This window comes from Microcaecilia unicolor, chromosome 5 (genome assembly GCF_901765095.1).
Source record: "Microcaecilia unicolor chromosome 5, aMicUni1.1, whole genome shotgun sequence".
Lineage (NCBI taxonomy): Eukaryota > Metazoa > Chordata > Amphibia > Gymnophiona > Siphonopidae > Microcaecilia > Microcaecilia unicolor.
In genome coordinates, this window is record NC_044035.1 from 357,977,321 (window position 1) to 358,049,071 (window position 71,751).

At 46.8% G+C, this 71,751-nt stretch overlaps 1 protein-coding gene across 2 annotated transcripts; it reads right to left on the reverse strand.

The window, feature by feature from the left end:
- Positions 1-8,274: 8,274 nt before the first annotated feature.
- On the reverse strand, positions 8,275-55,397 carry LOC115469953 (sulfotransferase family cytosolic 2B member 1-like). Of its 2 annotated transcripts, XR_003942096.1 has the most exons (8): positions 55,239-55,397; positions 52,049-52,257; positions 20,590-20,716; positions 19,295-19,389; positions 13,138-13,318; positions 11,442-11,603; positions 9,131-9,215; positions 8,275-8,541 (listed from the first exon to the last, which is right to left on the reverse strand). XR_003942096.1 is itself a non-coding variant. In XM_030202752.1 (6 exons), exons 1-6 carry the CDS (start codon positions 55,375-55,377, stop codon positions 11,488-11,490), a joined length of 867 nt encoding a protein of 288 aa, XP_030058612.1. In that variant the 5' UTR covers positions 55,378-55,397; the 3' UTR covers positions 11,167-11,487. The 2 variants fall into 2 exon arrangements, 1 of the variants encoding a protein (XP_030058612.1); XM_030202752.1 differs by lacking the exons at positions 8,275-8,541; positions 9,131-9,215 and having other exon boundaries at positions 11,167-11,603.
- Positions 55,398-71,751: the final 16,354 nt, after the last annotated feature.

Here is a 71,751-nt window from a genome sequence, read left to right on the forward strand (position 1 = left end):
TTTCTGAGTTGCTAGCCCCATCCGATGATGGCTCATCTGATGAAGATGGGGGTCATGGAGTGTTCTCTGCCGAGGATTCTCTAGGTCTTCCATCTGATTCGACCCCCTCACCTAAGAGACAGCTCTCCCCTCTGGAGAGCTTGTCTTTTTCATATTTTGTGCGGGAAATGTCTGAGGCCATTCCCTTCCCTGTGGAGACTGTGGATGAGCCTAGGGCCAAGATGCTTGAGGTCCTGGATTATTCATCTCCACCTAAGTCTTCTACCACAGCTCCTTTTCATGATACACTCAGGGAAGTGCTGATGAGGAACTGGGAGAAGCCTCTTGTCCAACTATTCCCAAAAAGGCTGAATCCCAGTATCAGATCCACAGGGAACCCTGTTTCGTCTGGCCTCATTTGCCTCATGACTCTGCGGTGGTGAATTCCGCTCTCAGAAGAGCTAAGAGTTCTAGGAACTTTGCCTCGGCACCCCCGGGGCGAGAACATAGAACCTTGGATTCTTTTGGGAGAAAGGCGTATCAGGCTGGTATGCTCGCTTCCAAAATTCAGTCGTACCAGCTCTTCACGAGCATTCATTTGCGGAACTCAGTGCGGCAGCTTGAGAGCTTGGTTGATGCACTCCCACCGGAGCAGACCGAGCCTTTTCGCCAAGTGGTCAGGCAGCAGAAGGCGTGTCGCAGGTTCCTGTCCAGGGGCATTTACGATACTTGCGATGTGACATCCAGATTTTCTGCTATGGGTATAGTGATGTGCAGACTCTCATGGCTGTGTGCCTCTAACCTGGAGGAACGAACTCTGCAGAAAATTGCGGATATCCCTTGCCGGGGGGGATCATCTTTTCGGTGAGGAGATCGAAGAGTTGATCATCTCTATCAGCGTGATAACGCTATGGACTCGCTCTCCCGCCGGGCGCCTTCTGCATCCGCTTCCTCATCTAGGAAGTTTTTTAAAGGGAAGAGAAGTGTGCCTTATGCCTCTAGGGGCCGTAAGTACACTTCTACTTCTCGACAGCCGGTTCAGGCTCTGCCACAGCATGCTCGTTCTCGTCAACAGCGTACGCCTAAACAGGCCCCTGCAGCTCCCCAGCAAAAACCAGGGACGGGTTTTTGACTGGCTCCAGTTGAGCATAGCCACCATAAATGTGTCCGTGCCGGGCGATCTGCCTGTCGGGGGAGGTTAAAATTTTTTCACCAAAGGTGGCCTCTGATAACCTCTGACTGGTGGGTTCTTCAAATAATACGGTTAGGATACACCCTCAATCTGGAAACCAAGCCTCCAAATTGCCCACCGGGAGCTCAGTCCTTCAGCTCCCAACACAAGCAGGTACTTGCAGAGGAACTCTCCGCCCTTCTTAGCGCCAATGCGGTCGAGCCCATTCCACCAGGGCAGGAAGGGCTGGGATTCTATTCTAGGTACTTCCTTGTGGAAAAGAAGATAGGGGAATACATCCCATCCTAGACCTAAGGGGCCTGAACAAATATCTGGTTCGAGAAAAGTTCAGGATGCTTTCCCTGGGCACCCTTCTTCCCATGATTCAGGAAAATGATTGGCTATGCTCTCTGGACTTAAAGGATGCTTATACCCACATCTCGATACTTCCAGCTCACAGGAAGTATCTGCGGTTTCGGCTGGGAACGCAGCATTTTCAGTACTGTGTGCTGCCTTTTGGCTTGGCGTCTGCGCCCAGGGTATTTACCAAGTGCCTGGCAGTTGTTGCAGCCTCTCTACGCAGACTGGGAGTACACGTGTTCCCTTATCTCGACGATTGGCTGGTGAAGAGCACCTCCCAGGAAGGAGCTTTGCAGTCCATGCGGATGACTATTCAAGTGTTGGAGCTACTAGGATTTGTCATCAATTACCCAAAGTCCCATCTCCACCCGGTTCAAAAATTGGAATTCATAGGGGCTCTGTTGTGCACGAAGACAGCTTGTGCCTATCTTCCTGAGCCAAGAGCAGACAACTTTGTCTCTGGTCCCCAAGATTCAAGCATCTCAACAAATCACAGCTCGACAGATGTTGAGACTTCTGGGGCACATGGCTTCCACAGTTCATGTAACTCCCATGGCACGTCTTCACATGAGATCAGCTCAGTGGACCCTAGCTTCCGAGTGGTATCAAGCTACAGGGGATCTAGAGGATGTGATCCAGCTGTCCACCGACTTTCGGAATTCCCTTCAGTGGTGGACAATTCGATCCAATCTGGTTTTGGGACGCCCATTTTCAAATTCCTAAGCCACAAAAAGTGCTGACGACGGATGCATCCCTCCTAGGGTGGGGAGCGCATGTAGATGGGCTTCATACTCAAGGAGCTTGGTCCCTTCAGGAAAAGCGTCTTCAGATCAACCTCCTGGAGTTGCGAGTGATCTGGAACGCTCTAATGGCTTTCAGAGATCGGCTAGCCAACCAAATTATTCTGATACAGACAGACAATCAGGTTGCGATGTACTACACAAACAAGCAAGGGGGTACCGGATCTCGCCCTGTGTCAGGAGACCGTGCAGATGTGGCTTTGGGCTCGCCATCACGGTATGTTTCTCCAAGCCATTTATCTAGCCAGCGTAAACAGTCAGGATCATGCAACCTCACGAGTGGTCGCTGAACATGGCTGTAGCCAGAAAGATTTTCCGAGAGTGGGGCACCCCCTCAGTGGATCTTTTTGCCACTCAATCACAAGGTCCCTCAGTTCTGTTCCAGACTTCAGGCCCAGGGCAGGCTAGCGTCGGATGCCTTCCTCCTGCATTGGGGGGACAGGCCTTCTGTATGTGTATCCTCCCATACCTCTGGTGGGGAAGACTTTGCTGAAACTCAAGCAAGATCATGGCACCATGATTCTGATCGCTCCCTTCTGGCCGCGTCAGATTTGGTTCCCTCTTCTTCTGGAGTTGTCCTTCGAAGAACCGTGGAGATGGGAGTGTTTTCTAACTCTCATTACTCAGAACGAGGGGGCGCTTCTACATCCCAACCTCCACTCTCTGGCTCTCACGGCCTGGATGTTGAGAGCTTAGAATTTGCCTCCTTGGGTCTTTCTGAGGGTGTCTCCCGAGTCTGTCTTGCTTCCAGGAAAGATTCCACTAAAAGATGTTACTCTTTTTTTTAAATGGAAGAAGTTTGCCGTCTGGTGTGACAGTAGGGCCCTAGATCCCTTTTCTTGTCCTACACAGACCTTGCTTGAGTACCTTCTGCATTTATCAGTCTGGTCTCAAGACCAACTCCGTAAGAGTTCACCTTAGTGCGATTAGTGCTTACCATCAACCTGTAGAAAGCCAGCCTATCTCTGGATAGCCTTTAGTTGTTCGCTTCATGAGAGGTTTGCTTTTGTCAAAGCCTCCTGTCAAATCTCCTCCAGTGTCATGGGATCTCAATGTCGTTCTCACCCAGCTGATGAAACCCCCTTTCGAGCCACTGAATTCCTGCCATCTGAAGTATTTGACCTGGAAGGTCATTTTCTTGGTGGCTGTTACTTCAGCTTGTAGGGTCAGTGGGCTTCAGGCTCTAGTGGTTCATGCTCCTTACCTTAAATTTCATCATAACAGAGTAGTCCTCCGCACGCACCCTAAGTTCTTGCCAAAGGTGATGTCGGAGTTCCATCTGAACCAGTCAATTGTCTTAACAACATTTTTTCCTCGCCCTCATAAAAGTCCTGGCGAAAGCAAGCTGCACACTTTGGACTGCAAAAGAGCATTGGCCTTTTACGTGGAGCCGGGCAAGCCCCCACAGACAGTCCGCGCAGTTTTTCTTTTAATCCCAAGAGGGGAGTTGCTGTCGGGAAATGCACCATATCTAATTGGCTAGCACATTGCATTTCCTTCACTTACGCCCAAGCTGGGCTGACTTTAAGGGCCATGTCACGGCTCATAATGTGTGCTGCCCTTTGGGCTCGCCTCTGCACTGCGGGTGTTTACCAAGTGCCTCCTAGTGGTTGCGGCGTACCTGTGCAAGCTGGGGGTGCACGTGTTCCCGTATCTCAACGATTGGCTGGTGAAGAGCACTTCAGAGGCGGGAGCTGTTCGGTCCATGCAGTGCACTGTTCAACTACTGGAGCTGCTGGGGTTGTGATAAATTACCCGAAGTCCCATCTCCAGCCAGTCCAATCTCTGGAATTCATAGGAGCTCTGCTGAATTTATAGAGGGCTTAGGCCTATCTTCCCGAGGCGAGGGCTCGGAACCTTCTGTCCCTCACCTCCCAGGCCAGAACGTCCCAGCAGCTCACAGCTCGGCAGCTGTTGAGACTCCTGGGCCATATGGCCTCTACAGTCCATGTGACTCCCATGGCTTGTCTTCACATGAGATCAGCTCAATGGAACCTAGCTTCCCAGTAGTGCCAGGCCACAGGGAATCTGGAAGATGCCATCCGCCTGCCCACCAGTTGTCACAATTTGCTGCGCTGGTGGACGATTCGGACCAATTTGATCCTGGGACGCCCGTTCCAAATTCCTCAGCCGCAAAAAGTGCTGACGACGGATGCATCTCTCCTTTGGTGGGGAGCTCATGTCGATGGGCTCCACACCCAAGGGGTGTGGTCCCTCCAGGAACACGGGCTTCAGATCAATCTCCTGGAGCTCCGAGCGATCTGGAACGCACCTAAGGTCTTCAGGGATCGGCTGTCCTCCCAAATTATCCAAATTCGGACAGACAATCAGGTTGTAATGTATTACATCAACAAGCAGGGGGGCACTGGATCTTGCCCTCTGTGTCAGGAGGCCGTCAGGATGTGGCGATGGGCAAGCCAGCACGGCATGCTCCTCCAAGCCACGTACCTGGCAGGCTTAAACAACAGTCTGGCCGACAGGTTGAGCAGACTCATGCAACCGCACGAGTGGTCGCTCCATTCCATGGTGGTATGCAAGATCTTCCGAGTGTGGGGCACTCTCTCGGGTTCCCTTTTTGGCCTTCTAGACCAATCACAAGCTGCCTCAGTTCTGTTCCAGACTTCAGGCACACAGCAGACTGGCGTCGGATGCCTTTCTCCCCCATTGGGGGGAAGGGTCTCCTGTACGCATATCCTCCCATACCTTTGGTGGGGAAGACCTTACTGAAGCTCAAGCAAGACTGCGGCACCATGATTCTAATCTTGCCCTTTTGGCCCTGTCAGCTCTGGTTCCCCCTTCTTCTGGAGTTGTCCTCCGAAGAACCGTGGAGATTGGAGTGTTTTCCAACTCTCATTTCGCAGAACGACAGAGCACTTCTGCACCCCAACCTTCAGTCTCTGGCTCTCACGGCCTGGATGTTGAGGGAGTAGATTTCGCTTCTTTGGGTCTGTCTGAGGGAGTCTCCCGTGTCTTGCTTGCTTCTAGGAAGGATTCCACTAAAAAGAATCCGGTTTTATTCTGTTCAGGCTGCACTCCCAGTTGTTCTTCGTAGGTCAATTTCTGTTATGCCCTCGCTGTTGCGAGGCCCAGTTGACCATGTTTGTTGTTTTGAGGGAGCCTGGGAGCTAGGGATACCCCAGTCGTGAGAACAAGCAGCCTGCTTGTCCTCGGAGAAAGCGAATGATACATACCTGTAGCAGGTGTTCTCCGAGGACAGCAGGCTGATTGTTCTCACCTACCCTCCCATCTCTCCTTTGGAGTTGCGTTTTTTTCCTAATTTCTTTGCTTGTCATTTAACTGAGTGGGAACGGTCGCACACGGGTGGGAAGTCGGCTGTGCATGCGCGGTGGGCGTGCCCCTCGTGGGACCTCCCGTGAGATTTTTTCTTCCGGTTTGAGGGGCTGCCGTTTACGTCAACCCAGTCGTGAGAACAATCAGCCTGCTGTCCTCGGAGAACACCTGCTACAGGTATGTATCATTCGCTTTATATATACTCCCTACAATGCTAGAGCCCCTTCCAACCCCCCTCCCCAATCAGGATAGGTTTCCACCACCACCACCCCCCCCCCCCCCCCCCCCCCGACCTACCTGGTGCTCCAGTGGAAGTGACGAGGAGCACAAGCAAAGCCCATTCGCTCCTGTCCCTAGTGGCTGCCTCTCCAAAATGGGTGCTGGCAGCCTCACGGACAGTCTAGATTGTCTGAGTGGAAAGAGGATACAGCTTTGCATATGAATGTGTGGTAGAATACTGTTCGTCTCATTAGGAAGTATGAAGTAGTTGCTGCCATCAAAAGATGGAACTTTCCAGTGTTCAGAAGGGTCTGGGCTTCTCTGGATTAATATATAAGATTTTTTATTGGACTTTCACACAACATACCAAAGATTATTCACTTGTACAGAAACCTAGAAATACATCTCTCAGGAAAATAAAACATATTAATTTCCCAGTCCTTAAAATTGAAAAAAAATCACAAGAAATGGTGTACCAAGGGCGGGGTGGTCCACCATGGGTGCACGCTGCAAGTGGGTGCAGGGAGCAGTTGCATGGCTATCGGTTCCGCCGGTTCCCTGCCCCGGCACAGGAACTAACATCCGTCAGAGGAAGCAGGGAAACAGGTGGAGCCGACAGCCACGCAGCTGCTCCCTACACCCCCAGGAGGTAAGAGTAATGTGCTTGGGGGGGGGGGGGGGGGTGGAGGTGATGTGCTGAGGGGGTGCGCAGCGGTGCTCTGTCCCATGTGGCAGCCGACCTAGGAACACCAGTGACAGGATATTATAATACTCAATATCTAATTATGCAATGAAGGTGGCAAAATAGCATAGGAGCACACCATAACTGCTATTGAGGATCAATAGCAGCTACTCTGACCAGTGAACTAGAGTCCATCCTGTTGCTCCTCAAAAACACAGAGCCAGGAAGGTTCAAAAAAAGATATACTTAACTGGCTTCCACTTAATTATACATGGATATTTAAAAAAGAATAGAGCGCCCTTCCGTAGGACTGCTGCTCTAAACAAAAGCAAACTTTTTCTTTTTTGAGTCTCTTTAAATCTGGAAACATTCTGACTTGTAGTCCCAGGAAGAGCACTCGTAGGAGCCATTCCTGGTCCGATGCTAATGCCAAGGAAACCACCAGCATTGCTTTGACCACCAACTCTAAGGTCTCTAAAATATGACACATTCAAAATGTCCACCTCAGCATCTGAAACTGGGTCCACAGCAGGCTAAGCTTATGATGGATCTTTCTTAGCATTAGGCAAATAATAAACATATGTAATTAGAGGAATAGTCTTGTGCAGTACCAGTAATACTTTTTAAAAATATCTTATAAACATTTCTTTTGCAGTTGTGAAAGGAGACTTAGGAAAATGAATCAAGAGGAGGTTAAAACCTAGCTGCTTTTTCCAAATTCTCAACCTTACACCTTAAAATAATATTCTCCTTAATCAAAGTTTGTCAATATTTCTAACTTGGTCAATATGAAATATGTAAGATATTTTTAAATTTAATTCTTGTTAGACCCAGGGCCTTGGTGTTTTAGTATATTATATTGTATTTGTTTAAACATTATTTTAATAAAATAAATAAAAAGTTCAAACAAAAAAAAAATACCACACCAAGGCTTCTCTATAAAGTTTCTAGACAGATCACCGACATACAGTAAATACACTTCTCTTTGGTACTAACTCCAGTACACTGATAACTAACTTTATTTATTGAGACAGACACATGAAGCAACTGCTTGCCCTGGGATTTGTAGTATGGAGTGTTGTCACGATTTGGGTTTCTGCCTGGTACTTGTGACCTGCTTTGGCCACTGTTTGGAAAACAGGATCCTGGGCTGGATGGGCCATTGTCTGACCCAGTACGGCTACTCTTATGTTCTTATTTATTGGGATTTATTAACCACCTTTATGAAAAGAGTCGCCCAGAGCGGTGTATAGCATGTACAGTTTAACATTAAACTTACAATTTTATTAACAGCATAACAATAGTAAAATAACCAAGAATAAACATACAATAAATACCTCTATTCAGGAAATCTAGACTGCCCCCGCTTGACACTTCGCCCATTAGATTGTAAGCTCTTTTGAGCAGGGACTGTCCTTTTTGTTAAACTGTACAGCGCTGCGTAACCCTAGTAGCGCTCTAGAAATGTTAAGTAGTAGTAGTAGTAGTAAGTAAACTTGAAAACAGTAAATTGAAACCTAATAGACCTACTGTGAAACAGTATCAAAAATATATACATTTAACAGCAATGAAATTCAAATGCCAGAGATATAATACAATGTTAGCATAATACTAATGATGCATGTAATAAGAGCAAGGGAAATGGGACTTGGTATACCACCTTTTCTGAGGTTTTTTTTGCAACTACATTCAAAGTGGTTTACATAGTATATACAGGTACTTATTTGTACCAGGGTCATTGGAGGGTTAAGTGACTTGCCCAGAGTCAAAAGGAGCTGCAGTGGGAATCGAACTCAGTTCCCCAGGATCAAAGTCCACTGCACTAACAAAGCAGAGTACTAGTTTAGAAGTCTATATATTTTTATTGTAGCAGTACACATTGCACTCATCAAGCATGGTGTGCAGGCCTTATCTTTCCCACTGAGGCATACAAGACATGCAGATTTATTGGAGCAGGCATGAAGACCTCCAAGGATAGCCCTTGCTCAGCACTGGATCTGGAGAATCAGCTGCACTAAGGCTGGTGGGTGACGGCTGGTCTCCGTATCTCAAAAAAGATATAGTAGAATTGGAAAAGGTACAGCGAAGGGCGACGAAAATGATAGTGGGGATGGGACGACTTTCCTATGAAGAGAGGCTGAGAAGGCTAGGGCTTTTCAGCTTGGAGAAGAGACGGCTGAGGGGAGATATGATAGAAGTGTATAAAATAATGAGTGGAATGGATCGGGTGGATGTGAAGCGACTGTTCACGCTATCCAAAAATACTAGGACTAGAGGGCATGAGTTGAAGCTACAGTGTGGTAAATTTAAAACGAATCGGAGAAAATTTTTCTTCACCCAACGTGTAATTAGACTCTGGAATTCATTGCCGGAGAACGTGGTACGGGCGGTTAGCTTGACGGAGTTTAAAAAGGGGTTAGATAGATTCCTAAAGGACAAGTCCATAGACCGCTATTAAATGGACTGGAAAAATTCCTCATTTTTAGGTACAACTTGTCTGGAATGTTTTTACGTTTGGGGAGCGTGCCAGGTGCCCTTGACCTGGATTGGCCACTGTCGGTGACAGGATGCTGGGCTAGATGGACCTTTGGTCTTTCCCAGTATGGCACTACTTATGTACTTATGTACTTATGATCTTAGGTATCAACTATCCATGCTTATTGCCCATCTTATATTCTGGTCATCCCCACTGCTGAGTGTAGTACAGTGAAATCTGAGAAAACGTGGTAGAGAATGTGGTAAAAGTAGTTAGCTTAGCAGGGCTTAAAGAGAGGTTTTCATGTTCATACAAGAAAAGTCCATAAGCCATTAAGATGGGAAAAGCCACTGATTATTCTGGGATAAGCAGCTTACTAGTCTGTTTTTACTGTGTTGGGATCTTACTGTTACAAAGAAATAATTTAAATGTTCTTAATATCCATTAAAAATGTTACAAAATTGTCACAGTCCTAATATGATATTTAAGAACAAAAAGCAGGGAATATTTTAAGAGCACTCGCTAATATTTCTCCACCACTTACCTATAAGGTAAGAATGATTTACAATTGCAAGAATACAAAGGAATTAAATGCTATATTTCTGTAATTTCACTAGCATGTACTGCAAGATTTAAAAGTATGTGCTCAGAGCATGGCACTAAGTTTTAAGAGTGTTCATGGGCTATCAGTATAACTTTAAAAGATACCATATGCTCAGAACACAAAGAGACTATATTTTTAGCTTCAAAAGGGTTTATTCAAAATGCAAATATTGCAGCGAGAGATAACTTCAAGGATCATTTCAGAGAATTTGTGCATCAAGCAACAGATTCAAATCAAAGGTTTTTAGGTTGACTTACAGTCCTTGTTACAAGCATGCTGTGGTCCAGCAGATTGATGAGCACATGGTTGCAGAGATGTCTTCCCAGCAGCGAGACAAGCTGCAGGTTCCCAGAGCAGCAGATCCCAAAAAAAGAGGCAGGTCCCAAGAAGCTGGAGAGCTGGGCTTTTCCAGGCTTTTTTTATACAGTCTGTTTTCAGGGAAATATGAGGGCATGTCCTGTGTGCATTTGCTTCCTGGTTTGCACTCGACCCTGGGCATTTGCAAAGCATTGTGGTATCTTGGTCTCATGTCTTATGACATCACAAGACTTCCTGTCTGGATTTTGCTGACAAATGGTCTTTTGAAGTGAAAAGGCTTCCTGCTCAGTCGCTGTAGCAGATACACATTATACTTTCCTTTTGTCAATAGGTGTGTGGATTCCCACCGTCACAGGTTTTCCTGTCTCCTTGTATCTACTGGTTACCTTTGATCCTTTGTTCTGTTGACCAGCCAGGCTTTTTGATCAGAGGAAGAGAGTAAACTTAAAAACACTCTTTGAAGTGTCCTCTTACTTGTTTGTATTTGAATAGTTTTTTTGTTCAGAGTCCTAGAGGTGTTAACTACCTAGCCAAGCTTTGGCTGTCAAAAGTTTCCCAGGAAAAAGGGAGGGGGAGATGAAACTCAGGCTAGCTGATCTCAAAGCTGTATTTTTATATTGGTATCTGACTCAGCACAATCAATAATTATGCTACATATATTTCAATAATCCTGACAATTTAAACTGATACCATTACATTACCAGGTATTTGTGACTTGGATTGGCCACTGTTGGAAACAGGGTATTGGGCTTGATGGGCTTTCAGTCTGACCCAGTATGGCAGTGCTTATGTTCTTATGCCTTCCACAAGTTTAGTAAACATAGGTATAGATGCTACTGGCCTTTAATTAGAAATGAGATGATCTGATTCCTTAGGATTTTTCAGTAAAGACATCATAATAATTTCTCTTAAATTTTCTGGCAGTAGGCCCGATGAGAATAAAGGTCAAACTCAGTCCAACAGTAAAGTTGTAAACATAACTGGAGATGAAGACATCAAATAAGATGGCCAACTATCTAATTGACAGCAGGTTCCATTTACTTTTACTTAAGTACTTTGACCAGCACTGGTAGATGAAGATGCATCTATTTACAAAGTGACTGCTCCTCACTTGTGACCAGGGACTCAGATTCTCACAGTATTTATTTAGATTTTGCTCACACCTTTTTCAGTAGTAGCTCAAGGTGAGTTATATTCAGGTACTCTGGATATTTCTCTGTCCCAGGAGCGCTCACAATCTAAGTTTGTACCTGAGGCAGTGGAGGGTTAAGTGACTTGCCCAAGATCACAAGGAGCAGCAGTGGGATTTGAACCGGCCACCAGTAGGATTCAGAAACTCATCCTAACATTCCCACAGATCCAGGGACTCACAACCTCATTGTAGCTCAGGCAGGACCAGGAGCTCTGACCTCTTAAACATTCACAACTGTTTTTGCTTTTTCAGTTTTGTTTTGGGCCATCTTATTTCACTGCCTCAGTAGCAAGCAGAGTTCAGTGGTAGTTCCAGCAGATTTAAGAGCACAGTGACCCCGTAAGCCTACCTGTGATGTTCCAAGGACGGATGGCTCCTTTGCCGACTGATGGGTTTCAGTCCAGGGTCATGAGGAAACAGTGCTTACAATGGCTCATTTCTTCCTGGTAAATGCGTTCAAAGAGGTTGTTCTGTGCCACCGTGAAATGCTGCTTCCAATCCCCAACCTTACCTGCAAGAAAGAAGAGAGTTCTTGATCAAACCCAAATGATTCACAAGCCTCCTTCCTCTGCTCCTCTAAAAGCCAACATTGCAAAACAGGGATCAGATGGGCTGGGAGGCAAATTCTCCATTTATAGCTAAGATGCTGCTTTAATTGGAGGGGGGAGAGAGATTATTAATTATCATTTAAATTTAGGTTTGTTTGAACCTTTTATCTGATGGACTTATGGCCAGGTGCAAGAGCGCTGGATGACCTAAGCAAACCTTCAGTCTTACATCACCTTTAGTTAATTTTCAAGTTCCTAATCTATCTCTTCCCCCCACCCACACACACAAAGACATCATGTTATGAAAAGTTTTGTTACCTGGGTAAGTGGGCTTATCTACCCTTCCTGTAGGTAAAAGTACACATTGATGGGTTTGTCAGGATTTATTGTTTTGCCTTCATTGCAGCTGCTCTTTACTGCCCCTCAGAAGCTGATGCTGTAGGTGACCACCTAGTCTTGCCTAATGGTTGGGCCAGCCCTGACTATGGTATGCTGTCCATCCATCCCCTTGTCTTCAGTTGAAGGGATCTGATAAAAGGGAAGAGGCCGAAGCCTGTAACAGTTTATCTGTTTCGCTATATGTATGGCTCAGTGGACTGGAATGAGAATAATGACCCCCTTCCCTGAAGTGCTTTCAATCTGTATGAAGACAATGCCGGGTACCTCAGGCCACAGCAGGTCTCCTGGTTCCCAGGCTACAATACTAATTAGCAGCCACCAGCCATAGCCTTATACGGGGCAAGTTCAGGGTTTCCACAAATTAAGGAAATTTCAAGTTCTTAGACACAAGATTACACAGAGAGCTTTATCATAATAACTCAGCAGCAACAAAAAGACTCAAGGTCAGTTTGAAGTGAGGGAGGGGCCTGTGCATCCCTACTAATCGATGGTCCATGGAAGGCTCCAGCATCAGTTGTATTCATCACACAATGATCTTCACATCTCCATGGCTGATGAAATGAGTCGCCTTCATCTTCCACCCCTTTCCATGAGGCTGGTCCTACTTGAGATCTCAGCAGCCAGCACCTCCTTTCCTTACACAAGTTTTATATAGAAGGCAATTGAATTTTCCTTTTTATCAGGACACAGCACAGCTCAGAAAACAAGCACTGATTTAAAGATGTCCTTGGGCCCCTGTCACAACCTCTAGGGTATGCAGCATTGGCTCAGGCCCTTGTGTCAATACTCTGCCTTCAGGGGGTCCCCAGATCCCTATGTCAATGCTGTGATATCAGGGTTCCCTGGGTCCCTGTATCAATATTCTGATTTCAAGGTTCCCCAGGTCCCTGTGTCAATGCTCTGATTTCAGGGGTCCCTGTGTCAATGGTCTGCTGTTAGGATACCCCAGGTCCCTTTGGCAGTGCTCTGATATCAGGGTTCCACGTGTCCCTGTGTCAATGCTCTGCTTTTAGGATTCCCCAGGTCTCTGTAACAATGCTCAGCTTTCATGATTCTCCAGATCCTTGTATAAATGCTCTGCTGTGCAGGGTTGCTTACCTTTCCTCATAAATTTGCCTTTGCTGTGGTCCAGGATCTCTGGGGAGATCAGTGTGCAATTTACCATTCTGTTCTGGCTCATGTTGCCGAAGCTGCAGTGCTCCTCCACACGGTCCAGCTCTTCAGAGCTCAGGGAATGGTTGAGAAAGCCACAGAGTCTCTCGATGGAGCACCTCAGCTCCTAGAAACAGAGAGGTCAAGTATTGAGAAGAGGGTAAAACCTGCCTGCTTGTGCCACTATCAGCGGGAAATAACCTGACTTCATACTCTGCAACTGAGATCACAGGACACACCAATCTAGAGTTTATACTTGTGAAGAATTTAAGCTTGGAAGTGTGGAAATTACATGATAATACTTTGATTACGTCACCGGCTTCCCGGCAAGATGTAGTTGCATCGCAGAGCGGCTCTTTATTTGGGAAGTTACAGCAGTTTTAATATCCAGGATTTCAAAATCTTTTTTAAGGCAAGCTTTTCAAGACATTCTGATTTGTTTGACCCCTAAGGTAGGCCCTTGTACCAAAACATGACTGTGTTGGGTCATTTTATGACTTGTTACCATTAAAACTCTGACATTTTAATATCCTCTTCGAGTCTGCCTCACTTTTTCGTCTTGTTTCTCATGTTTGCGTGAGGTTTCCCAGGAGGGAATATTTTTTCACTCAACAAGTAGTTAAGCTCTGGAACTCTTTGCTGGAGGATGTGGTAACAGTGGTTAGCGTATCTCAGTTTAAAGAAGGTTTGGACAAGTTCCTGGAGGAAAAGTCCATGGTCTGTTATTGAGATAGGGGGAAGCCCTGGGATTTGTAGCATGGACTGTTGCTACTATTTGGGTTTCTGCCAGGTACTTGTGCCCTGGATTGGCCACTGCTGGAAACAGAATCCTGGGCTACATGGACCATTGCTCTGACCCAGTATGGCTATTCTTATGTTCATATAGGCTGACCCGGAGTCTCCTGCTCATGGTGTCATCGTGGGCTAAAAGCAGCATGATATCACTGTTCCCCACATCCACCCAGACAGGCAGTTCTGTCAAGAGCAGTCTAAGCATCTGGCTATACAAGCCATGACAAAAATCCAAAATATCAGTGGTAGATGTTGAATGACATATAGTATATCTAGTTAAAGCATCTTTAAAAGAAAACATTGAAGCAAACTGCACCTTTAAATCATAATCTCAATTTACACTAGAAAACCAAAGGTCATTAATGGTTTATTCCCCTTACCGAAAGAGGCAGAAATAAAGTTGGCGAATGCTTCTGTGTGTATAAGAAATAGTCATTAGTACTAAGGTTCCCTTCCATGCAACCAAGGCCAGTGCAGTCCCTGGCACTCCACACTTCCATGAAACCAAGACTAGTGCTGTACACTTTCATGGAACAGTAGTGTAGCCAGACTGCCAGTTTTGGGTGGACCTGAGCGCAAAGTGGATGGGCACAACATTTTCTCCCTGCCCCCACACCCCCTTGCTCTCTGCCCCTCCCCTATCCCTCTGGCATCCCCCAATTCCTTAGATTACTCTTGAATCCCTTTTCAATCTTCATCCGGTGCCCCCTCATTCCACAGCTTCCATTCAGTTGTCTCCTGTGCATTTATGCCATAGAGAGATTTAAACGTCTCTATCATATCTCTTCTCCCATCTTTCTTCATGTACTGAGATCTTCAAGTCTTTCCCCATATTCTTTATGATGAAAACCACTGACCATTTTAGTTGCCGCCCTCTGAACTAATTCCCTCTTGTTTATATCTTTTTGAAGCTGCGGTCTCCAGAACTGTACATAGTTCTCAAATGAGTCTCACCAGATGCTTACAGTGGGGGAAATAAGTATTTGATCCCTTGCTGATTTTGTAAGTTTGCCCACTGACAAAGACATGAGCAGCCCATAATTGAAGGGTAGGTTATTGGTAACAGTGAGAGATAGCACATCACAAATTAAATCCGGAAAATCACATTGTGGAAAGTATATGAATTTATTTGCATTCTGCAGAGGGAAATAAGTATTTAATCCCTCTGGCAAACAAGACCTAATACTTGGTGGCAAAACCCTTGTTGGCAAGCACAGCGGTCAGACGTCTTCTGTAGTTGATGATGAGGTTTGCACACATGTCAGGAGGAATTTTGGTCCACTCCTCTTTGCAGATCATCTCTAAATCATTAAGAGTTCTGGGCTGTCGCTTGGCAACTCGCAGCTTCAGCTCCCTCCATAAGTTTTCAATGGGATTAAGGTCTGGTGACTGGCTAGGCCACTCCATGACCCTAATGTGCTTCTTCCTGAGCCACTCCTTTGTTGCCTTGGCTGTATGTTTTGGGTCATTGTCGTGCTGGAAGACCCAGCCACGACCCATTTTTAAGGCCCTGGCGGAGGGAAGGAGGTTGTCACTCAGAATTGTACGGTACATGGCCCCATCCATTCTCCCATTGATGCGGTGAAGTAGTCCTGTGCCCTTAGCAGAGAAACACCCCCAAAACATAACATTTCCACCTCCATGCTTGACAGTGGGGACGGTGTTCTTTGGGTCATAGGCAGCATTTCTCTTCCTCCAAACACGGCGAGTTGAGTTCATGCCAAAGAGCTCAATTTTTGTCTCATCTGACCACAGCACCTTCTCCCAATCACTCTCGGCATCATCCAGGTGTTCACTGGCAAACTTCAGACGGGCCGTCACATGTGCCTTCCGGAGCAGGGGGACCTTGCGGGCACTGCAGGATTGCAATCCGTTATGTCGTAATGTGTTACCAATGGTTTTCGTGGTGACAGTGGTCCCAGCTGCCTTGAGATCATTGACAAGTTCCCCCTTGTAGTTGTAGGCTGATTTCTAACCTTCCTCATGATCAAGGATACCCCACGAGGTGAGATTTTGCGTGGAGCCCCAGATCTTTGTCGATTGACAGTCATTTTGTACTTCTTCCATTTTCTTACTATGGCACCAACAGTTGTCTCCTTCTCGCCCAGCGTCTTACTGATGGTTTTGTAGCCCATTCCAGCCTTGTGCAGGTGTATGATCTTGTCCCTGACATCCTTAGACAGCTCCTTGCTCTTGGCCATTTTGTAGAGGTTAGAGTCTGACTGATTCACTGAGTCTGTGGACAGGTGTCTTTCATACAGGTGACCATTGCCGACAGCTGTCTGTCATGCAGGTAACGAGTTGATTTGGAGCATCTACCTGGTCTGTAGGGGCCAGATCTCTTACTGGTTGGTGGGGGATCAAATACTTATTTCCCTCTGCAGAATGCAAATAAATTCACATACTTTCCATATCTCTCACTGTTACCAATAACCTACCCTTCAATTATGGGCTGCTCATGTCTTTGTCAGTGGGCAAACTTACAAAATCAGCAAGGGATCAAATACTTATTTCCCCCACTGTACACAGAGGCACTATCATCTCCTTTTTCCTGCTGGCCATTCCTCTCCATATGCATCCAAGCATCTTTTTGGCTTTTGCTGTTACCCTTTCTATCTGTTTGGCCACCTTAAGATCATAGCAGGCAAATCGGAGGGAGTAACAACACAAAATGTCAGAAGTCTGAGGAAAGAAGCAATATTTATTCAAAGACCCGACACGGCCCGTGTTTTGGCTTATGGCACAGGCAACAGCCATTGCTTTTTGTAGTACTGTAGAGGACCTTTCGTGTGTTCTCATTTATTCTTGTTGAGAAGAATTTTATAGAATGATGTCCTATGCTGTACTTCTGACTGACTCCTGATGCAGGCAATTGCCGAAACACGGACTGTTTTGGCCTTTGAATAAATATTGCTTCCTTTGACTTCTGATTCCGCTTTGTGGTTCCATCTGTGGCCTGTTACACTCTTCCTACTTCAACTTAAGGTCATGACATATGGTCATCCCCAAATCCCTCTCCTCTTTTCAGGCACAGAAATATTTCATATCCTAAACTGTACTGCTCCTTCAAGTTTTGTAACCCAGATGCATTTTTTAGCATTAAATATTTGCCAAATTCTAGACCATTCTTAAAGCTTCACTAGATCCCTCCTCTTGTTATCCACACCTTCCAGGGTGTTTCCTCTATCACAGATTTTGATATCATCTACAAAGAGACAAACTTTACCAGACAGCCCTTCAACCATATCACTTATAAAAAAAAATGTTAAAAAAAAAAGGACCAAGAACTAGTTCCAGTGTAAGTCTCCTATTCTCAAAGTGAACTCCATTTCTGCATGGACAAGCCACACATAGGTAATGTCACCACCTCATGGCGCCTGTTTTGAGCTACTGTACAAGAGCCCAGACAAATCTGGAAGTCTTACATAAGAATAGCCATACTGGACAGACTGATAGTTCATCCATTCCAGTATCATGCTTCTAACAGTGGCCAATCCAGGTCAATCCCAAAGAGTAGCAAGATTCCATGCTACCAAATCCAGCAGTGGCTTTCCCCATTTCTATCTCAATAGAGGATTATAGACTTTTTCTCCAGGAGTATGGGTATTTTGGATTGTTATGAGTGGGTGAGTGGGCCTGATGAGAGTGGGAGAGTGTGTGGGGTGTGTTGAATGGTTGGGTTTATGGGGTATTTTTTGATAATTTGGTAGACAATGGTGTGATTTATTTAATGTATGTTTTTGAATAAAGATGTATAGTTAAAAAGAAATGGTTGTTTAAGTAATTGCATATGAGCTAATTGCAACCAATAAAAAAGTAATAGCCTAATATAGTATAACCGGTGGTGGGAGGCAGGGATAGTGCTGGGCAGACTTATACGGTCTGTGCCAGAGCCGGTGGTGGGAGGCGGGGATAGTGGTGGGCAGACTTATACGGTCTGTGCCAGAGCCGGTGGTTGGGAGACGGGGCTGGTGGTTGGGAGTCGGGGATAGTGCTGGACAGACTTATACGGTCTGTGCCAGAGCTGGTGGTTGGGAGGCGGGGCTGGTAGTTGGGAGGCGGGGATAGTGCTGGGCAGACTTATACGGTCTGTGCCCTGAAGAGCACAGGTACAAATCAAAGTAGGGTATACACAAAAAGTAGCACATATGAGTTGTCTTGTTGGGCAGACTGGATGGACCGTGCAGGTCTTTTTCTGCCGTCATCTACTATGTTACTTTCTGGCCCTGTGTGAAGCTCTCATCCTGGTGGCAAATGCCACTCTTACTAGCCTGCTTGCCAAGTCTGTTTTATCCACCTTAAAATCTAGACAGATTTTCTGATCTCACTCATAATTATAGAGCTTCCAAATACCCCTTTTGAAACTGACCTTGCTGCTGTCCATTATGGTTGCAGGACACACAACCAAACCAAGAAAACTGGACTTTAAAAGTTGCCCACAATGTTCAAAAACCATATCGCTATATGCTCTCACTACACGTATGTCTGTTGCCTGGGAGGTAACCATAATGACTTCTCCTAGTGTAGGTGTGTCAAAATATACCTGAGGACCTGCAGCAGTAGAGGCCGTATCCAGGAGAAGCTCCGGCTATCTGAAGCTACTGCAAATGCTTCCTATTTATAGACAGTGTAACAAAAACTCTCCAAGTGAGAGATCTCTCTGTCCGTGAGTGCAAAGCATCTCAAAGCACATAACCATAGTGCCTCTGCTCTTAAGACTCTGGCAAACCTGCAGACTTCCTCCTCTCCCTGCCACACCATGCCTGACGATGAACTCCATTTATCAATACCCTCTGTTGTCTTCCACTCGACCAGTTTCTAACTCAGCCTCTAGTGAAACCATGCTGCCTCAGGTCCTGCAATCCATTGGATTCCAGAAACCTCACTATTCTCTGTTTTACAAGCATTTCTATTAATTTACTCACCACAGAGTTCAGACTAACTGTCCAGTAATTCCCAACCTCCTCATTTCTGCTTTTGTGGAAAGAGACCACATCAACCCTTCTCCAGTCCTCCGGAACCACTCCCGACTAAAGATGCATAGAAAAGATTAGAACTTTCCTAAGTTCCTTCCATAACCTCAGATGTATCCCATCCTGCCCCTCTAGTACTGCTACTAGAACTATGTACTAGAGAAGCAAAATGGGAGATTACTTTTAGCTGTGCACCCCAAAATTCCTGAGTATAAGTATGCCTGATAGAGAGCTCAGGGGAAGGTCTTCCAGAGCAATAGCTACAGAGGTATCTCTGTGTGTCTTTATGTGTACATGTCCTTGTCATGTGCAGGTTCCCAGCTTGTGTATGTTCTTACCCTATGCATGTCCTCATAGGTGATTAAAAAGAATGATGCGTTCTCCTGGTGCCTCAACCAGCCCTTCACATGCTGAAACCAGGATCCATAATGCACTGGAAGAGGAAATGAGAGACAAGAGTCTTGTCATTCACCACTGGACCAGCTCCTCTCATGTCTACTAACTTGGGAGAAGAGAAAGAGGTTATATGAGAGCAATTAACTGAGTCAGTGATGTCTTATAAGCAGTGCAATTTTTCTAGCAAAAAAGGTGCCGGTACTCAAATGCCAGGCCACCCTTCAGGGGTGGAGTGATCACTGAGGGACTCATCTCACAATATGAGGAAAGGCTAAAGCTGCTAGGGCTCTTCAGCTTGGAGAAAAGATGGCTGAGGGGAGATATGATAGATGTCTATAAAATAATGAGTGGAGTGGAACGGGTAGATGTGAATCGTTTGTTTACTCTTTCAAAAATATGATGAAGCTACAAAGTAGTAAATTTAATACGAATCGGAGAAAATGTTTCTTCACTCAATGTGCAATTAAATGCTGGAATTCGTTGCCAGAGAATGTGGTAAAGGCAGTTAGCTTAGCAGGGTATAAAAAAGGTCTGGATGGCTTCCTAATGGAAAAGTCCATAGACCATTATTGAATTGACTTGGGGAAAATCCACTACTTATTTCTGGGATAAGCAGCATAAAATGTTTTGTACTTTTTTGGGATCTTGCCAGGTATTTGTGACCTGGATTGGCCACTGTTGGAAACAGGATGCTGGGCTTGATGGACCTTTGGTCTGTCCCAGTGTGGCATGTACTTATGTAATTGAAAGGAAGCTCTGGAATGAGGGGGCTTAGGATGAAGGTGAAAGGGGATAGACTCAGAAGTAACCTAAGGAAATACTTCTTCACGGAGAGGGCGATGAATTCGTGGAACGGCTTCCCAGTAACGGTGGTGGATATGAAACTGAATTCAAGAGAGCTTGGGACAAGCACATAGGATCTCTAGGGGACAGGATGGGATAGTAGATAGACTGTGGATGATCTTTATCACCTTTATTTTTCTATATTTCTATGTTTTCTATGTTTCTAAAGTTCAATGCATATGCCCCATCTTGAGTCTCAGAGAGGACCCCATGCCCACCCCTTCCTTCCTTCCTTCCTTCCTCTATCTCCACCTCCTCCTCTCTACCCCCCATTGCTGGGTATCCAGTTATAGTTTGAGAAAAGTTAGTAACCCTAAGTCACAGTTCCTCCGAAAGTGATCCCTGTAGCATTGTTGATGGATTTCAGCCTCTGGGAGAGGCCTGAGAAACCAACCTGTGCCATTCAGGAACCTGTCCAAGAATTTCCCAAAGTTCCCAGGCTCCGGCAGAAACTTTGCAAACTTGTGGAAGTGGTAATAAGAAACAGCCACATCTTTAGGATTGCGGACCATGTAAATCACCTGGGAAACAAGAGAGCCAAAGAAATATTAACAAGGGCCACAGAAGCAGATAGGAAGACATTCGTAGCCTTACTGTTAAACATTCCCTACAGTCTTCTTGAAAGGATACCAATTGTATGTAATCCATGTTAAATATGTGTTACCTGACTGTTCATTATATCATCCATGTTCTATATGTATTACCAATTGTATCTGTATTCTGAAATGGCATTAGTCATGGCGGAAAATTGTAAGCCACATTGAGCCTGCAAATAGGTGGGAAAATATAGGATACAAATGCAACAAATAAATAAAATAAATAAATAACCCTCTGCAGATTTCCTAAAATTTCAAGCATCATTCAACTTCCCGGGTTCACTCACTAGCAGTAAAACAGCCTAGTACATAGTGGTTGAGAAGCAGGTTTTACTTGTACTGAGACCTTTTGATCCTCTGTAAGACTTTCTTTGTTTTGTAGTCTTTGAGCAGATAGGAAGGGGGCCTGCGGCTCTTGTTCTGACCCCTGCAACTGTAACTTGGACACCACCTTTCCCAGTATTCTCCACACCTTTTTATCCAGTGGTCTCTGGAAGCAGGAATCCAAGGCCAAGTCTCAGCCTACCTGCCCTATATTGCTGCCTGGACGTCTCTCTGCCAACTGAAACTAAACATGTCCAAGACTGGGCTTCTTATCTTTCCCCATTTTCTATGGATAAAACTCTCATCTTGCCCATCTCATCAGCTTGTAACCTTGTGGTCATCTTTGACTCCAATCTCTGTCTTTCTCTGCACAAATCCACCAGGCTGCTAAAACCTGTCATTTCTATAATATCATCAAAATTCATCCCTTCCTTTCTGAGCACATTATCAAAACCCTTATTTGAATGAATGAATACCCTTTTGTGATTTTGTATCATATGTTACACTCATATTAGCCCTCTGAAGTCACTTCATTGGCTCCCTATCTGTTTCCACATACTGTTCAAACTCCTCTTCCATATCATCAAGCTGATCAATCCATAGACTGGTGGGTTGTGTCCATCTACCAGCAGGTGGAGATAGAGAGCAAACTTTTGCCTCCCTATATGTGGTCATGTGCTGCCGGAAACTCCTCAGTATGTTCTCTATCTCAGCAGGTGGTGGTCACACACAGCAGCAGCTCTGGCTAGGCCTCCAAGCCTAATCCTTAGGTTTTGTTGAGGCCTGGGGTTGAGGGCTCTTTTGAGCAAGTGCAAACCTGGTGGTGCCAGGTCCCTCCTTTTCTCCCCCCTCCCGCTGGCTCCGTTTAAAAAAAAAAAAAAATTTTAAACGTCCTTAAAGGCGTTTATTTCGACGTTTATTTAAACGTTTATTGCAGCTACTCACTGGGACACCAGTTCGTTACAGCTCGGAGCGGCAAGCAGGTAATTTTTACCTTTTTATAGCGGGCAGGGGGTTCCCCGATTCTTCTCCTCGTGGCATATGGCGTCGGAGGGCGAGGGCGCAAAGGGTCGCTCCCCGGATCGCTTGAGCGCTTCTAGAGGGGATGCGGGGGTCTTACAGCCTGATTCGCCCTTGTTGGGTGACAGTTTCGTGACCGATGAATGTCCCGGTCCTTCCTCCGGCGTGGCGGTTTTTCCCGCCATAAACGCCCATCCCCCGCTCCTCGCCTCCGCCATCTTGGCCGGCCACGCGGCTCGGACGGCTTCTTCGGGGCCGCCCTTGAGGTTGGAGACATTAATGCCATGAACGCCCTTAATTTGGGCGAGGGCACAAAGCGGCTAAAGTAAGCGCCGCTCTTCCCGCGCGGCTCCTTCGCGGAGTGTCGCGCCGGACGCCATTTTGGATGCGCAGCATGTTTCTCCCCCGCTCTTGCGAGCGCCGGTTGAGGGTGCGTCTAGGGCTGTTGCCCAGGCTGCGGAAGTGCACAGTCTGGGGGGTTTCTCCCCCGAGTTTGTTTTGCTGCTGCATCAGGCTTTCCTCATGCACAACGCTGCCCCTGCTCCCTCTTCTGATAAAGAGGTTGAGGTTCCCAGAGGTAAACGCCCTCGGGTTGATTTCCAGGCCTTGGAGGACTGTGTCTCCTCCGATGTAGATGAGGGCAGCGTGTCTGAGGTCTCCCAACGGTCCTTTGCGGATTCCTTGGAGGAGACGGATCCCCGCTCGGATGGAGCGGATGACCCCTCTGCAGCGCGTTTAGCCCAGAGGATTTGCCCAACCTGTTAGTGCAGGCCATGGGCATTTTGAAGATTTCCTCTCCGGAGGACGTCTCTCCCTCAGCCCCTGTTGGCTCTGCCATTATGCTGGGGACGAAGCGCCCGCCTAGAACCTTCCACGTGCATGATGCCATGCACACCTTAATTTCGGCTCAATGGGATGTCCCGAAAGCGAGCCTCAAGGTGGCTAGGGCTATGTCCCGCCTCTATCCTTTACCTGAAAGTGAACGTGAGGCCTATCTGTGGCCTACTGTGGATTCTTTAATCACTGCGGTGACTAAGAAAACGGCTTTGCCGGTGGAAGGTGGCACGGCCCTAAAGGACGCCCAAGACAGAAGATTGGAGGCGGCCTTAAGGTCGTCCTTTGAGGCAACTGCTTTAAGTTTGCAGGCCTCGGTTTGCGGTTCCTATGTGGCCAGGGCGTGCCTGACTATGGTGCAGCGGGCTTCCCCCTCGGATCATTCCTTGAGGGTTGATTGGCCGGCCCTGGAATCGGGCCTAGCCTATTTGGCAGACTTGCTGTATGATGTCTTGAGAGCCTCAGCTAAAGGCATTGCTCAGACAGTCTCTGCGCGGCGGTGGCTTTGGCTGAAACATTGGTCTGCTGACCACGCCTCTAAATCCCGCCTGGCTAGATTGCCTTTTAAAGGCAAGCTGCTCTTTGGGGTCGAGCTGGAGAAAATCGTGACCGATCTCGGCACGTCTAAGGGCAGAAGTTACCAGAGGTCAGGGCTCGGGCTAGTACTCGTCCCGGTACCTCCAGAGGACGGTTTCAGGAAGCCCGTCGGTACCGCCCGGGCAGGTCGGGCTCCTCTGCCCCCTCTTCCTTCAAGAGGTTTTTCTCCCCCAAGCAGCATTCATTTCGCAGAGACCGCCGTCCCGGAGGTGCTCCCTCCGGTCCTCCCCCAGGGTCTCGTACCCAGTGACGGGGCCTTGGTCCACGCCCCAGTGCAGATTGGAGGACGGCTGTCCTCGTTTCTGGGTGAGCGGACCACAGTAACTTCACAAGCTTGGGTGCTGGAAGTCATCAGAGACGGCTACAAGCTAGAGTTCTGCCGACCCTTAAGAGACGGGTTTGTACTCTCTCCCTGCAAGTCTCCGGTCAAAGCTGTGGCAGTGCAGCAGACCTTGGACAACCTGATCCGCCTGGGTGCGGTCGTTCCGGTGCCAAAAAATCAGATTGGCAAGGGACGTTACTCCATTTACTTTGTGGTACCAAAGAAAGGAGATTCTGTCCGGCCTATCCTCGACCTCAAAGGGGTCAATCGGGCCTTGAAAGTGGAGACTCTCCGCTCTGTTATAGCGGCAGTGAAGGCAGGAGAGTTCTTGGCTTCCTTGGGCATCTAGGAAGCGTACCTGCATATTCCCATCTGGCCTCCTCTCCAACGCTTTCTGCGTTTTACAGTCCTGAGACGACACTTCCAGTTCAGAGCCCTCCCTTTCGGGTTGGCTACTGCTCCGCGGACCTTTTCCAAAGTAATGGGGGTCATAGCGGCCTTCCTGCTAAAGGAAGAAGTACAAGTCCATCCTTATCTGGACGACTGGTTGATCCGAGCCCCCTCTTATGCAGAGTGCGGCAAGCTATGGACCGGGTAGTTGCTCTTTTGAGCTCCCTAGGATGGATCATCAACTGGAAGAAGAGCCAGCTGCGCCCGACTCAGTCCCTGGAGTATCTGGGAGTTCGATTCGACACCCAAGTGGGCAGAGTGTTCCTGCCAGACAATCGGATTGTCAAGCTTCAGGCTCAGGTGGACTAGTTCCTAGTAGCCTCTCCTATTCGGGCTTCGGACTACGTGCAGCTGTTGGGCTCTATGACGGCCACGATGGAAGTAGTGCCCTGAGCCAGGGCTCATATGAGACCACTACAGCTATCTCTGCTGTTGCGCTGGACTCCGATGTCGGAGGATTATGCTGTGCGCCTTCCCTTGGACCCAGCAGTGCGCAAGGCGCTGAGCTGGTGGACGCAGACAGTCAAGTTGTCTGCAGGAATGCCTCTGGTGACCCCGGAGTGGATTGTCGTCACGACAGACGCCTCTTTGATGGGCTGGGGAGCCCAATGCTTGGGAAGGACAGCGCAGGGGCTCTGGTCTCCTGCAGAGGCAAGTGGTCTATCAACCTCCTGGAACTCAGAGCCATTCGGTTGGTGTTTTTGGAGTTCATCCCGGTACTGGTGTTGAAGCCTGTACGGGTCCTGTCGGACAATGCCACGGCTGTGGCTTATATCAACCGCCAGGGAGGTACCAAGAGCGCCCCTCTAGCCAAGGAGGCTATGAGTGCTATGCCAGTGGGCGGAAGCGAACCTGGAGCAGCTTTCAGCGGCCCACATTGCCGGAGTCATGAATGTCAAGGCGGACTTTCTCAGTCGCCATACCTTGGAGCCCGGAGAGTGGCAACTATCTGCTCAGGCGTTCTTGGACATCACGAAGCACTGGGGCCAGCCGAGCCTAGATCTGTTGGCGTCATCGGCCAATTGCCAAGTGCCGCGCTTTTTCAGCAGAGGACGGGACCCTCGATCCCTGGGAGTAGATGCTCTTCTCCAACAGTGGCCGACACAAGAGCTTCTCTATGTGTTCCCGCCCTGGCCCATGTTGGGCAGGGTGCTAGACCGGGTGGCAAAGCATCCCGGCAGGGTAATCCTGGTGGGTCCGGATTGGCCCAGACGTCCCTGGTATGCGGACTTGATCAGGCTCTCAGTCGACGATCCTCTGCGGCTCTCAGTGGAGCAGGGCCTGTTACATCAGGGTCCCGTGGTGATGGAGGATCCCTCCCCCTTTGGTCTTACGGCCTGGCTATTGAGCGGCAGCGTCTGAGGAAGAAGGGCTTCTCAGACAAGGTCATTGCCACTATGCTAAGAGCGAGGAAGCGCTCTACTTCTACTGCTTACGCCAGGGTTTGGCGTATCTTTGCAGCGTGGTGTGAAGCAGGCTCACTTTCTCCCTTCACTGCTCCAATTTCTTCAGTGTTGGCGTTCCTGCAAGAAGGTCTGGAGAAAGGCCTGTCGCTCAGTTCCCTTAAAGTCCAGGTAGCGGCTCTGGCTTGCTTCAGGGGCCGCCTGAAGGGTGCTTCCCTGGCTTCGCAGCCAGATGTGGTGCGCTTTCTCAAGGGAGTTAATCACCTGCGCCCTCCTCTGCACTCAGTGGTGCCTGCGTGGAATCTCAACCTGGTGTTAAGAGCCTTGCAGAAGCCGCCTTTTGAACCCTTGTCGAGGGCATCTCTGAAAGACCTGACGTTGAAAGCAGTCTTTTTGGTGGCTATCACTTCAGCCAGAAGAGTTTCCGAGCTCCAGGCGCTCTCATGTCGAGAGCCTTTTCTGCAGTTCACTGAGCAGGAGTGACTATTCGCACAGTGCCTTCCTTCCTGCCCAAGATTGTTTCTCGCTTCCATGTGAATCAGCAGCTCTGTCTCCCTTCCTTTCGGAGGGAGGACTACCCAGAGGAGTACTCTGCTCTTAAATATCTGGATGTGAGACGAGTCATCATCAGATACTTGGAAGTGACCAATGATTTCCGGAAATCGGATCATCTGTTTGTCCTGTTTACAGGTCCTCGTAAGGGTCTGCAGGCTGCTAAGCCTACAGTGGCAAGATGGGTCAAGGAAGCCATTGCAGCGGCTTATGTGGCCGCAGGGAAGGTGCCGCCTATCCAGCTGAAGGCTCACTCCACGAGAGCTCAGGCGACCTCGATGGCAGAGGCCGGGTCCGTCTCCTTGGAAGAGATATGCAAGGCGGCAACTTGGGCTTCGGCTCATACATTCTCCAAGCATTACCGTTTGACTGTGGCTGCACGGGCGGAGGCCCGGTTTGGAGCTTCAGTGTTGAGGTCAGGGATTTCAATGTCCCGCCCTGGGTGAGTACTGCTTCAGTACATCCCACCAGTCTATGGATTGATCAGCTTGATGATATGGAAGGTAAAATTATGTATAATCATACCTGATAATTTTCTTTCCATTAATCATAGCTGATCAATCCATAGCCCCTCCCAGATATCTGTACTGTTTTTATTCTGGTTGCATTTCAGGTTCAAGTTTAGTCTTCAGTTTCTTCAGAAAGACTTCGTGTTCAAGTTTTTTCACTTGGATTCTTCAAGAGTTGAGACGAGTTTGTGTTACAGTGAGCTGCTGCATTCCTCTCCCCTCCGTTTTACGGGGCTGGATTGAGACATAAATTCTGCCGGCACTCCCTCCCGCTTCGTGCGGCTGTAGGGCAGCTTTGTACCCTTCCCGCTTCGGCGGTGTTAGGGTCAGTCAGCTCCTCCCGCGGTTGCGGTTGCAGGATAAGCCAGATCCCCCCGCATCGGCGGGTGTGGTGTCCCTCCCCCGCTCCGCGGGGATGAGCTGGACGGATTCCCCTCCCCCACTTGTGTGGGGATGAGCTGGGTTAATTCCCCTCCCCCGTTTCGGCGGTGGTGAGCTGGGCAGAGTGTCCCTTCGTGGGTGTAATTCTCTAAGTGCTGAGTCCTGCGGATGGAGCTTTGATATCGACATACTGAGGAGTTTCCGGCAGCACATGACCACATATAGGGAGGCAAAAGTTTGCTCTCTATCTCCACCTGCTGGTAGATGGACACAACCCACCAGTCTATGGATTGATCAGCTATGATTAATGGAAAGAAAATTATCAGGTATGATTATACATAATTTTACCTTATTGACTTACAAAAGTGCATTCACTCAGCTGCTCCTCAGTATCTCTGATCTCTCCCTATACCCCTCTCTGGGAACTCCGGTTCATCAGGTAAATCTCCTCCACTGCCAAATCCAGACTCCATTCGTTTTAACTTGCTACATCATATGCCTGGAATAGACTTCCTGAATCAGTATGTCAAGCTCCGTCTCTGGCCGCATTCAAATCTAGGCTAAAACCCACCTTTTTGAGGCTGCGTTTAACTCCTAATTTCTATTCACTTGTTCAGTACTTATGTTTGTTTTAATCAGTCCCACCATAAGTAATTCCCTAATCCCTTATTTGTCCTGTTTGTCTGTCTTGACTAGGGTTACCATATTTTGTCCCCTCCAAAAGAAGGACACATGCCCCGCCCCCTTTCACGCCTTGCCCAGCCCCCTGTCACATTTCCCCTCCCCCCTGTCACACACCCCGTCACTCCCTCTCACCCCCCTCCCCTTTCCTTACTACTGCCCTGGTGGTCTAGTGACCTCTTCGGGGCAGGAAAGAGCCCCCTCTTTCCTGCCCGGAGCACTGCCCTGCAAGTCTCGCGAGGTCACTTCAACTCTCGGTGACCATTTTGAATGGGTGCCGAGATCCCGAACAGGAAGGATGCATGCAGGGCAGCGCTCCGGGCAGGAAAGAGGGGGCTCTTTCCTGCCCCGAAGGCGGAAGAGGTCATTAGACCACCAGGGCAGTAGTAAGTAAGGGGAGGGGAGGCTAGCAATCTGCCCGTTTGTCCGGATTTCTGGACAAACGGGCAGGCGGGCCATCCTACAGGGCCCACCAGCCTGCCCATTTGTCCAGAAATCCGGACAAACGGGCAGATTGGCAAAACCCGTCCGGTTGCCCGGACATGCCCTCAAAAAGAGGACATATCGGTGTAAATCCGGACATATGGTAACCCTAGTCTTGAGTAGATTGCAAGCTTTATCGACAGAGACTGTCTCTTGCATGTTTAGTGTACAGAGCTGCGTACATCTAGTAGCGCTATAGAAATGATAAGTACTAATAGTAGTGGTAGAGCAGGGACTGTCTTTAGTGTACAGCACTGTGTAGAACTCATAGCGCTATAGAAATGATCAGTAGTAGTAGTAATAGTAGTCTTACATTCTGCTGTGTCATTGGTCAGAAAGGTACGAGTCAATATCCAAAAGGACTTATGTGTTTAGGGGTCAATAGTCAAAGCGATTTAACTAGTTAAATTGTGCTCAGCGGGCCAGGAGAGCATATTCACCAGCACTTAACCGACACTGCTGCTGAATATCAGCTCTGATCTCCATGGCCCTCTTTGGTAAGTGCCAGGACGCTCGTCAGCAGGAGGTGGGTAAAGCCAGGAATTATGTGCACACTGACGATATTCAGTGCCAGTTCCTGCATAGCTGATCGGGCATGTGGTACTGCATGACTAACAACCCTAACTTTTCCCAGTTAGAAATGTGTGTTTGGCCCTTAATATTGGCCATATTCAAATACTCTTCGGCAGCACCAGAGACCCAGGTATTCCACGCCAGTGGTTGCTGAGTGCAGATATAGGCTTGTGCATGTCACTGTTACATTCATACACGCAATTGCCAGTATTCTATTATCTTAGGGCCCCATATTCAGCCAGCAGCACCGTTATGCAGGGAAATTCAATGCCAGGCCATGTCTGGTCTGGCCTAGTGGTTAGGGTGGTGGACCTTGGTCCTGAGGAACTGAGTTTGATTCCCACTTCAGGCACAGGCAGCTCCTTGTGACTCTGGGCAAGTCACTTAACCCTCCATTGCCCCATGTAAGCTGCATTGAGCCTGCCATGAGTGGGAAAGCATGGGGTACAAATGTAACAAAAATAAATATTTTCTTATTACCACTGTTTTTGTTTGTACAAAGCGGTATATACAGTAATAAATCCAAACCCCTTACCCCCTAGAGATTCATGCCAAAATCCAAGCGGATTCTATAACAATGTGTGTAACTTAACAAGCTTAGGGGTCCTTTTACTAAACCGAGTAAGCATCTACGTGTGCCATATGTGTGTGCCCGGATTCTTTACCGCTAAGTCAACGGCTGGCAGTAAGGTCTTAGATGCAAAATGGACGCATGACAATTTTGATTTTGCCACATGTCCATTTTCGGCTAAAAAAAAAAGCCTTTTTCACAGGCATGTTGAAAAATGGGTTGGCGCGCGCCCAAAACCCAAGCCATTTTTCAGTGCGCCTTTGTAAAAGGACCCCTTAACAAGCTAATGAGCATTAGCAAGATCCCAAAACAGTATAATACATTTTATGCTGCTTATTCTAGAAATAAGCAGTGGATTTTCCCTAAGTCCATTTTAATAATGGTCTATGGACCTTTCCTTTAGGAAGCCATCAAAACCTTTTTAAACCCCGCTAAGCTAACTGCTTTTCCATATCATCATGCTGATCAATCCATAGACTGGTGGGTTGTGTCCATCTACCAGCAGGTGGAGATAGAGAGCAAACTTTTGCCTCCCTATATGTGGTCATGTGCTGCCGGAAACTCCTCAGTATGTTCTCTATCTCAGCAGGTGGTGGTCACACACAGCAGCAGCTCTGGCTAGGCCTCCAAGCCTAATTTTTAGGTTTTGTTGAGTGCCTGGGGTTGAGGGCTCTTCTGGAGCAAGTGCAAACCTGGTGGCTCCAGGTCCCTCCTTTTCTCCCCCCTCCCGCTGGCTCTGTTTAAAAAAAAAGAAAAAAAAATTTTTTTTGAACGTCCTTAAAGGCGTTTATTTCGACGTTTATTTAAACGTTTATTGCAGCTACTCACTGGGACACCAGGTCGTTACAGCTCGGAGCGGACAGCAGGTAATTTTTACCTTTTATAGCGGGCAGGGGGTTCCCCGATTGGTCTCCACGTGGCCCATGGCGTCGGAGGGCGAGGGCGCAAAGAGTCGCTCCCCGGATCGCGTGTGCGCTTCCAGAGGGGATGCGGGGGTCTTTAAGTCTGATTCGCCCTTGTTGGGTGACAGTTTCGTGACCGATGAGTGTCCCGGTCCTTCCTCCGGTGTGGCGGTTTTTCCCCGCCATAAACGCCCATCCCCCGCGGCTCGCCTCCGCCATATTGGTCGGCCACGCGGCTCGGACGGCTTCTTCTTGGGCCGCCCTTGAGGTGGGAGACATTGATGCCATGAACGCCCTTAATTTGGGCGACGGCACAGAAGCGGCTAAAGTTAAGCGCCGTTCTTCCCGTGCGGCTCCTTCGCGGAGTGTCGCGCCGGACGCCATCTTGGATGCGCAGCATGTCTCTCCCCCGCTCTTGCGAGCGCCGGTTGAGGGTGCGTCTAGGGCTGTAGCCCAGGCTGCGGAAGTGCACAGTCTGGGGGGTTTCTCCCCCGAGTTTGTTTTGCTGCTGCATCAGGCCTTCCTTATGCAAAACGCTGCCCCTGCTCCCTCGTCTGGTAAAGAGGTTGAGGCCCCCGGAGGTAAATGCCCTCGGGTTGATTCCCAGGCCTTGGAGGACTTTGTCTCCTCCGATGTAGATGAGGGCAGCGTATCTGAGTTCTCCCAACGGTCCTTTGCGGATTCCTTGGAGGAGACGGATCCCCACTCGGATGGAGCGGATGACCCCTCTGCAGCGCGGCTCTTTAGCTCAGAGGATTTGCCCAACCTGTTAGTGCAGGCCATGGGCATTTTGAAGATTTCCTCTCCGGAGGACGTCTCTCCCTCAGCCCCTGTTGGCTCTGCCATTATGCTGGGGACGAAGCGCCCGCCTAGAACCTTCCACGTGCATGATGCCATGCACACCTTAATTTCGGCTCAATGGGATGTCCCGGAAGCGAGCCTTAAAGTGGCTAGGGCTATGTCCCGCCTCTATCCTTTGCCTGAAAGTGAACGTGAGGCCTATCTGTGGCCTACCGTGGATTCTTTAATCACTGCGGTGACTAAGAAAACGGCGTTGCCGGTGGAAGGTGGCACGGCCCTAAAGGACGCCCAAGACAGAAGATTGGAGGCGGCCTTAAGGTCGTCCTTTGAGGCGGCTGCTTTAAGTTTGCAGGCCTCAGTTTGCGGCTCCTATGTGGCCAGGGCGTGCCTGACTTTGGTGCAGCGGGCTTCCCCCTCGGATCATTCCTTGAGGGCTGATTGGCCGGCCCTGGAATCGGGCTTGGTCTATTTGGCAGACTTGCTGTATGATGTCTTGAGGGCCTCAGCTAAAGGCAATCTCTGCGCGGCGGTGGCTTTGGCTGAAGCATTGGTCTGCTGACCACGCCTCTAAATCCCGCCTAGCGAAATTGCCTTTTAAAGGCAAGCTGCTCTTTGGGGTCGAGTTGGACAAAATCGTGACCGATCTCGGCACGTCTAAGGGCAAGAAGTTACCAGAGGTCAGGGCTCGGGCTAGTACTCGTCCCGGTACCTCCAGAGGACGGTTTCAGGAAGCCCGTCGGTACCGCCCGGGCAGGTCGGGCTCTTCTGCCTCCTCTTCCTTCAAGAGGAACTTCTCCCCCAAGCAGCATTCCTTTCGCAGAGACCGCCGTCCCGGAGGTGCTCCCTCCGGTCCTCCCCCAGGGTCTCGTACCCAATGACGGGGCCTTGGTCCACACCCCAGTGCAGATTGGAGGACGGCTGTCCTCGTTTCTGGGCGAGTGGACCACAATAACTTCAGACGCTTGGGTGCTGGAAGTCATCAAAGACGGCTACAAGCTAGAGTTCTGCCGACCCTTAAGAGACGGGTTTGTACTCTCTCCCTGCAAGTCTCCGGTCAAAGCTGTGGCAGTGCAGCAGACCTTGGACAATCTGATCCGCCTGGGTGCGGTCGTTCCGGTGCCAGAAAATCAGCTTGGCAAGGGACGTTACTCCATTTACTTTGTGGTACCAAAGAAAGGAGGTTCTGTACGGCCTATCCTCGACCTCAAAGGGGTCAATCGGGCCTTGAAAGTTCGGCACTTTCGCATGGAGACTCTCCGCTCTGTTATAGCGGCAGTGAAGGCAGGGGAGTACCTGGCATCCTTGGACATCAAGGAAGCGTACTTGCATATTCCCATCTGGCCTCCCCATCAATGCTTTCTGCGTTTTGCAGTCCTGGGCCGACACTTCCAGTTCAGAGCCCTCCCGTTCGGGTTGGCTACTGCTCCGCGGACCTTCTCCAAAGTCATGGTGGTCATCGCGGCCTTCCTGAGGAAGGAAGGAGTACAAGTCCATCCTTATCTGGACGACTGGTTGATCCGAGCCCCCTCTTATGCAGAGTGCGGCAAAGCTGTGAACCGGGTGGTTGCTCTTTTGAGCTCCCTGGGGTGGATCATCAACTGGGAGAAAAGCCAGCTGCGCCCGACTCAGTCCCTGGAGTATCTGGGAGTTCGATTCGACACCCAAGTGGGCAGAGTGTTCCTGCCAGACAATCGGATTGTCAAACTTCAGGCTCAGGTGGACCAGTTCCTAGTAGCCTCTCCTCTTCGGGCTTGGGACTATGTGCAGCTGTTGGGCTCTATGACGGCCACGATGGAAGTAGTGCCCTGGGCCAGGGCTCATATGAGACCACTACAACTCTCTCTGCTGCAGCGCTGGACTCCGATGTCGGAGGATTATGCTGTGCGCCTTCCCTTGGACCCAGCAGTGCGCAAGGCGCTGAGCTGGTGGATGCAGACAGACAAGTTGTCTGAGGGAATGCCTCTGGTGACCCCGGAGTGGATTGTTGTCACGACGGACGCCTCTTTGTCGGGCTGGGGAGCCCACTGCTTGGGAAGGACAGCGCAGGGGCTCTGGTCTCCTGCAGAGGCAAAGTGGTCTATCAACCTCCTGGAACTCAGAGCCATTCGGTTGGCGCTTTTGGAGTTCATCCCGGTACTGGCGTTGAAGCCAGTACGGGTCGTGTCGGACAATGCCACGGCTGTGGCCTATGTCAACCGCCAGGGAGGTACCAAGAGCGCCCCTCTAGCCAAGGAGGCTATGAGTCTATGCCAGTGGGCGGAAGCGAACCTGGAACAGCTGTCAGCGGCCCACATTGCCGGAGTCATGAATGTCAAGGCGGACTTTCTCAGTCGCCATACCTTGGAGCCCGGAGAGGGGCAGCTATCTGCTCAGGCGTTCTTGGACATCACGAAGCGCTGGGGCCAGCCGAGCCTAGATCTGATGGCGTCATCGGCCAAGTGCCGCGCTTTTTCAGCAGAGGACGGGACCCTCGATCCCTGGGAGTAGATGCTCTTCTCCAACAGTGGCCGACACAAGAGCTTCTCTATGTGTTCCCGCCCTGGCCCATGCTGGGCAGGGTGCTAGACCGGGTGGCAAAGCATCCAGGCCGGATAATCCTGGTGGGTCCGGATTGGCCCAGACGTCCCTGGTATGCGGACTTGATCAGGCTCTCAGTCGACGATGCTCTGCGGCTGCCAGTGGAGCGGGGCCTGTTGCATCAGGGTCCCGTGGTGATGGAGGATCCCTCCCCCTTTGGTCTTACGGCCTGGCTATTGAGCGGCAGCGTCTGAGGAAGAAGGGCTTCTCAGACAAGGTCATCGCCACTATGCTGAGAGTGAGGAAGCGCTCTACTTCTACTGTTTACGCCAGGGTTTGGCGTACCTTTGCAGCGTGGTGTGAAGCAGGCTCATTTTCTCCATTCACTGCTCCAATTTCTTCAGTGTTGGCATTCCTGCAAGAAGGTCTGGAGAAAGGCCTGTCGCTCAGTTCCCTTAAAGTCCAGGTAGCGGCCCTGGCTTGCTTCAGGGGCCGCCTGAAGGGTGCTTCCCTGGCTTCGCAGCCAGATGTGGTGCGTTTTCTCAAGGGAGTTAATCACCTGCGCCCTCCTCTGCACTCGGTGGTGCCTGTGTGGAATCTCAATCTGGTGCTAAGAGCATTACAGAAGCCGCCTTTTGAACCCTTGTCGAGGGCATCTCTGAAAGACCTGACGTTGAAAGCAGTCTTTTTGGTGGCTATCACTTCAGCCAGAAGAGTTTCCGAGCTCCAGGCGCTCTCATGTCGAGAGCCTTTTCTGCAGTTCACTGAGGCAGGAGTGACTATTCGCACAGTGCCTTCCTTCCTGCCCAAGATTGTTTCTCGCTTCCATGTGAATCAGCAGCTCTGTCTCCCTTCCTTTCGTAGGGAGGACTACCCAGAGGAATACTCTGCTCTTAAATATCTGGATGTGAGACGAGTCATCATCAGATACTTGGAAGTGACCAATGATTTCCGGAAATCGGATCATCTGTTTGTCCTGTTTGCAGGTCCTCGTAAGGGTCTGCAGGCTGCTAAGCCTACAGTGGCAAGATGGGTCAAGGAAGCCATTGCAGCGGCTTATGTGGCCGCAGGGAAGGTGCCGCCTATCCAGCTGAAGGCTCACTCCACTAGAGCTCAGGCGGCCTCGATGGCAGAGGCCGGGTCCGTCTCCTTGGAAGAGATATGCAAGGCGGCAACTTGGGCATCGGCCCATACATTCTCCAAGCATTACCGCTTGACTGTGGCGGCACGGGCGGAGGCCCGGTTTGGAGCTTCAGTGTTGAGGTCAGGGATTTCAATGTCCCGCCCTGGGTGAGTACTGCTTCGGTACATCCCACTAGTCTATGGATTGATCAGCATGATGATATGGAAGGTAAAATTATGTATCATACCTGATAATTTTCTTTCCATTAATCATAGCTGATCAATCCATAGCCCCTCCCAGATATCTGTACTGTTTATATTCTGTTTGAATTTTAGGTTCAAGTTTAGTCTTCAGTTACTTCAGGAGGACTTCGTGTTCAAGTTTTTTCACTTGGATTCTTCAAGAGTTGAGACGAGTTTGTGTTACAGTGAGCTGCTGCATTCCTCTCCCCTCCGTTTTACGGGGCTGGATTGAGACTTAAATTCTGCCGGCACTCCCTCCCGCTTCGTGCGGCTGTAGGGCAGCTTTGTACCCCTCCCGCTTCGGCGGTGTTAGGGTCAGTCAGCTCCTCCCGCGGTTGCAGGATAAGCCAGATCCCCCCGCATCGGCGGGGTGGTGTCCCTCCCCCGCTCCGCGGGGATGAGCTGGACGGATTCCCCTCCCCCACTTGTGTGGGGATGAGCTGGGTTAATTCCCCTCCCCCGTTTCGGCGGTGGTGAGCTGGGCAGAGTGTCCCTTTGTGGGTGTAATTCTCTAAGTGCTGAATCCTGCAGATGGAGCTTTGATATCGACATACTGAGGAGTTTCCGGCAGCACATGACCACATATAGGGAGGCAAAAGTTTGCTCTCTATCTCCACCTGCTGGTAGATGGACACAACCCACCAGTCTATGGATTGATCAGCTATGATTAATGGAAAGAAAATTATCAGGTATGATACATAATTTTACCTTACTACATTCTCTGGCAACAAATTCCAGAGTTTAATTACACTTTGAGTGAAGGAGTGTGGTAGCCGTGTTAGTCCACTCTTAAGGTTATCAATAGAAATCAAACAAAATAAAACATGGAAAAGAAAATAAGATACTTTTTTTTATTGGACATAACTTAATACATTTCTTGATTAGCTTTCGAAGGTAGCCCTTCTTCGTCACATCGGACGAAGACTAACACAGCTATCACATCTCTCTACTCAAAGTATTTAAACAAGTCTTTAATGCGTTTAAAGGTGAATAACTATTAATATTGCAGGGACAAATGTTTTTTTGCTACACTTAGGAGTATAAATGTAACATCTTTCATTTATATTTTTCTTGTCCTGCAGCAAGATGAATGTGATTATATTGTAATGAATGTGTCATTATGATGATCATAAGATGAAAAAGCTAATATATAGTTCCAGGAGAAATGAATGTTGATGTAAATGTACATGTGTATGGGAGAGTCTATATCAGGGGCGTAGCTACGGGTGGGCCTGGACGGGCCCAGGCCCACCCACTTGCCCTCCAGGCCCACCCATCCAAATCCTTCATCGCTGTCGCTGCCTTTTCTCCCGCGGCTTCCGGGAGGCAGCGATCAGCGTTACCTGTAGTGCCTGCCCTGAAATTATGCTTCTTTTCTCCCCAGGCTTCGCCCCGCTCGTTTCTTCGCTCGTCGGCTGCGCTGCTATTCAAACAGGCAGCTCCGCTCCTCTCTGCCGCGTCCATCCGGCCCTACTAAACAGGAAGTGCATCAGAGGGCCGGATGGACGCGGCAGAGAGGAGCGGAGCTGCCTGTTTGAATAGCAGCGCAGCGTAGCGCTGCCGACGAGCGAAGAAACGAGCGGGGCGAAGCCTGGGGAGAAAAGAAGCATAATTTCAGGGCAGGCACTACAGGTAACGCTGATCGCTGCCTCCCGGAAGCCGCGGGAGAAAAGGCAGCGACAGCGATGAAGGATTTGGATGGGTGGGCCTGCTGGATTTGTGGTTTGTTGGTTGGGGGGGGGAAGGGATACTTTTGCCAACAGTCAGACTTGTAGGAGGAAGGGGATTAGAGGGAACTGGGAAGGAAGAGAGCTGCTGGAGGTGGGAGGAAGGGGCTGGAGAGCTGCTGGAAGAGGGAGGGAAGGGAGAGAGCTGCTAGACATGGGAGGGAGAGGAGGAAGGGGTTGGAGAGCTGCTGGACAAGGGAGGAAGAGGAGGAAGGGACTGGAGGGAAGGGAGAGAGCTGCTGGACATGGGAGGAAGAGAAGGAGGGGACGATGGAAGGGAGAGAGCTGCTGAAGGAAGGGGAGGAGGGGACTGAATGGAAGGGAGAGAGCTGCTGGACATGGGAGGGAGAGGAGGAAGGGGCTGGAGAGCTGCTGGACACGCTAGGAAGAAGGGACTGGTGGAAAGGGGGAGAGCTCCTGGACATGGGAGGAAGAGGAGGAGGGGACGATGGAAGGGAGAGAGCTGCTGAAGGAAGGGGAGGAGGGGACTGAATGGAAGGGAGAGAGCTGCTGGACATGGGAGGGAGAGGAGGAAGGGGCTGGAGAGCTGCTGGACAAGCTAGGAAGAGGAAGAAGGGACTGGTGGAAAGGGGGAGAGCTCCTGGACATGGGAGGAAGAGGAGGAGGGGACGATGGAAGGGAGAGAGCTGCTGAAGGAAGGGGAGGAGGGGACTGAATGGAAGGGAGAGAGCTGCTGGACATGGGAGGGAGAGGAGGAAGGGGCTGGAATGCTGCTGGACAAGCTAGGAAGAGGAGGAAGGAACTGGAGGGAAGGGAGAGAGCTGCTGGACATGGGAGGAAGAGAAGGAGGGGACGATGGAAGAGAGAGAGCTGCTGAAGGAAGAGGAGGAGGGGATCTGGGTGGAAGGGAGAGAGCTGCTGGACATGGGAGGAGAACTGGTGGGAAGGGAGAGAACTGCTGGTACAGCACAAGGAGGGAGGGAAGGGAAACAGAGATACCAGACCAAGGAGATGAAGGAAAAGGGAATATTAAACCTACAGCTTGAGGGAGGGAGGCAGGAAATCAAGCAACCAAACCAGATGCTGGAAAGAGGAGGGAGTGAGAAGGTGAGAAGCTGGATGGGGTAGGGTCAGAGAGGGTAGAAATATATTGGCACTGGGGACAAAGAGAGGGGAGAAGATGGACAGAGTAATATAGGGACACAGAGAAAAGGAGATACTAAACATGGAGGAAGATAGAGGTACAGAGATGGAAGAAGATGGAAGGATGGCAGAGAAAGAGGGAAAACGGATGGGTGGGGAGAGAGACACTGGATGGAAGGATGCAGAGAGAAAGGGGAGAGACTGGAAGGATGTGGAGAGAGAAGGGACACTGAACAGAAAAGGGTAGAGAGATAGACACTGGTTAGAAGGAGGGAGAGAGACATTAGATGGAAGGATCAGGAGAGAGGGTAGATGGGTAGAAGGATGGGGAGAGAAAGAGGGAAGACACTGGATGGAAGGGTAGGGAAAAAGAGGTGACACTGGATGGAAGGATGCAGAAAGAAAGAGGGGAGACTTGGAGGATGGGGAGAGAGAGGGGAGACACTGGAAGGATGGGGAGAGAAAGAGGAGAGCTGCTGCATGGAAAGGGGGAGTAGTGAAAGATTGGAGAATAAGAGGAAGAGGCATGGGGAGAACAAGGGTGAGAAAAAGATGAAAAGCCATAAGTAGATGAAGGAAATTAAAGAATGGATAGTAAGAATGAATTAAATCTGGACACAGAGAGAGGCAGAAAAATATTGAAGAAAGCAAAGAAAAAGGAGAGAAAAATGAGAAATGGCCAGGAAACCCTGGCAGAAGAGTTAAACGAAAGAAAGCAGAATCTAGAGACACAATGAGACAAAGTAAATGACCATACAACAAAGGTAAAGAAAATAATTTTATTTTTAATTTAGGATAAAGTAATATGGTGTTAATAAAGTTTCAGAGACCAATACTTCCTTCCTTAGGTCAGGAGAGGATACCGTAACAGCATTATACTGACCTGAGGCAGGAGGTTTTGGCCTCTGAAAGCTCACTGAAAAGGATTAGTAAATTGTCTGAAATCGGATGCACTGAAAAGCAGCACTTTACCCTGTGTGACAAATGCATCTGAGTGTGACTAAATTTTGCTGGGGGGGGGGGGGTACAGAGAAAATTTTATGCCCACCCACTTTGGGTTCAGGCCCACCCAAAATTGGCAGTCTGGCTACGCCACTGGTCTATATACATCTTTCTAAAAATGAGGATATAGATAGAGGGCTTTGCTTTCTTTATAGGTAAATAATTATTATGTTTTAATTGTGATTATCACTTTTTTGCATTGGGAGCACTAGTTTGCTCATTGTGGTTTATTTAAACACATGGGAGATTTTCAATAATAGAGAAATCCATCCACCCTCTAGGGGTAGCCAAAAACCTTGAGCGGGCATTACCTCTGAGAATTTCTCCTTTTCACATAAATATTTTTAACACATGTCTTGTTTATAAGAGGTCACACAAAGCTCTCGACCTACATTCTATTACATTCTCCTGAATTTCTTAGTAAAATTCTAATGCTACCGGTACATCAATGACATTTTTATGATTTGGACGGAGGGGGAAGAAACTCTGAAACAATTTTACTATTCCTTCAATACATACTATCCTACAATCAGATTCAAAATTGACTACTTCCCAGAAAAAGTCAATTTTTTGGACACCACAGTCTCAATCAGTGATGGCTGTATACAAACATCTATATACAAGAAACCCACAGACAGATGCAGCTACCTCCACAACTCCAGCTTCCACCCTTCACATACAAAAAGATCCATTATTTACAGCCAAGCCACAAGATACCACCGTATCTGCTTGGACCCAGAGGATAGAGACAGACACCTTGAAACCCTGACTGCATCCTTCAAAAGGCTACAACCCCAAAATAATCTCCAAGAATATTGCCTCCTCCCTCAAAACACCCAGGGAGAATCTGCTACAGTACAAGGAGAAAAAATCCACAGACAGAATCCCCCTTGTAGTGACATACAACCCAGAGCTGGAGAAACTGAGGAAAATCATAAGAGACCTACAGCCACTACTTCAGGAAGATGAATTACTGAAAGAGATATTCCCATCCCCACCAGTGCTGCCTTCCGACAGCCACCAAATTTAAAACACAAGCTGATCAGAAGTAAACTTCCAACACAGACGGAAAAAGAAAAGGGCACGTTCCCGTGTAACACAGCCAGCTGCAAACTATGCCAAAACATTTCACAAGACCCCACAGTCATTCACAAAGGAAAAATATTCAACATAAAGGACTATTTTACATGCTCATCTTCCTGGGTGACACTGGAGGTCAGGGAACTAACCCTCTTTACCCATCCGTGTAGAGGGGTCCAGAAGGGGTCTAAAAAGGGGGGGCAATAAAACAGTGGTGACCCCGACGTGATGCTACTCCTGCCTTTCCTTTCACCCTATTCTTTTCCTCCTTCTTCTTTTCTGTCCCCGTCTCACGTCTCTTTTCTCCTTTTTCTTCTACTCTGTCCTTTTTGACTTGCGTGATGCGTGTAAGTGTGTGATTGTTGCGTGATTGGTGCATTCCTACGGGACGAGGAGACTCCGATCTCGTGGTTGCTGGCTGTTCCTTTCGCGTTCAATTCTTCGCATCGGTCTTTATGCGAGCTTCTTGCTCAACGATGCCTAGATTTTGTGCGTTTTCTATCTTCTCGCTATCTGGCTGCGTTTTTGTCCACGTTCTATTCCCTGTTTTCCTTCCCACTTCTCTCTCTCTCTAATTCTTGCAGTTTTTACCTTTCCTACTTGCCCTCTCTGTCTTCTCCTGTTCTTTCCTTGTCCGTATGGGTTCTATGCTGCCCCATCTCTGTCTCTCTTTATTCTCTGTTCTCTTCTCTCTGCACCTGTATTAGGGCTTTGCAGTGTTTACTCTCTGTGACGCCTTCCTCCTGTCTCTTAGTCTATAGATCTTGGGGAGAAAACTGATATTTAAAATTTCCTCCCCGTTGTCTCATGTCCCTTATTATAGCAGTCTTCTCTTCTCTCTCTAAGTTTTCATTCTTTCCTGTGGTTAAGCCACGGCCACTTTCCCTTCCCTTATTCTTTCCTATCGCAGTCAGTGAACTCTGTCCGCCCAAAAGTCCTGCACTAATCCTGACAGTTGTCTGCCTTAAGCTCCCGTTGTTACTGCTTCTCTGAGTAAATATGCCACTTTTTTCTGTACCCCTCTTTCCTGTCACAGCCTCGGCTGTAAGACTGTTAAATTTATCTCACTTCCACCTATACTTTCTACTTGCAAAAGGTCTCTTGGCTACTATTTTCAGTTGTAATTTTAAATTTGTACTTGTCCTAGTAGCTGTTATCACACCCTTTTAATTTACAATTTGTTTTGGGACAATGTTATACTGTTAATTAATAATGCTTAAGGTTTGTCATTTATTTTCCTATTTGACATTTGCTTTTGGTCCCTTCTAGCTTGTGTAATCGGTTCTGAATTCACTTTTATATTAAGGTTTCCTGTTGTTGACAATGCCAGCCGATGTGCCAGCTGTGCATAATTTCATATATAATTGCTGAGGTTTTCCTGAATTTGTAGTTTGAAATGGGGCTTTATTGTGACATAATTAGGAAACATATCTTTACAGTTTGCTGTTTAGACACTATATAGATTATATCCTGCTCTCGTTATAAGCTAGGCGCTATGCTGTCCCCGCCCATCAGCTTCTATTGCTTGTACTATATATGGACATTTTACTGTTTGTGTTATACTGCGCTAGATATGAGGAGATCTTATTCACTCTCTAGATAAGATTCTCATATGCATAGCATTTCTGATACTCATATAGTTCTGGTTTCTTGTGCTCTGTTTTAATGGCGTACTCGTTTAAACGAAATATACGTTGCAGCCCCAGCACCGTACTCTCGTTTTAGTTAATGGTTTGACTTTAAATAATACCACAAGCCTGTTTATCTTCAGGAAACATGGGTTTTTGAATCCTGGTTTTGAACAGTATTATAGATTGTCAGAATTATAAATTGTCCTCATATTTAAGTCTCATTTGAAGGATGCTTTTTGATAATTTTAATAACCGGTGAGCCTGACTATATTATAACGTTATCTACAGGAAATACTGCACTTCCTCGCTTGCATTGTGGTTTTCGTCCTCCGAGTGCATACAGCCTGGACTGGCTTATTTTAAACACTTGCAATAATGACTTATGTTATAATGTTTCCTGATGAATATTTCCACGTCCTGAGAATGACAATCACTTTTAAATAATATGGTTCTATAAAGGGTTAAATTGTGTAAGTCTTTATAACAAGTTTTCTGTTTTTACTCGACAGCATTGTGAACTTGGATATAACACAGAAAGTCACATGAAATTACAATGGTTTATTGTTACATTAAGAGCTAGATAACCCCTTGTATAACTTATACTGTATGATAGTATAAGTATTATGTACTATATAGAAGCATTTCTTTGCTTTTACCTTAATAGATATGCATATAAAATATGTTTTACCTTTCCTGTTGAGAAGATGATGGCTGCGTGCCATGAGAATACAGCATTGCTTCACTTCTTCAGTTATTTCCTGTTGGTTCTTTATAACCCAACCCACCTTCTCTTTCCTTCTAATGCTGCAGCTGTTCTGTTTGTCATCATTTAGACATATCATTTCAGTCACTGAGTAGTACGTATGTTTTATGCCGTATCATTAGAAGTTCTTGGTGTAAAAATCACATGTTTTAATTTGTTTTTTCCCTTTCACCTGTTTAGGCACAAAAGCTTCCTGCCATTGCATTCGGGTTTATTTTATTTACTATGTTCCTTTTCTGAGTGTATGGGTATTAATTTGTTATATTTATGGGTATTAACTTGTCATATTTGCACCACGATTCTGGTGTCCTGTTTCACAATTTATTATAATATATGCTTCTCTTATATTTTTCTGTTTAGATGCCACTTCCAACCTATCCGGTACCCGCCCCAAAAGCATTTAATATGTATTTACCTTTATTTCATTTATTCTAGGGGTATAGCTCTGGACTACACATGTTACAATGCCTTTCTTGCCTTTTGTTGAAATCGGTGTTTCATTAACATATATGGTTATCCCCTGTTACTCTTATTATAGTATGTAGAAGTATCATGTCTTGTTTAATGTCTATATTTTGTTTCCATACACAGCTCCCAACATAACTTTACAGTTTATTATCTGCCTTACATTACAAATTAGGTAGGCCCAGTTTTTACCATATAATATGTACACTTTATTTTTATTTCGCAGCTGGATCCTTAAAGTCTTCAGAATCGGCTGCCGCCCTTAAGGTGCCCTACAGTTCGTCCCTCATATACGTAAATATACAAACATGATGCCAGGCTCTGCTGTTCCAGGCTGGAGATTATTGCCAGGTCCTTGTTTACATTTTGTAATTTAAATTTGGGAAATTTTTACTCCAATTCCCTATACTCTATACCTTTTCTATTTCTATATCTTTATCTTGCAATAAGTTAGAACAATTGACAATTACTGGTACTGGCTGGGATTGCGGTAAACCACCCCATATTGGGACTAATATCTGCCATAGGCAGGTTAACCGTGGTTGGGGTGACAGTAACTAAAAATATAGATTTTGGAATATACACCTGTTTTAGGGTGTCCTCTAGTGAGGTGTTTGATTTTGCGTAACTGGTATATCTGGCCCCCTTGGATATACTTATAGCTGGTGTCGATCAGTTGCTTGGGTTTCACTACTGATCTAGAGGTTAGTCGGGAGGGTGCCTGTCCTAATTCCGGCAGGGTATATCCTGGATTCCTGAGTCTAGAACGCTTAGGAACGTTAACTGGGGGTGTGTATAGGTCAATGACTAGAATGTACACTATGTATAATCCCTAATCTTCAAACTTTTTTCTTTAACACTTTTACTAATTTTAACGCTGATATTGGGTTGTGAGCAAATGTTAGTTCTCTGTCTCTCCGAATTATGGGGATTCCTTTACCATCCATTTTGTGAGTAGTTAAATCTTGTACAAGTACTTTGATGGTGGAGTGAGTTCCTATTTCTTTGGATAGACTACATAATGTCTAGACATTAGAAGATATTTGAGTTATGGTAGATATATAAGAGTTATTGGATTTATTACTGAAGATATATAAGAGTTATTGGATTTATTACTAAAGATACATAAGAGTTATTGGAGTTATTACAGAAGATACATAAGATGTTTGATATAGTGTAGAAACAGTTAGATAGAGTTCAGGGACTGATGCTCTGCGGGGCTTCCACTTGCTGAGGGGCAAATTCTTGTGTTGTCCCTATGGTAGGTGACAGTGCCTAGTTAGGGGTTTAGATACAGCTAGGGTACTAACACAAACATAGTTTTAGGGACATGTAAATACTTGGATATAGCTTAGGTACTAACCCAGATTTAGTCAGAAATAGTGTAGGGAATTTAGCGAGCATGGTTAGAGTAGTTAGGGAATGACGGAACAGACATTTGAGTCCTTTAGCATAGATTTTGCACGGTGCGGTGTCCCCCGCCTTATATCTATCTGTCTACCCAGCACAGGGTAACACAGTAGAGGGGGTGTGCCGTTAAGGTATCCCCACCGAGACGTTGGAGTGACCTTTCGGATTTCCTCCGTGTTCCTGTAGTTTATTGTCACGTTAGTTGTGATAACCTACGGAGTTGGTGATTTTTAGTTGTATTCATAGTCGGATTTCTATTGGCAATTTTATATTCGGATTTCTTGTGGAGATAATAGTAACAGATAGTAGTGATATAGGTGTTGTATAAGACTAGATTTGCCAGTACAATTTGACACAACCCAGATATCGGTGTTCTACCATACCAGAGTTCTGGTACCCAATTCATTATGCTGCCTCTTGAGAGAGTGATAAATCACTTCCCAGGAGACCACATAAATCTTATAAAGTTTTGCCAAATATGGCATTCCTGGAATAAGTTTCAGCCTGGACTCTCGTGGCCCCGTAAAGGCACCTTTCATACCAAGATTCTGCAAAGGTTATTAGACTTTATTTACACATACACACCCAATTCCACCCGTCATCTCCACTATCAGATTCTCAGTAGATGGGTATCGACTATCACTGATCACATGATCCCAGACACTGTCGATCTGACATCGTTATTGATACCTGGTGAGGTCAATCTTAATCCGCGGCCTAGTAGACGGCCCCCTGCAAGAGCCGATTCACTCATTCCACATAAATCCAATGCTCCTAGTGCTAACAATCAGTGCCGGGACTATCGCTCTCAGCCTACTCCCAGCCACCGAACTGAAGTACAGTGCAACCGTTGTTTCCAATTGGGACATTACGCCATGGAATGTCCGTGCTGGCACTTTCCTCATAGTCAATCTCCTTCAGACTCCCCATCGCTACGTGTCTCCCGGATGCAGATACGACAGCCACAGAGAGACCGCAGGCGACCGAGTGACCTCCCCTTGCTAGATAACCCACATCACCAGGACTGTAGGAATGATTACCCTGATAATCGTGGCCGCCGGTCTCAACCTAAAAAAGGCCCACCCATCACTAATATACGACCCAGAGACTACCATTCTGGCCCTAGTCCTGATTGCTATGCCAATGTCCAGTGTTATCGCTGCCAGCAATATGGCCATTATGCCTTTCAGTGTTCTCAACCACCACATAATCTCCCCGAGCTCAAGTTCGGGCAATGCGGCTATTACGCAGCCGTCTGGTCACGACCACGACTACGCGTACCTAGAAAACACGGATCTGATTTTGTTGCTCTCAGTTACTCATACTACTCAGCTCCTCATTTGATATCCAGAAACCATTTGTTTGTGTATGTGTTGGTGTGATGTTTCTGTTTCTATTACGGGTGACATGTTTTTATATTTTATATTTCTCTTGGTTTAATTGCATGTGTATATTTATGGTACCATACAAATGACCTAACTAAGTCAACAAGTTATTTATTTGCTTTTATGCATACCTTCCCTGGGGAGTTCTTATCAACTGCAGGGATGAGCGATCCCCAGAGGATATTCATTTTATGTTTTTTTATATATATACCTTCACTGACTTATTTATGCCATTTTATGCTATACAGGATCCCTTTTAAATAAAAGCTGTGTATTGCTCATTGTTAACATGTTTTCTGCTTTAACTGTTGCGCTGTTTAAATTGATGTGACATTCACTTCTTTAGTTTTTTCCCATTATTATAAAGCCTTCATTTTTAAAATCTCTTTATGGTGTGTGTGATATCTGAAAGCTTTTCATTATTTCTTTGTCTAAGACAGAAGAAATATTTAATAACCATTATCCGTTATATGGAATAAATGCGAGAAATATTCCCTTGAACTGGCCATTTGGGGGAACATTTTGCGTTAATCATAGGTTTTGTAGTATTCTTGAACAGAGAGTTGGTGAAGCTTTCAGACATAAATAAGGAAATTTATGCACTCCACTTTCTGATTCCTTTCTATTTAAAACAGGTTATCACAATAACCCCTGGAATGCCAACTATTGCTCTTTTTATCTCTCTGTCTTTCACTGCGAGTGATTGTGAGAAAAACTGGTATAAACTATTTGTGTGCAGCGGTCCTGGAATTTATGCTTTGTGTATTTAACTAACACCTTGCTTCAACTAACTCTTGCCACGTGGTGGTTTTGTCTTGAAGCGATATGCTTCTTCCTATTTCTTTGACTGCTTGAAAAGGGTTACTTAAACTCTATGTGAAGGTCAATCAAGGGTGGCTGCACTTTTGAAAGTTTTTTTTCTTCAATTTGTCTTTTTCAAGGAACCTTTTTCTTGCATTGCCATCTGAATATGCCTTGCTGCAATTCAGATGTATAATATTTTGTTTTATTTTATTTTATTTTTTTTGTAAGCCTATTTTTACCTTACACCCTTCAGGGTGGTTTTCTAAAATTTTTTTTTTTTTTTTTTTTAATTTTTCATTCTCGATGCTTTGTTTCTTACCTTGCCTCCTTCCTGACCCCCATTTATACCCACGACCCGCCTCCTAACCCCTTGTCTAATTCTTGTATTTACGCAATGGTTCTTCATGACTCCCGCTAGCATTATGACTTCTTCCAATAAATTAACCACATAAATTGCACTACTGGTCTGTTTAAGTTTTGCCTTTCCCCAGATGGATACAGGAATTCCGTTGACGTCCCTCACCGAGGAGACGACTGCTAGCAATGAAGAGCTACCCAATAATGTATCTGATCTGAAGGCTATGTTGCAGCAAAGAATCGCTAGATTAAAGGACAGATGCACAGACCCCAACATTACCCGGTGTGAGATACGAGACATTATTGAGCGTGAGTTTCAACAGATGCATCGATTGGTCCATGTGCAAAAGAGACAGGCTCTCCACTTACTGGAGTTGCAAGAAGCTTTGGCCTCTACCCTTCTTTCTGAATCATCTAGCTCGTAAGTCCTGCTGGCCTCCTGCAGCTGAGGGCCCAACCCTTGGTGAATGGTAGTCATCGCAGGTGAAGATTCCATACCTACTGGCCATAGATTGCAATGCATTATCCGTGCCTTTTGCCTATTTTTGTTCACCATATTTTTGACCCTCCATACATTAATAACTCGAACAATCAATTTTTATTGTTAGTTTTTATAAACCCTTTTCTTTTGTTCCATATACTTTACCATTGTTATTTGATTATCTCTTCGTAATGATTACCAATCTGTCTTGCACATTATGCAAGCCAGAAGTGGGGATATATTATGCAAATCCCAATTCCTAGTATTAAGAGGGTTGAAGTTGAAGCTCTGACCCCTATCAATCAGGAGATATAATTTCATATATACTATTGCTATTTACGTAAATTTCGTTATTGAACCCTTATGGTTTCCCTTTTGCTTTTGCACTTAATTAGCACTGTTTTCTCCATGTTTACATTGTCTTTCATGTCTCGTGACATCTATATATTATTTTTTATTCAGTTCACGCTGATTATGCCCACCAAGATATAGCAATGTAACATTCAGGCATACAGTCATCTTGATGGACAGATTATGATGGTGCATGCCTAGAATAAAGACATGGAAAGATCAAAGTATGTACACCACAAGTACGTCTTCAAGATCTATCCAGGCCCAAATGATGTTAGATCCCCCAAGGTTGTGGCAATAATCTTTACACCTTGCAAACTACTGGACCACAAGTCTTGGGTCCATGTGAAAGATATACGGGTTTACTCAGCCGCAGAACCAGATGTTACCAGCCTAACCATCTCAAGACCGGTCACTTCCTTCAGCAGGCCAGCCTGAAAACCCAGCCCTGTTAGATCTTCCAGATCTCCGTCTAGATTCTTCAGCGCTTCCACCGCCTCAACCATGATCGATGAAAGAGAATTCAGAACTGATACTTAATTTGAGATTTGCTGTTGCTGTTTATGGACATTATAGATTCATATTTTGTTTTATTTTCAGTTTAGCAGTAATCCTGTCTATATATTGAAAAGGTTTTATTTTTATTTTCCTATTATTTCCTTTATTGTTCTAATTGTTTTTCTAAGACTTTCCCCGTTATTTCTGTTTATGTAATTTAAATTGAAGTTGATATTGCTCAGATACAAGGGTAACATCAAACCCTAATACTGGCTATGATATCATAATGTAGGTGTAAACCCTGTTAGTATCAACCAGTTATGCAATTGTTTAACTTTGGTGTAGGCTTACTTAAGCTGCATGTCTTTCTGTAGGTTTGACTAAGCTCCAAGTGGGGTAACGGATATGTAAAATGCTTCCCATACTTCCAGGTCATTATGCATATGTCAAAATCCATGCATGACCTTTGTTAATATAAATTTTCTTAGGATTGACCATTTTTGCTGTATAAGGCAACCTCATACTTGCTATCCACTTTTTAGTGCTCATGATTGGATGCCAATGATGAGTAATAGTAAGGTCCAGGAACTCCGACCTGTTTAATGATTCTGAATACCTACAACCTTAAACAGCCTGCAAACAGAGTATTAACCATATATTTGTTGAGCCCATAACAATGCTTAATCAAAACCACTATTCCTTCTCAAGACCACTGAGATAGATACATTAGATTATCTCCCCATGCACTATGCTACAGATACAATAGAAGCCATAGAAAGACCTGAAAGTATTTATTAGCATGATCCACCTGAAATTGCTATTACCCATATACCTATACTTCATGAGATTTTGTAGATGAACTCATGGATTTGTCCCATTCATAAAACCTCAAGAGAGATGACATCAGAAAATATACCACCTAAGAATGAAGTTTCCTGTCTTGCACCATACCTTCTAGCAATTTGTAAGACCAAAACTCCCCCTCTAGTTTGATAGCTTGCCACCTTCTGGAATGGATGATGGCAAGCTTGACGAGCTTTGTGTCACCCCTCCTCAGAGGGGGTGACAAGTGGGGAATGTATAATTATAGTACAGCAAGAGGCCCTCACTGGATGCCCACCGGAAGGGTGGAAGGCCAGATTTTAGGACTCAGGCTGTAAAAATACCAGCTAGGTTTAAAAATCTATGACTGGCTGAGCAAGGACTTGCTTTTCCTGCAGGTTAATATGCGTTCTAGTTTGAGACCTATCCACTGGAATAGTGGTGGGCCAAGCTACATAGCTTTAAACAGCTGAAAAGCACTGACTAGGCCTGATAACAAGATGATGGCCTTATAGCAGAGAGCCTGCAAGAGCAAGGACTGCTTGGTGAGTTCTAATGAAACCTGGTGCAACTTCCAAATTGAGTGTAACACACATGATGTAGAAATTAAAGACAGAAATGATAAGAAGTTTGGTTCATAACACGGAGTCTGTCTTTAATAAGTTGGCACCCAGATCACAAGATGTTATGAAATTGATATATCTATATTTAGATATCTTCATAAGAACAAAGTGTTTACAAAAAAGGAAATTACACAATAGCCATGTTTGGATGTCCGTATCTAGGGAGATGTTGACAAAAAGGGAAATTGCACAATAGCTTGCAATAGCTAAAACGGAAAGATGGGCACCTGACCGGGTATGATTCAGAGAGATTGAGCAAGATTAGAAAAAAGTCCCTCTCAATAGACTTGTATGGGGACCAGATGGTATATAAGGACTGGTCACCCAAGCATATTTCGGAGGATCTCCCCAACGCATCTAGGACGCAGAGCTCCGGTCAGCTGAATCCAGAATTTGTCTGATGAATGTATCTGAGTAAAGTCTGATCTGGTAAGAATAAAAAGACTATTTCTTTAACTACACTGTTTCTGTCCTTGCTTCAATTTATTCTCTATCTTCTATCTGTTTTGCAAACTAACACACACACACACACACAAGTAAGATTTCTCACTGAACATAAATAGCCAAAGATTCATTTAGATCCCGATAGACAGAAAGCTGTGGTCATGGGAATCAGGTTTGAACTGAGCCTTCTGATGCCTCCCCAGAATAGACCCCCATGGGACTGGGTGACACTGGAGGTCAGGGAACTAACCCTCTTTACCCATCCGTGTAGAGGGGTCCAGAAGGGGTCTAAAAAGGGGGGGCAATAAAACAGTATATATCATTCAGTGTAAGAAATGTAACAAAGGATGCTATATTGGAGAAACAGGCCAGATGCTTAAGACATCACAGACATCACATGAAAATAGCCGGTGCCAGTCAGGCCCCCACCCCTGTGGGCCAACACTTCACAAGACCAGAACACTGCACCAGTGATTTCACAGTAAGAATACTCAAAGGTAATTTTAAAACAGTACAGGAACATAAGACCTTTGAAATAAGAATGATTGAATATTTTGACACCCAACAAACAGGACTTAATAAGGATCTGGGTTTTCTAACTCATTATAAAACATAAAGCTGTATTTCTCTGTTTATTACCCTCCTCTCACCTACCAACACCCATTCTGTTAGAATATCAATGAAATGCTTTGATGTCCCCATGCATACCCCCACCCTCCCACTCTGTCAGATTGTCAAAGTAATGCTTTGATGTTTCTCTTATATATACTATCTGCTACCTCATTTGCTTATTTCCGATCTGAGGAAGAAGGGCAACCTTCGAAAGCTAATCAAGAAATGTATTAAGTTATGTCCAATAAAAAAGGTATCATCTTATTTTCTTTTCCATGTTTTATTTTGTTTGATTTCTATTGATAACTTTGAGTGAAGAAATATTTTCTCTGATTCGTTTTAAATTTACTATTTTGTAGCTTCATTGTGTGCCCCCTAGTCCTAGTATTTTTGGAGAGAGTAAACAAGCAATTCACATCTACCCGTTCCATGCTACTAATTATTATATAACAGCACTTAACAAGCAATACTGAGCACTAATTGGCAGTGATTAGAATTTAGGTGCAGAAGTCGCTAAGCAAATTCTGTAATGAAGTGCACCAAATGTCTAACCTGTGCAAGCAAAAGGGGGCGTGGTTATGGGCGGGGAAATGGGCGTTTCATGGGTGTTCCAAATGTGTGTAGCTATAAAATATGGCTCAGTGTGTATAAATTGATGCACATAGTTTTAGGTGCTGATATATCAACTAAGCGTATTCTATAATCGGCACTTAAATCTAGGCACCAATTATAGAATATGCTTAGTTGGTACTGATTTCAGCGACAATTTTTTAGCCACCTTATATGAATTTATTCATTTGTTTGTTGTATTTGTATCCCACATTTTCCCACCTATTTGCAGGGTCAATGTGGCTTACAATGTTCCGTCATGGCATTCGCCATTCCAGATTAAAACATACAATTGGTATTACATAAAGAACATGGATAACATAATAGAATTAAGCAATCAGGTATATAAAGAAAACATTCAGAATATCAGGTAAGTAAGATGTGTTAAATTTCCTATTATGGATCATTGTGGTATGCCTTGTTGACGAGATAAGTCTTCAGTGATTTACGAAAGTTGATTAGGTCATAAATTGTTTTCAGGTCAGGTGGCAATGCATTCCACAGCTGCGCACTGATGTAAGAAAAACTGGATGCATGTGTTGATCTGTATTTTAGTCCTTTACAGCTAGGGAAGTGAAGATTCAGGAATGTGCATGCTGATCTTTTATTTTATTTTTTTTATTTCATTTGTACCCCGCACTTTCCCACTCATGGCATTTCTGGGTGGCATATATATAGAATCTCCCCCTTAGTCACAAAGTGCTTAAGGTCACAGAATAAGGGGGTATGTGCTGGGGATTTTCTCCCGTTGTCCACTCCCTCCCAACTCACTTGAGCCCGTCAGCGTAGCCCATCAGAACTCACCTTTGCCTTGGAGTTCTTAAGTGCAGGGGCCAGAATGTCATAGGGGAGATGAGTGGTGATAATCCGCAGCCCCCCATTCTCCTGCACTAGATCCCTGAAGTAGGTGTGCTCCAGCCAGGGCGTTCGTAGCCAGTTAGGGAGAGTTTCGGCAACCACTGAGTCTCCTTTATTGTAAATGAGAGTCAAGATCTCCTGCATCCAGGTGGTGCCTGGGGAAAGAAGAGAAGCAGTCTGAAGGGTTTTCATCGCAGGGGATCTAGGAAACCCTTACATCTACCCAGACGATGTCACGATCTACATGCCGTTCAAACAGGATCTAACAGAAATCACAAAGCAAATCACAGTCTCCAAATTATGAATTCATGGGCGGATGCATTTCAATTAAAGCTCAATGCAGAAAAAAACACAATGTCTCATCCTCTCATCACAATACAACACCAATAAACCCACCACTATAAACACCCCAAATTACACCCTGCCTGTGTCAGATAACTTGAAAATTCTCGGAGTTACACTCAACCGAAATCTCACACTAGAAAACCAAGCGAAAAACACAATAAAGAAAATGTTCCACTCAATGTGGAAACTCAAAAGAGTAAAGCCTTTCTTCCCAAGGGAAATATTCTGCAGCCTAGTACAATCAATGGTTCTAAGCCACCTAGATTACTGCAATGCAGTTTATGACGGATGCAAAGAACAAATCATTAAAAAACTTCAAACTGCCCAAAACACCGCAGCCAGACTCGTATTCGGAAAAACAAGATACGAAAGCGCCAGACCCCTAAGAGAAAAACTACATTGGCTCCCTCTTAAAGAACGTATTGCATTCAAAATCTACACCCTGGTTCACAAAATCATTCACGGCGAAGCCCCAGGCTACATGACAGATCTTCTTGACTTACCAACCAGGAACACAAAAAGGTCAGCACGCTCATTCCTGAATCTCCATTACCCCAGCTGCAAAGGTCTAAAATATAAATCAACATATGCTTCCAGCTTCTCCTACATAAGCACACAACTATGGAATGCATTACCAAACGTCATGAAAACAACGCATGAACTAGCAAACTTCAGGAAATCACTAAAAACCAATCTGTTCAAAAAAGCATACCACAATGATCTAAACACCAGACAATGAAACTTCTACCAGGACTGACTAAACCTGAACTCTTTATACTTGACTGCCTAATTTACTCTGTCACCTATGAACCTTAATGCAATACCATTCTGTATTTCTTATTCCGGAAATGGCGATCGCTATTACGGCATCGTGTAAGCCACATTGAGCCTGCAAATAGGTGGGAAAATGTGGGATACAAATGTAACAAATAAATAAATAAATAAATAAATGTTAAACATAAGCAAGTAGAAAGAGTAAGCACTGTGCTATGGGAGCTGCTTCTATCTCCACAAGCACGGACAGAGAAAGCCGACTAGGAGCGGGATTAATGCAGCATTACATCACTTGTTTGCAGGTCTAGAGTTGAGCAGCACACATTTACAGCATGAAACTTGGCAAGGAGTGAAGACAAGTGTCCTGTGCATTTTTATCTCTGTCTGTTGTCTGCCTCTGGGCTACAAACACTTGTGACCATCCTGTGTGCCGAGCTTAATTAAATGTGTGCTGTGTCTGTGCTGAGACTGTCTGGCTTGTCTGTTCAGCTATGTCCATACTGACCTGCCATTGTGACTACATTTTCTCTGTGAATGCCTTTGTCCTGAACTATGTCTATGACATCTTCCAAGCTACTCTTAGACACAGGATGCTGGGCTCAATGGTCTTTTAGTCTGAGCCAGTATGGGATGTCTTATCTTATTATCACCATGTCATATGGGTGTGGACTGAAGGAATGGTCTAGCGCACCAATCTTGACATCCAGAGGTGGCCAGTTCAAATGCCACCAGTGCTCCTTGTGATCTTGGGCAACTCACTTAACCCTCCATTGCCTCAGGTATAAAATTAGATTGTGAGCCCTCCTGGGACAGAGAAATATCCAGAGTACCTGAATGTAACTCACCTTGTGCTACTACTGAAAAAGGTGTGAGCAAATAATAATTGGAGATTCTACATGGAATGTTGCCACTTTTTGAGATTCTGGAATGTTGCTACTATTTGAGATTCTACATGGAATGTTGCCACTTTTTGAGATTCTGGAATGTTGCTACTATTTGAGATTCTAGACAGAATGTTGCTAGTGGAGGAGTGGCCTAGTGGTTAGAGCACCAGTCTTGCAATCCAGAAGTGGCCGGTTCAAATCTCACTGCTGCTCCTTGTGATCGTGGGCAAATCACTTAACCCTCCATTGCCTCAGGTATAAACTTAGATTGTGAGCCCTCCTGGGACAGAGAAATATCCAGAGTACCTGAATGTAACTCACCTTGAGCTACTACTGAAAAAGGTGTGAGAAAATATATCTGTGCTTCAGTGGTTCTGAGCATTACCTGTGCCTGCACTGTTTCTGTTCAGTCTCTCTATGTGTGGTAATGTCTGCCCTTCAGGTGAACTGAGTTGCAAACAAACACAGAAAATGTAGGCAGCAGAAAAAGACGATATGGTCTGCCCATCCATGCCATCTACACTCCCTTACAGATCCTATGTATTCTCCCAAGCTCTCTTGAATTTGCATTTTATTATTTTATTTCAAACTTTCTTTTATCTACAAATCTAGGTGGGTTACAATAATACATATATTTATAAAAATGTTACAAAAATTCACCACCCTTTCCGTCAAGTTACCTCTGAGTTAATCCATTTTCCCCTCGTTCCAGAGCTTCCTTAAGTGGTTCACATTCTGTGCATTTATGCCACGTAGGTATTTAAATGTCTCTCCTGCCTTTCTTCCAAAGAATACATATTGAGATCTTTAAGTCTGTCCCCATACGCTTTATGACAAAGACCACTGACCATTTTAGTAGCCGCTCTCTGACCTGACGCCATCCTGTTGATATCTTTTTGAAGGTGCAGTCTCCAGCATAATCTAAATGAGGTCTCACCAGAGTCTTATACAGAAGCATGGTTACCTCCTTTTTCATACTGGCCATTCCTCTGTCTATGCACCCAACCATCCTTCTGGCTTTTCTTGTCACTTTTTCTATCTGTTTAGCCACCTTAAGATCATCAAATATGATCTCCCCCAGATCCCACTCATGCATTGTCAGTGCACCCTTGAGCCGTCTCAGCTCTGATTACCTGATTTGGGGAAAGTGGCGATGAGAATGTCCATGTCCTGGAACTGGAAGTCCTGAGCCAGCTGCAGGGATTCCTTGGTGTGGAGGTGTCCAGGGTAGCTGATGCCTGCAAATGTTTCTGTAGTGCTTATTCTATCCATTTTCTGCTGCTCCGGCACTGGAGCTGTGAGTTTAAGTAGTGAAGAAAGAGGAAACATGATAGCTCAGCCTGAGGTTTCTACTGTGGTTTATTTGTGCTGGCTGCCCAATGAGCACCAGAAAGAAGATGTGTGTGTGTGGGGGGGGGGGGGGGGGGGGGGGGGGTTTAACACAGTTTAACCTTCCTGCTCTGTAATGATTCTTACATCATTGTGTTCCAGTTACATCAGTGAGAAGGTGGTACTTGTTTTGTTTTCTTAAAGTCCAGTTGAAAAAATTGAAATTTCCATTCAATGCACACAAAAAATACAACAAAAACAAAACTTCACAAAATGAAGGTTACAGTAACAGGATGATGTGCAAACATCTGTACAGAGAGAACACAGAATGGAGGAGTAGCCTAGTGGTTAGAGCACCATTCTTGACATCTAGAGGTGGCCAGTTCAAACCCCTCCTCGGCTCCTTGTGATCTTGGTCAAGTCACTTAACCCTCCATTGCCTCAGGTACAAAATTAGATTGTGAGCCCTCCAGGGACAGAGAAATGCCCAGTGTACCTGAATGTAACTCAGAAGGTAAAAACATAAGGGTGGAAGAACACCAAATCCAAAGAGACCAGTCCAGACAACACAGTAGTAAGAGCACCAAAATAAAGTTTATTGGGACCCTACATGGTCCGTATCTGGATTTTGGCTTATATTGTGACCCCTGATGAAGGCTTTTTAGCTGAAACATGGACCATGTAGGGTCCCAATAAACTTTATTTTTGTGCTCTTACTACTGTGTCGTCTGGACTGGTCTCTTTGGATTTGGCGTTCTTCCACCCTTGTGTTTTTACCTTCTTGGTTTGCTTGTGGAAGTATTGGACCTCTTTCTTTTTTGGTTTTCACTCCTGCCGCTGCCTGTAACCCGACGAGGTAACTTTTAAAATTCAGAGGGAGGAAGACTGGAGCTCGGAGGGAGGCCTCGGAAGGAGGGGAGCCTTGGAGCTGGGAGGCCGGCCTTGGAGCTGGGAAGGAGGGAGGAGCCCTGGAGCTCAGAGGGAGGGAGGGAGGCCTCGGAGGGAGGGGGATGGTTCAGGAGCTCGCAGGGGATGGCCTGGGAGCTCGGAGGGGGGTGGCCAGCCCTGGAGCTAGGGTGAGGTGAGGCTAGGGTGGGGGTGGAGCTAGGATGGGGCCCCATCAAATTGGTCTGCACAGGGCCCCACACTTGCTAAGACCGGCCCTGGGGTTGTACATGGAATGTTGCTAATCTTTGAGATTCCGATTGGAATCTTGTTACTCTTTAGGATTCCAGAATCTTGCCACTCTTTGGGGTTCTACATGGAATGTTGCTAATCTTTCAGATTCCGCTTGGAATCTTGTTACTCTTTAGGATTCCAGAATCCTGCTATTTTTTTTTTTTGGGGGGGGGGGGTTCTACATGGAATGTTGCTACTATTTGGGTTTCTGCCAGGTACCTGTGACATGGATTGGCCACTGTTGGAAGCAGGATACTGGGCTAGATGGACCATTGGTCTGACCCAGTATGACTATACTTATGTTCTTTTGTACTCACAGTGTGTTCTGTACACATGAACACTGCTGATTCCATGTTTGTGATGTGTTTTCTTTTACCTTCAACAATGCCTGGGACATTTCTGACTTAAGACAGATGTTCAGGCAACTTTTTATTCTTTAGCATATCTGGCCATATTTCATATGCAACAAGCAGTGGAAAAGCTCCAAGAATGTTATATTTTTGTATTGCTCCTGAATCAACCCAATTCTCTGGCCATTGCATTGCACACCCTGAGCCCTGGCCAAAAACACACACACACACACACACACACAAACAAACAAAAAACAAGATCCCCTGCTTTATCTGAAAACAGTTGCAAGTTGTTATTAATGACTTTGTCCTGCCAAGGCAGTATCCCATTGAGAACTGGTGAAAGTCCAAGTAAACAGACAAATCCTTCCTCATACCAGCAGATAACCAAATAAAATGACAAGACTTACATAGTGATGCTCTTACCACTACCAGTCACCTGAAAAATACCCTTCCCATGGGATTACTGCAAACAAAATTCAACCTCTCAAGGCCAAGACCCAAGAAATTAAGTCAGTTACATTCCTTACCTTGTCTGCTGGCCGTCTACTAACCACTGAAATTGAATTGATCTCAATGGCCAGAAAAGTCAAGACTGACACTGGGCCAGGGCTGCCGAGAGACACAGCTGGGCCAGGGCAGGACTGGACTGCCAAGCCATGGCCCTCCACCTGGGCCGCCGCCGTCACGCTGCACCTTTGCCCCCCCACCACCACCAACTAGGGTTACCATATTTGCCCTAAGGAAAAAGAGGACACATGCCCCACCCCATCATACCCCACTTGCCCCCTGTCACACCCTCACCCCTGTCACTTTAACCCCTCCAAAGAAAGCCAGATTCCCTCTCTCTCCCCCCCCCCATGTATATCCCCTCCCCAATTTTCCAGCCACCACCCACCCACATGACTCCATTCACTACCCCTTCCCTCCCCTCTGTACCTTATTGTAGTGCCCTGGTGGTCTAGTGGCCTCTTCAGGTCAGGAAAGAGCCCCCTCTTTCCTGTCAGGGAGACTGTAGGCCTGTTTTGCTCCTGGCACTGATTCAAAATGGCTTCCGAGAGTTCAAGCAGTGACTTTGCAAGACTTCTGCGGAAGTCTCACGAGGCCACTGCTTGAACTCTTGGCAGCCATTTTGAAGCGACACGGGGAGTAAGACAGTCTGCAGCCGTGCTGGGCAGGAAAGAGGGGGCTCTTTCTTACCATGAAAAGGTCACTAGACCACCAGGGTACTACAATACGGTAAAGGAGGAGAGGGGAGGATAGGACATCTTAAGGCCCGCCCGCAAATCCAGACAAACTGGCACACTGGCAAAACCCGCCCGGATGCCCGGTTGTGTCCTCAAAAAGAGGACATGTCCGGGTAAAGCTGGATGTACGGTAACCCTACCCCCATCTCCACACTCTGGCTGCTGCCCCCACCTGCCCCCTTACTTTTCTGTCTCTGACTGCTGCTCCCTCGGTCTCTCCTCTCCTGCTCCTGTGTGCCTGGAGTCGGGACGCAGATGATTGCATTAACATGATATCTCGTTAATGCAATAATCTGGGTCCTGGGTGACATGAAGGAGCAGGAGAGGACAGACCTGGAAGCAGGCAGGCTGATGTCGGACCTGGGCCCCCCCCCCCTTGGAGGCCGGGCCTGGGGAATTTTGCTCACTCCGCCCTCCCTCTCTGCGGCCCTGCAGTGGGGCTTTAATATAGACACAGGAAATGGAACAACTCATTGACATGCATTTATCAAAACAGAAGGAACCAGCAAACTGAAAACCTAAGAATGGGATGGAATCCGGATGAAGAGGTAACAAGCCAAATGCTGATTCAATGTCAACTTTGGCCATTAAAGGTCCCCTACTACACTGCCTCACCAAGTCAGGACACCAACAAAAGAAGCAAACCATACTACGCATATGTAGGAATCTGTTGGATTTGGCACAAAGTAACTTTGGGCATAGAAAATTCCATCAGGTTTTTATTTATTTATTTATTTAATACATTTGTATCCCGCGCTTTCCAACTAAAAGCAGGTTCAATGCGTCTTACATAGTATTAGGTTATACAGAATTTTGTTAGGTAGGAAAATTAAATGTAGCATAGGAATAGCTTGGATGGGTCTGTAGTGATTGGATGGATAAGTGGAAGAATGGATGGGTTGGTAGGGATAGGTGATGTGGAGATGTAGTCTGGGTCAGTGTCGTTGTCGTTGCTTCTTCGGTGTTAGTTAGGTAGATCGGTTCGTAAGTTTAATCAGGTTCTTTAGGATAGGCTTGCTTGAATAGATGGGTTTTTAATGCTTTCCTCAAAGGTAGGTGGTCATAGATTGATTGGATATGCCTAGGGAGGGCGTTCCAGAGTTGGCTGCCCAGGAAGGAGAAGTTGGATCCATAATAAGTTTTGTACTTGAGACCTTTACAGTTGGGATAGTGCAGGTTGAGGTAGTTTTGCGAGGATACAGACATGTTTCTTGCTGGGAGGTCAATTAGATTTGTCATATAGGCCGGAGAATCACCGTGTATTATCTTGTGGATTAACGTGTGAACTTTAAAGTTGATACTTTCTTTGATGGGGAGCCAGTGTAGTTTTGCACGGAGAGGAGTTGCACTCTCAAAACGTGATTTGCCAAATATGAGTCTCGCTGCTGTGATTTGGGCAGTCTGAAATTTTTTCAGGATGTGGGCTTTGCAGCCTAAGAAGATGCTGTTACAGTAGTCAATGTGGGTAAGTACCGTGGATTGCACCAAGTTCTGGAATGTTTTCAGGGGTAGATATGATTTTACGCGTTTCAGTATCCACATCATTGTGAACATTTTCTTCGTGGTGGTTGTGGCGTGGTTCTCGAGGGAAAGGTGGTTGTCTAGTGTCACTCCAAGGATTTTCAGGTTGTCAGAAATGGGGATTGTAGTGCTGGAGGTGGTAAGATTAGATGGGGGGGGGGGGGGGTGCAGAGTGCTGAGATGAGAGGATAGGCATTGTGTATTTTCTCTGTTCAGTTTCATCCTAAAGGTGGTGGCCCAGGAGGTTAAGATGTTCATTCCCATGGATATTTTGTCAGAGATTTCTGTTAGGTTTGATTTAAAGGGGATGAATATGATAACGTCATCAGCGTAGATGAAAGGGTTGAGATCATGTCTGAATAGGGCTTTGGCTAGTGGGATCATCATTAGATTGAAGAGTATCGGTGACAAGGGGGATCCTTAAGGTACACCACAGATTGGAGACCGAGGTGGTGAGGTAGCCGTGGGTGATTTAACTTGATAGGATCTTGATGTGATGAGTCCTTTTATCCAGTTAATAATATTTCCGCCGATTCCAAGTTTGTCCAGTAGTTTGGTTAGTATGTTATGATCTACCATGTCGAATGCACTGGATAAATCGAATTGTAGAAGGAGGATGTTGTTTCCAAATGCAATTTCTTGTTTGAATTTGGATATTAGGGTGAGTAGGACAGTTTCTGTGCTGTGGGCTGAGCGGAAGCCCACAGTAGAGGAATGGAGGCGACAGGGCGGTAGTTGGTGACATCGTTCGCTGGTTTCTTAGGATTTTTCGGTATTGGTGTTAGTAGTATGTTGCCGTGATCAGAGGGGAATAAACCTTGTTGCAGCAGAAAGTTTAGATGGGAGGTAAGATCTATGATAAAGCGTTCTGGGGCCTCTTTCATTAAGTAGTTGGTTTCTCCAATGTAAAGTTCAAACATTGATGATCTCACTGGTTGCCATGCAGAAGGGTACTCTTCAGTGAGCTGTAAGGTTATGTCAGTAACCAGAGGAAATGGGAGTGTCTTAGATCCTAATTGGTGAAAGTTAAAAGGTTAGGAGAAGTTGTAGTCCTGGAAAGAAAGATAGAAAAATATATAAGGGAGCTCCTACCTTTGAATTTTGTCTGTTGGCTTCTGCTTCCTGAGGCCTGACCTATGTGATAAGGATAGCCTTCCAGAAAAATGTCTCCAGCCTTTTAGATACAGAAGCAGTGGCATAGCTAGGTGGGGCCATGGGGGCCTGGGCCCCCCATGTTTGCTCTGGGCCCCTGGTTGGCTGGCGGGGGTCCTCAACTCCTTCCATCTGAAGACTTCATTCAGTGCTGGTCTGTGGTGGCGCCGCCGCATTGCCTGCCCTGCTCTCTCTTCCCCTCACATCGGGCACACTCCTTTTAGTGAAATTGAGCATGCTCAGTTTCACTAAAAGGAGCATGCCGGACATGAGAGGAAGAGAGAGCAGGGCAGGCAATGTGGTGTGACGCTGGAGACCAGTGCTGGAAAAAGTCTTCAGCACAGGAGATATACTTACAGCTGTGTTGTACTAACCTAGTCAACACATTTAAGCTGTTTCTTTTTACAGACAGGACTCAGACAGTGTCATACAGACCTCTGACCTGCTGTTTTTTGCCTATGGTGTGTGTCTGGAAATCAGGGATCCACATCATTACCTTTAGCCTGATACTAGAAGGAGAAGAGAGTCCCTGGGTCTCATCTGTGCTGTACCAGCAGACATCTTTTAGCTACCAACCAAAAATACTGGAGAGTCTGTCAGAGCCCAAATAACCAGCTGGGAGAAGAGAACTTCTACATTTCCCAAACCAAAGCATCATCGCTTATTTGAATATCTTAGTGGCCTCCCAATTGCTCAAGGTGGCAAGAACTAGCATTACATGGCTCAACCACTGTAACATAGTAACATAGTAGATGATGGCAGAAAAGACCTGCACGGTCCATCCAGTCTGCCCAACAAGATAACTCATATGTGCTACTTTTTTGTGTATACCCTACTTTGATTTGTACCTGTCCTCTTCAGGGCACAGACCGGAAGTAAGTGGTTATGGTTTTAGATTATTTTATTTGCTATATTGCTCAATACCGACAGGCGGAACAAGGCTGTTTAAAATTCAAAAACACAAAAAAGAATTAAAAAGGAAAAGAACTACAACTGATAGGACGGAGGAAAGAATCATACAAGACACTGGAGGCAACTAAAGGGACCTGGATACCAAGTTCAAATCACGTCACAGGAGATGCTAAAAGCTTGGGGGAGAAACTGTGTTTTTATAAGTATTTTAAATTTAGGCAAAGATAGCTCACTACAGATAGACTGGGAGAGCTGTTCCAGGTAGAAGGCGCCAAGAAAAGGAAAGCAAAATGTTTAGTTTTTTCTTGTTCAAACCTAGGATTGGGTAGAACCAGTGGTGTATCAATTCCTTGTTAAGACTTACTGCTGCTGCCCTCTGCTGTTCTGTAGCTGCAGTGCAAATATATTCTGTGGGAGAACTCAAGATTAAGTGGAAGGAAGTGTTTGTGTATAAAGTTTTGGCTTCCCTGCATTTAAACTGCCTCTGCTGTAATTGTTCACGATTGTTTGAAATCTGCCTATTTTCCTGAGTAAACTATTATTATGGTTTAGGGCACATCAACTGCATGGTCTGCATTTATTTGATAACTGAGTGACTCTGAACGTGGGAGCATAACCTTATTCAACCTCCTGGGGGGTCTTCTCCAGTCCTGGCCCATGCCCTAAATCAAAGTATTGTGCACCCGACCAGCTCTCGTGTAGAGCATACCCTGGGCAGCTGCCTAGGATGACCCTTATGGTCAGGGCTTACACATAATTCCTGTGGGAGCTGATCGTTGACTGATAGGCCCAGGGGTTGATACAAGTTGTGGATGAGCCGGAATCTTCTTGTCTTTTTCTAGGGAACTACAGAAAGGGGAGATAACACCGGGAAAAGTCTTTGGGGAAAAGATCCAGCCATCCTTCTCTGTTCTCATTTTCATCTCCACCACCTCCTGTGAGAGGGCATTCCATGTATCCACCACCCTTTCCGTGCAAAAATACTTCCTGACATTACTCCTCAGTCTTCCCCCCTTCAGCCTCCTCTTCCAGCTTTTTTATCACTGAACTTCCGAACTGCCACTTCGAAGGGGCATTCCTACCCATGTTATTACTACTACTACTACTACTACTTCTTAGCATTTCTATAGCGCTGCCAGGGTTACGCAGCGCTGTACAAGTTTAAACATGGGGAAGGACAGTCCCTGCTCAAGAGAGCTTACAATCTAAAGGTAACAAACTATGTAGTCAGTGTAGGTATCATGAATGGGGAAGGTGGTTGGGCGCCAAAAGCAAGGGAGAAGAGATGGGCTTTGAGTAAGGACTTGAAAATGGGCAGGGAGGGCGCATGGCGTATGGGTTCGGGAAGTCTGTTCCAGGCATAAGGTGATGCGAGGCAGAAGGGGCGGAGTCTGGAGTTAGCGGTGGTGGAGAAGGGTACAGATAGGAGTGATTTATCCTGAAAGCAGAGGTTACGGGTGGAAACATACGGGGAGAGGAGGGTAGAGAGGTAATGGGGGGCTGCAGATTGAGTGCATTTGAAGGTTAAAAGGAGAAGCTTGAACTGTATACGGTAGCGGATCGGGAGCCAGTGAAGCGACTTGAGGAGAGGGATGATATGAGAGTATCGGTTCACGCGGTAGATAAGACGTGCGGCGGAATTTTGGACAGATTGAAGGGGGGATAGGTGGCTAAGCGGGAGGCCAGCAAGGAGAAGGTTGCAATAGTCAAGACGAGAGGTAACGAGCGAGTGGACGAGGTTTTGGGTGGTCTGTTCAGAGAGGAATGGGCGAATTTTGCTAATATTATAGAGGAAGAAGCGACAGGTCTTAGCTATCTGCTGGATATGGGCAGAGAAGGAGAGGGAGGAGTCGAAAATGACTCCGAGATTGCAGGCTGAAGAGACGGGGAGGATGAGGGCGTTGTCAACAGAGACGGAAAGTGGGGGAAGAGGAGAAGAGGGTTTGGGTGGAAAGACAAGGAGCTCAGTCTTTGCCATGTTCAGTTTCAGATGCCGGTTGGACATCCAGGCAGCGATGTCTGAAAGGCATCGCTCCAGTAGCCATCTGGTCATTTATGGCAACTTTTTATGTCTTAGTCATTATTGAATTATCAATACAGCTGAAAACTCCTCTATGTTTGTAAACCTCATATCAAATAAACATTCAATTTGATATTCAAATGTCTATATACAGTGGCGTTCATAGGGGGGCTGGCACCCGGGGTGGATCACCGATTCGCCCCGCCCCCGGGTGCAGCGCCCCCCCCCCCCCCCGATGCAGCGCGGACCCCCCCCCCCCACCGGTGAAAGGACACCCCCGCGAAGGAACCCCCCCGCTGGGTGCACGCCGCTGGGTGGGTGGGGGGGGGCGCGCGCACCTGTCCTCCGTTGTTCCATGCTTCTTCTCTGCCCCGGAACAGGAAGTAACCTGTTCCGGGGCAGAGAAGAAGCATGGAACAACGGAGGGCAGGCGCGCACGGCACCCCGCCCCCGGCGGCGTGCACCCGGGGTGGACCGCCCCCACCGCCCCCCCCTAGGAACGCCACTGTCTATATAATCTTAAAAGGAGGGGAAAAAACCTCAAATGTCCCAACATAGCAGCAAGTGAAATATATTAATGCTAGCATTTACCAGACTCCAGTCTTCTCATCGGTCTAAAAAAACCTCTTTATAATGATTTTTTATTTTGTATATATATATTGTGCACTCAAACTGCTTCAAACCTTTTCAAACATTATGTCACAAAGCACCATTTGGATGGATTTCTTCTCAAAATATTCAAATCGGTATTTTCAAAACCTGTTTTTCAGATGTTTATCTGTCCAGTTTGTCTGCATTGCTTCCAAATCACAAGGGGGTATGTCGGGGACATTTTGAAGGGCGAGCTTAGGGCGAAAACTTCAACGTTTTTGTCTAGACCTGTTTTCAGAACAAAGGAGGCACAAAAAGGTGCCCTAAATGACCAGGTGATCACTGGGGGGAATCAGGGAAGTGCCCCCCCTTACTCCCCCAGTGGTCACTGACCCCTCCCACCTCCAAAAAATGTGAATCAAAATAGTACTCACCAGACTCTATGACAACCTCAGATGTTATAGCCAGGTCCATTAGAGCAGCAAGCAGGTCCCTGGAGTAGTGTAGTGGTGGGTGCAGTGCACTGCAGACAGGTGGACCCAGGCCTGTACCTTCTCTTACCTGTTACCAGAAAACCCCCTTCACCCATAAGGGCTATAGTAGTGGTGTACAGTTGGGGGTGGTGGGTATTGGAGGGCTCAACAGACAAGAAAAGGAAAGGAATCAATGGTAAGATATGTAGCTGGGAGCATTTATATAAAGTCCACAGCAGTGTGACCCCTAGGGTGTCCCATTGCTCTCCTGGGATGTCTGAGGGACCAGTCTGCTAAAAATGCTGCCCCTTCTACATCCCAATGGCTTCAGTTTCTACATTTTATACTTGCACGTTTATTTTTCAGAAAATAGCCTGAAAAGATAAATGCAAACAGCACAAAACCTTGTTATAAACAGTATTTTCAGAAAAAAAAAAAGATAGATGTTTTGCAGTTTTGAAAATGGCCATATTTCCTATCCGGATTTGGGATGTTTAGCGCAAAACGTCCAAAATCTAACTTAGACATCATATTGAGAATACCCCTCTATGTCTCTTTTTAAAATACCTGCATAAACATGGGTTGAAAAGCAAAAAAGCAATTGCTTAGATCTGGACCCCGTATCTGAGTACACTGCCAATTCTTGGACTATTAATATAGGCTTCTCCTACATAAGCGCACAACTATGGAATGGGCTCCCAAAAGCTGTGAAAACAATCCACGACCACTTGAACTTCAGGAAATTACTAAAAACCAACCTCTTCAAAAAGGCCTACCCCAATGACCCCACCTACCAACACAGCATGACTATGATCGAACAGGACAACACGCAATCTTCATCCATTCCGACCCTCTACTTATACCTCATACGATCACTACACAATTTTGTATTTATTATCCACCGACTGGGCAAACGCCTTTGACGGTACTATGTAAGCCACATTGAGCCTGCAAATAGGTGAGAAAATGTGGGGTACAAATGCAACAAATAAATAAATAATATGATGTTCCTGTTACAATGGCTTTCTATAGACTTCAACCTTGTCTCTACAGAGATTGGAATTTGTCGAGTTATGGAATTGTATACGAGGGTTTAAATTGCCATTTGGGAAGGGGGAGGAATGGAGGGGAATAAAAAAATGTCAAACGGTACTAAATGCTGCGATAGAGTTGTATTTGATATTTGTCAATGTCTTCAGAGTTGCTGTTTTATTTGTTAGATGCAGTAAAGACATTTACACATAAAATACCTGTAGAAGCAGCAGAAATTGCGCTTATGTTGCAGATGGAAAGGTCCATGCCTGAATTATTCCAGTGCGTGTGTAGATTAGCATATTTTAATAATGTACACATGTACTCAAACTCCGCCCTGTACACACCTACCAGCAAAGTCTAGGGGGCACTCAATGAAGTTACATGGAAATACTTTTAAAACAAATAGGAGGAAATATTTTGTCACTCAAAGAATAGTTAAGCTGTGGAACTCATTGCTGGAGGATGTGGTAACAGCGGTTAGTGTATCTGGGTTTAAAAAGGTTTGGACAAGTTCCTGGAGGAAAAGTCCGTAATCTGCTATTAAGACAGACATGGGACAGCCACTGCTTGCCCTGGGATTGGTAGCATGGAATGGTGCTACTACAGTATTTGGGTTTCTGCCAGGTACTTGTGACCTGGATTTTCCACTGTTGGAAGCAGGATACTGGGCTAGATAGACCATTAGTCTGACCCAGTATAGCTGTTCTTATGTTTTTACATACCATCATATCACCACACAGTCTTTTACAGCAGCCAGTGTTTTATAAGACACAAGCGTGTGGCCACATAAGCAATAAAAAGGCTTTATAAAATTAATCCCAACATGACTAACGGAGATACAATAGGTATCAGGTCATTAAAAAATGAGGGGAAGGAATTTAGCTCAGTGTTAGTAGTTCAAGGTATGTTACACATACAGTAGATATTTTTCTGTCCCTGGAGGCTTAAATCTAAGTTTCAAGGTCACAAGAAACTGCAGGGGATTTGAATCATGGAATCCCTGGGTCTCAGCTGTTAGGCTACTCCTCCAGCACCAGCCCACAGCTGCCACACCTGACAGCGGAGCAATACCTTGCAGTGTAAATGTCACATCAGATTTTAATTATAGATAGTGCAGGATATGAGATTTTCTTTATCAGCAGCTTAAATTAGTAGGTTGATAACACAGGCCCTGACTCAGTTTTACAGGCTTTTCATCCTGGGCCTACAGTACAGCATAGTAGACAACCAAGCAATTCAGGGCAGGACTCTGGGGCAAGTTGATAATTTCCAGCAATCTCTCATAAACAGCCATCTTGACCTCAGTTGAGCAAACAGTTGCTCAGGCCTCTATGAAAAAAGATGAATTTAAGTGTCTACTTTTCATCAAGCGAGTATTTTATTAGAGAGTAATGATGAGAGGAGAAGAGATAAACAGTAATTTCACAGCGGCCATCCAACCCCCTCCCCCCCACCAGATTAATAATACAATTCAACAAATTTTCTATTCCGCTATATACCAACTAAGGATCAATGCGTATTACAATTCAAATGAAGACTAGGCCATCACTAGACAAAAAATACAAAATCATATATAAACCATCCAAGCTATCTTAGTACATCAAAGAAGCTCAAAACAAATTACAAAAAATAAATAGAAAATAAGTAAGTCTTTAACAGCTTACGACATCGCAGATAAGATTCAACCAATCTCAACTCCAAAGGAAGGGAATTCCAACATTGCGCAGAGCAGTAAACAAAACCAGGGCTAAGATAAGACCTATTACAGAAGGAAACTGCAGCAGACAACAGTCTCTAGATCTAACGAACAAACTGTTGTTCCCACAGTAAATAACTCCACTAGATCAGGGACATAACCATCAAATAATTTGTGGACAAAAATACAAAGCTTAAATTTACATCGTGCTTCAATATAACACAGTAACATACTTTCTCCGAGGACAAGCAGGCTGCTTGTTCTCACTGATGGGTTGACGTCCTCGGCAGCCCCCTCCATCGGAAAGTTTACTAGCAAAGGCCTTTGCTAGTCCTCGCGCGCCCATGCGCACCGCGCATGCGCGGCCGTCTTCCCGCCCGAAACCGGCTCGAGCCGGCCAGTCTTCTTTCGTCCGCACTCGGTACGGTCGTGTTACGCCGTTCGTGCCCCAGAGAGTCGACCTCGCGCGTCCTTTTCGACGTGTTTTTGTCCTTTTTTTCCTTGGAAAAGTTCGGGAAGCGCTCCGGTAGTGTTCCGGAAGACCCTTTCGGGTTTTCTGTCCTTCCCGTATTTCTTAGTTTTTGCCCCGTAAGTTTTCTTTCGTTGTCGGGGTAGGCCTCTTTTGGCCTCGGTCGAGATTTTTCTCCCTCTAAATTTTGGTGCTTCAATTTTCGCCATTTCGGCTTTTGATTTCGCCGGCGTGATTTTTCCGCCCATGACATCGAAGCCTTCCAGCGGCTTCAAGAAGTGCACCCAGTGCGCCCGGGTAATCTCGCTCACTGATAGGCACTCTGCGTGTCTTCAGTGTCTAGGGGCCCAGCACCGCCCTCAGAACTGCAGTCTGTGTTCCCTGTTACAAAGGCGGACTCAGGTAGCGAGATTAGCCCAGTGGAACGTTTTGTTCTCGGGCTCTTCGTCGGCATCGGCACCGGAGGCATCGAGTGCATCGACGTCGTCAGCGTCCGGACCATCTTCCTTGGCTGCCGCTCCATCGACTGCATCGAGGCATCGGACCTCTGCATCGGCGCCGAGGCATCGGGCGACTGTATCGACGTCGGTGGTACCGAGACTTCGTCTGCTGATGTCGTCGGACGGAGGTGCATCGTCAGGAGTGCAGGTGAGGGCTGTCCATTCCCCTGCTGGTGGCGGTGAGCCTTCGGGTGGGTCTCCTCCTACCCTGAGGGCTCCTGCGGTACAGCCCCCCCGGGATCGACCCTCTTCGGTCTCGGCCCCGAGGAAGTGACGGATGGATTCTACGTCCTCCTCGTCGGTGCCGGGGAGCTCCGGTGACATGCTTCGGAAGAAGTCGAAGAAGCATCGACACCGGTCTCCTCCCCATGTCGGCACCGAGAGCTCTGGGTCGCCGAGGGATTCGGCACCCAGCAGGCATCGGCACCGAGAGGACCGCTCACCCTCTGTTCAGGAGGTGTCGATGCGCTCCACTCTGGACAGCCCGGAACAGCCTCCTCGCCCGGAACAGGATCTGACGTCGACGCCTGCATCGGCCTCTCAGCCTTTCTCTGCAGCCATTCTAAACGAGAGCCTCCGGGCCGTTCTCCCAGAGATTCTGGGAGAGCTGTTGCGCCCTACCCCTCCGGTACCGGCGGTGCTTGCGCCTCCGGTACCGTCGAGCATGGCGCCGGCTGGCCCATCGCCCAGGTTGAGGTCCCCGGTGCCGACCGCGGCCACCTCCCAGGAAGGCTCCCCGACTACGTCGGCGGAGGGAGCTTCGCCGATGCGGGCGAGGGAGTCTACCTCTCGACGCCCCCACCGTGGACGGGGTTCCACCGAGTCGAGCAGGGCGAGGTTGCAGACACAGGTTCGTGAACTTGTGTCTGACACCGAGGGTGAGGCCTCGTGGGAGGAAGAGGAGGACCCCAGATATTTCTCTGACGAGGAGTCTGAGGGTCTTCCTTCTGATCCCACTCCCTCTCCTGAGAGACAGCTTTCTCCTCCCGAGAGTCTGTCTTTTGCTTCCTTTGTCCGGGAGATGTCTACGGCCATCCCCTTCCCGGTGGTTGTGGAGGACGAGCCCAGGGCTGAAATGTTTGAGCTCCTGGACTATCCTTCTCCACCTAAGGAAGCGTCCACTGTTCCCTTGCACCATGTCCTGAAAAAGACATTGCTTGCGAACTGGACCAAGCCACTAAGTAATCCCCACATTCCCAAGAAGATTGAGTCCCAGTACCGGATCCATGGGGACCCAGAGCTGATGCGCACTCAGTTGCCTCATGACTCTGGAGTTGTGGATCTGGCCCTAAAGAAGGCTAAGAGTTCTAGGGAGCATGCTTCGGCGCCCCCGGGCAAAGACCCTAGAACCTTAGACTCCTTTGGGAGGAAGGCCTACCATTCTTCTATGCTCGTGGCCAAGATCCAGTCTTACCAGCTCTACACGAGCATTCACATGCGGAACAATGTGCGGCAGTTGGCGGGCTTGGTTGATGCTCTTCCCCCTGAGCAAGCCAAGCCTTTTCAGGAGGTGGTCAGGCAGCTGAAGGCGTGCAGAAAATTCCTGGTCAGAGGAGTTTATGACACTTTTGATGTTGCGTCCAGGGCCGCTGCTCAAGGTGTGGTGATGCGCAGGCTCTCATGGCTGCGTGCCGCCGACCTGGAGAATAGACTCCAGCAGTGGATTGCGGACTCGCCTTGCCGTGCGGACAACATTTTTGGAGAAAAAGTCGAGCAGGTGATAGAGTCTCTCCACCAGCGGGACACCGCATTCGACAAGTTCTCCCGCCGGCAGCCTTCAGCCTCTACCTCTACAGGTAGAAGATTTTTCGGGGGAAGGAAGACTGGTCCCTATGCTTCTGGTAAGCGTAGGTACAATCCTCCTTCCCGACAGCCTGCGGCCCAGGCTAAGTCCCAGCGCGCTCGCTCTCGTCAGCAGCGTGCGCCTCAGCAAGGCCCCGCGGCTCCCCAGCAAAAGCAAGGGGCGAGCTTTTGACTGGCTCCAGCAGAGCATAGCCGACATCCAAGTGTCAGTGCCGGGCGACCTGCCGGTCGGGGGGAGGTTGAAAGCTTTTCACCAAAGATGGCCTCTCATAACCTCCGATCAGTGGGTTCTCCAAATAGTCCGGCAGGGATACACCCTCAATTTGGCATCAAAACCTCCAAATTGTCCACCGGGGGCTCAGTCTTACAGCTTCCAACACAAGCAGGTACTTGTAGAGGAACTCTCCGCCCTTCTCAGCGCCAATGCGGTCGAGCCCGTGCCATCCGGGCAAGAAGGGCTGGGATTCTATTCCAGGTACTTCCTTGTGGAAAAGAAAACAGGGGGGATGCGTCCCATCCTAGACCTAAGGGCCCTGAACAAGTATCTCGTAAAAGAAAAGTTCAGGATGCTTTCCCTGGGCACCCTTCTCCCCATGATTCAGCAAAACGATTGGCTATGCTCTCTGGACTTGAAGGATGCCTACACACACATCCCGATACTGCCAGCTCACAGACAGTATCTGCGATTTCAGTTGGGCACACGCCACTTCCAGTACTGTGTGCTACCCTTTGGGCTCGCCTCTGCGCCCAGGGTGTTCACAAAGTGCCTAGCTGTGGTAGCAGCGGCACTTCGCAGGCTGGGGGTGCACGTGTTCCCATATCTCGACAATTGGCTGGTGAAGAACACATCCGAGGCAGGAGCCCTGCAGTCCATGCAGATGACTATTCGCCTCCTGGAGCTACTGGGGTTTGTGATAAATTACCCAAAGTCCCATCTTCTCCCAGTGCAGAAACTCGAATTCATAGGAGCCCTGCTGGATTCTCGGACGGCTCGCGCCTATCTTCCAGAGGCGAGAGCCAACAACTTGTTGTCCCTCGTCTCGCGGGTGCGTGCGTCCCAGCAGATCACAGCTCGGCAGATGTTGAGATTGCTGGGCCACATGGCCTCCACAGTTCATGTGACTCCCATGGCCCGCCTTCACATGAGATCTGCTCAATGGACCCTAGCCTCCCAGTGGTATCAGGCCGCTGGGGGTCTAGAGGACGTGATCCACCTGTCCACGAGTTTTCTCAAATCCCTGTATTGGTGGACGATTTGCTCCAATTTGACTCTGGGACGTCCCTTCCAAATTCCTCAGCCACAAAAAGTGCTGACCACGGATGCGTCTCTCCTGGGATGGGGAGCTCATGTCGATGGGCTTCACACCCA

What these genes read in the sequence shown, in the direction of transcription:
- LOC115469953 (XM_030202752.1), bottom strand. Translation starts at nt 55,377, where the DNA reads ATGGATAGAATAAGCACTACAGAAACATTTGCAGGCATCAGCTACCCT. An exon ending in CAGGTTCCTGAATGGCACAG is followed by an intron (nt 19,390 to 20,589) that starts GTTGGTTTCTCA and finishes TTCCTCTTCCAG; the next exon opens with TGCATTATGGATCCTGGTTT. An exon ending in CCTATGAGGACATGCATAGG is followed by an intron (nt 13,319 to 19,294) that starts GTAAGAACATAC and finishes CTCTGTTTCTAG; the next exon opens with GAGCTGAGGTGCTCCATCGA.